The sequence below is a fragment of the Cupressus sempervirens genome, chromosome 6 (genome assembly GCF_028749045.1).
Source record: "Cupressus sempervirens isolate cs-2001-9-10 chromosome 6, ASM2874904v1, whole genome shotgun sequence".
NCBI classification, from domain to species: Eukaryota; Viridiplantae; Streptophyta; class Pinopsida; order Cupressales; family Cupressaceae; genus Cupressus; species Cupressus sempervirens.
The window spans coordinates 4,895,318-4,967,406 of NC_143123.1; the positions used below are offsets into that span (position 1 = coordinate 4,895,318).

The 72,089-nt window shown below is 34.8% G+C and overlaps 4 protein-coding genes across 10 annotated transcripts; all 4 read right to left on the reverse strand.

The window, feature by feature from the left end:
- Positions 1-28,761: 28,761 nt before the first annotated feature.
- On the reverse strand, positions 28,762-31,588 carry LOC149550705 (uncharacterized). 3 transcript variants are annotated; one of them, XR_016352567.1, is made up of 7 exons: positions 31,230-31,588; positions 30,902-31,006; positions 29,811-30,781; positions 29,647-29,715; positions 29,490-29,555; positions 29,315-29,401; positions 29,172-29,214 (listed from the first exon to the last, which is right to left on the reverse strand). XR_016352567.1 is itself a non-coding variant. In XM_089786276.1 (5 exons), the coding sequence occupies exons 3-5, from the start codon at positions 29,396-29,398 to the stop codon at positions 28,922-28,924; spliced, it is 291 nt and encodes a 96-aa protein (XP_089642402.1). In that variant the 5' UTR covers positions 29,399-29,401; positions 29,490-29,555; positions 29,647-29,715; the 3' UTR covers positions 28,762-28,921. The 3 variants fall into 3 exon arrangements, 1 of the variants encoding a protein (XP_089642402.1); XR_016352568.1 differs by lacking the exon at positions 31,230-31,588 and having other exon boundaries at positions 30,902-31,210; XM_089786276.1 differs by lacking the exons at positions 29,811-30,781; positions 30,902-31,006; positions 31,230-31,588 and adding an exon at positions 28,762-29,062 and having other exon boundaries at positions 29,149-29,214.
- A 133-nt stretch (positions 31,589-31,721) lies between these two features.
- Positions 31,722-42,271, reverse strand: LOC149550706 (uncharacterized). Of its 4 annotated transcripts, XR_016352566.1 has the most exons (5): positions 41,681-42,271; positions 40,664-41,598; positions 40,293-40,580; positions 39,945-40,190; positions 31,722-32,220 (listed from the first exon to the last, which is right to left on the reverse strand). XR_016352566.1 is itself a non-coding variant. In XM_089786272.1 (4 exons), exons 1-4 carry the CDS (start codon positions 41,928-41,930, stop codon positions 32,176-32,178), a joined length of 1,518 nt encoding a protein of 505 aa, XP_089642398.1. In that variant the 5' UTR covers positions 41,931-42,271; the 3' UTR covers positions 31,722-32,175. The 4 variants fall into 4 exon arrangements, 3 of the variants coding, with proteins under 3 accessions (XP_089642398.1, XP_089642399.1, XP_089642397.1); XM_089786272.1 differs by lacking the exon at positions 39,945-40,190; XM_089786271.1 differs by lacking the exon at positions 31,722-32,220 and having other exon boundaries at positions 39,601-40,190.
- LOC149550707 (uncharacterized) lies at positions 35,085-37,657 on the reverse strand. 2 transcript variants are annotated; one of them, XM_089786275.1, is made up of 4 exons: positions 37,099-37,657; positions 36,721-36,988; positions 36,368-36,573; positions 35,085-36,264 (listed from the first exon to the last, which is right to left on the reverse strand). In XM_089786275.1, the coding sequence occupies exons 1-4, from the start codon at positions 37,333-37,335 to the stop codon at positions 36,139-36,141; spliced, it is 837 nt and encodes a 278-aa protein (XP_089642401.1). In that variant the 5' UTR covers positions 37,336-37,657; the 3' UTR covers positions 35,085-36,138. The 2 variants fall into 2 exon arrangements, with proteins under 2 accessions (XP_089642401.1, XP_089642400.1); XM_089786274.1 differs by having other exon boundaries at positions 36,368-36,988; positions 37,099-37,652.
- On the reverse strand, positions 37,476-38,532 carry LOC149550708 (UPF0481 protein At3g47200-like). The gene has a single exon (XM_089786277.1). The coding sequence runs from the start codon at positions 38,245-38,247 to the stop codon at positions 37,606-37,608; it is 642 nt and encodes a 213-aa protein (XP_089642403.1). The 5' UTR covers positions 38,248-38,532; the 3' UTR covers positions 37,476-37,605.
- Positions 42,272-72,089: the final 29,818 nt, after the last annotated feature.

Sequence of the window (72,089 nt, forward strand, 5' to 3'; positions counted from 1 at the left end):
CATAATTAATCCAGATATTGAAATTGTGAATTCAGATGAACATCTTGCTATAGAAAATAAAGAAGATATCTCAGCTTGGACGGATGCTGTAGCAAATAAGGAATCCTTCAATTTCAGCCCCATTTTTAAATCTAAAGTTGTTAATGATAAAGCCTATGATTGGTATGATGCTATTTCAATTCCAAAAGATTTTCAATTTTTTCATTATGTTCATTTTGATTTGAAAGATGATATCCTTGCTGAGAGTGGTAATGGAGTAAACAGATGTGAGTGTTTTCAAGCAATGCTTTTAGAATCACTTGAATATTCTACCAGTTTGGATTTGAAATTTGATATCCTTGTTATAAGTGACAAGGTTGAGGAGAATAGATGCAAGTATGATTCAGTGATGTTTGCAGAGTCCAATGAGCTTCCTTCTTAACCAAACAGGATAGAGCATGTGAAAGATAGTATGCAGATAAATACGAAGCAATCAGAAGTATATGATGAGACATGGCTATTTGGCAAAGTTCTATGGGTTTCTATGTTACAAATAGTTTTTAGACTCAAATTCAGCAGTCAAGGATTGGCCAAAAGATATCAATGTTGTTGCAAGCGGGTGAAGCATTCTCCTCTATGCCAGAAAGGTTCATATTTCTCTCTTCCTGTAAATGGTCATGTATGAATCTTTCTTTGCTTTTGGTCTTGTAGGTGAGGTCTCCTCACCTTTTGTAAATAATTTGGCTTTCCAGTTTTGGCGTGTCTACTGTAGCTTCTTCTTGCCTAGTTGTTGTTGTTTTTTTCTCTTGCGTTGTTTTAGTTTTCCCTACTCCCCTCTGCCCTCCCTGTATGCATTTTCTCATTGATCTTTGGTCTAGACTCCGCAACCCAATGCTTAAGGCACTTGTTTAACCAGAGATGCTGGATTCTCTATGCACTTTGCAGTACATATTACCTAGTCGAAGCCAGCTGTTGCCTGACTTTAAGTCACCCATTTTTTTTTGGCAATATTGAGTCATATAGTCATCAAGTCAGTCTGGTGTCTAGGTCTACATCTCCCCTAGTAGAGGAAGTCTTTGTCGGGTTCATTTTCATTTGCCATCTTGTTTTAAGCTAGTTGGGTTATTATCAGAGTTTCATTTCTTTGGGTAGGTTGTAGATCCTAACCTGGCAGAGACTTGTACTTCAATGGATGTTTCTTTTTTAGGCAGAAGAATGGTTTCAAGACATGATTTTCAAATGCTACAAGGAATTAGAGGAAAAGTCTTCATAATGACACATTGACAAAATTAGCATTTGGATGATTCAGTTCGTACTCTATATGATTATGTGTACATTCAGCCATTGAGATCTTCCTTATATTAATGAATGCATTGACAATAGAGAGGCTCTTTCTTTGGATGTAGACATTCAAAGAGGTCTTTTCCATATAGTTGATTGATCTCTAGACTATATTGAAGAATGTAATGATGTTGATATTCAGCATACAAACATCTTTAAAATAGAAGTATGATGCTATGATGGAGCATGATCAGGAACTATAAATTATTAAAATTAATCTCAGTGATGTGTTGGTCAAATTGGCGACAAAGAATTGCAAAATTTAACATTGCTTAAACAACCAAGTATATGGAGCCTTGGCCCGTTTCAAGTTTTTGGCATGCATTTGGCTGATACAATCAAATATCAGCATCTGGAGTGTCTATGAATTCTATTTGAAAGTTATAATGTGATTTTGAAGAAGAAAAAAACCGTTAAGAGGACACAGCATAACCATTAAGAGTTCAATTGGCACAAGTCTTCTCCAAATTAGTCCTAAGACACCGAGGTGCAAGAATCAGAGTCTTTTACTGTGGGCCAATTGTTCTGGCCAAAGAACTGAATATGTTGTGTAAGCAATTCATGAGAATATCAAACATTGTTTCATTTCATTAAAGTCCCAGCCATCTGACCGATGTCACAACTAATGTTGAAGTAATGTTCATCTTCTCCTAAAAGTGAGAGTGAGTAATCGACCTGAAGGAATCTTGAAGGAATCATCTTTTTATAAAGGACATGTGGAAGGTGTTAAGTCATCACATAGATGCCTCCGTGAAAATTATTAAAATGCACTCTATAGGGAGAATTATAAAGTATAGAGAATATTTTAAATATGGGAAGACCAATAGGCAGAGGATTTATCAAAGTCAGTTTTCGTAACTGAAAGGCCACGGTTACAAAATCAAAATAGTCATGAAGAACTAAAGAGTCATCTTGGAGAGCTATTTATTGTAAACTCTTTTCTTGAAAGAGGGTTCTTTTTTTGACATATAGTCAAAGAGCTAGAGCAGGGAGAGGAACACATTTAATTTTTGTATTTTTCGTTTCTTGCATTTGGGGGCTTTTTCTATTCCATTTTTGTAATAGATTTGACACTGAGTTGTAAGTAATAATGATCAGAGCATCATTATTTGATATGCTCATAATAAAGATAGATCTTTTGTTAAATCAAAGAGTTTAAAAGGGATTTTTCTGATTATTCGCAATCAGAGAGTTGCATTAATTGATTTTGGGTATTATCTTACACCTTAGAATTGGATAGCAAATGTGTTGTGGATAAGAAGTGTTTGCAGCCATTTCTATTACGAGAACCCAAATAGATGACCTTCTGTTCTAATTTCATTTACATTGCATTTTCATTTGCATTCATTGAATTCATATTGCATCATCAATGCCGAGGAGTCATAAGATGTGTGAGTTCTCAAAGTTGGCTAGGTTTAGGATCTGAATTTTGCCTCAGTTAATCTTGCCTAGGATTGACTTGGTTTTCCTGTTCCGTTCTTGGGTTAAGAATGCACCCAGTTAGTTTAGGCAATAAAACAAATTCATTGCATATCATTTCATAAGGGAGCTATACCTTCCAATTCAGAGGAAATCTATCAATCTCATGATAGATTATCCAACTGTTGGCATCTAATTGTTCTTTCAGATTTGGACATTTTGAGAATTTATTTAAAAGGACAATCTGTTTACCAACAGATTGGAATGGTGAAGATAGTTCCTATATGCAAAGGCATATCAAAACCTCCTATGAATAATGAAATTCAGAATGGTTTTTGTTCTAAAAAGTCACATTCCAATGGGGGAGTACTAAAGGCTACTGTTGGTGAATCAAAGAACAAGCATATTCTCACTCTAAGCACCACATCTATATGCATGAGATTAAAATGGAAGAAAGTTAAAAACACACAAAGATACAAATAGAGACCAATATCAACCTTTGGAACTGATGATATGCAAAGTGTCTCATATGCTTTGAAAACAAACCAAATGCAGTATTAATTTAATGATGGGTTTCCAGAAGAAACTTGATGCTTTCTTGCTTGCCAAATTTGATTATCCCTTAAAAAATTGTAGCATTGTAATGTAAAAATAAATGAAAAATTGAATCTCTCTACATTAAATTGGTTCCATGTCTAACGGTCACTTGATATAAGACCAAACATTACTTACAGTCAAGAATAAGATCTTGTAGTCACAGTCTATATATATAAAGAGAAAATACGATAAAAACTTGTTCTATATGATTTAAGTATCGAGAGGCCACAATGAATTCTTACATAAAGATATTTTGTGACCTAACACAAGATCATGCTCTATAAAATAAATAAATCCTCAAGAGTTTAAACCAAAGATTTAGGCACACAATCTCACTAGATAGGAATATACAATCTACCCCATTCAGTAACAACTTATAACACTCATGGCTTTTGATTTCAATCATGAACAAGTTTCAAATCAAGAATTTAAATCAAAATTTTAGGGACTCAACACAAGCTTACAAACAACTATATATTCAGATAAGAATTAAATAGCCATAAAAACTATATCTTGAACACGTAAAGATTATGACAATCTATATACCATATTTGTCTAAAAGATCATTAAAGACACATATCAGTTCAATCTAAATTCTCATATAACAACAGAGCAAGATACAAAAAGGAATAGAAAGAATAAACCCTCTTAATCTAAGAGTTTTCAAAACAAACAACACAGAAATATGCATTCAAGAAGCATTTCCTTTTAAAAAAAAATTTTACTAACTAGCAAGCCAAATTTGAAACTAACAATAACTATTATAGAAATAGAAACTACAAAAAGCTCTGATTCATCCAAGTGACCAACAAAAGCCTAAGCTAAGATGCAGGGTAAGCCAAGTAAAAATATAGCAGGGCTTGCAATCTCACATTACATTCTAGACTCTGTTGAATATCTTCTGCAAAAAACTACAGAATCCAAAATACCCTCTTCACTCTTCTCCCAACATAAATATTATGTCCTCAAGTCATCTCATAGTTACCTTGTCTTGTCTGTAACATCAATCAATAAGCTTAAGCTTGATCTCTCATATTTCCAAACCTAGAAAAGAACAAAATCAGCAGTAGTACAACAAAAAATCAGCCATTGGTAATACAGAGGAGGTTAAAAACTTAATGAAAAGGATGCCTCCAATTGAAACCAAAAATAGGAATTTAGAACAGGTTCATAAAGATATCCAAAAAACGATGGAGAGCCTGGAAGCCAAAGTGAGCAATATGGAGAAAACGATCAAGAATTTGGGTGATAAAAATTGTAACATGCTAAAAACTATTGTTGATAATTTCAATACATTGTTGAATAAGATTGATCAGGCTAGAGGACTTGAATCTATCGTTAATGAGGATCAGGGGCCAAGCAAGCACACTAGGGCCAACTCCAAGAAGAATGCAGGTGGGGGAGCGAAAAAGCTGGAAGAAATGAAAGCCATTGCAGAAAATATGAACTTTCTAGCAGATCAAGCAGTGGACCAGTTGAAAACTCTGTAGCTGTCTGGGTGTTGTCCTTTTGCTTTCCTTTTGTTGTTATTTTATGCATAGATGTACTTGGCCTCATGTTTCTATACTAGCACTTGCTCTAGAAAGAGGTGCAAGAGGTACGCTGATAGTTTTTTAAAAAAAGACAAATTAAAATGTAAATTTAAAGAAGATAAACTATAGTAGGGGTTATTTAGTATTGGGATTGAAGAAGGTTAAATTGTTGATTACACTTATAGAAACAACAAGAGTAAATGCATAGATATAGGAATTCATGTAGTGTTTAAAGTAAATGACAAATGAATGGCTCATATAAAGTCCAAATATTGCCACGTGTGCAACACTATCAAACCATGCCATGATTTTCTTCCATCAATGGAAGGATGATAATTCTCATGACTTTATAAATGGAAAATGAAGTGCATACTTCATAGATCCTAATTTAGAGCATCTTTAACAAAAATATGTAGTCTAGTATTGTGCATTTTCCTATCCATTTATCCTCTTCTCTGTCTTTTCTCAATTTCTCCGAAATGTTCTCACAACTTCTCATCGCTTTGGTAATAGTTGTTTAATTTAAGAAATAGAATAATATTTAATTTACACAGAAAAACAATAAGAAAATAAAGACAATCAAAATATAGATGTAATATAGTCAATTATGTGTTTCACTCTTAAATAATTTACATTACGAATATTTATGTGTTTTACCACTAAAGATTACATCCACATAAAAGTAGGGAAATATCTTATATAATTTCTATTGAGAAATTCTCTCTCTCACACACACACACACACTTTGTGTGTGTGAGAGAGAGGATGATGATGTTTTAGATACTAAAAACTATATTTTGATGTGTAAATAGCATATGATGATTTACAAAAAAGGGTACCAAAATACATATTTTAGCAATACCTTAACATATATCTCTATACATTTTTAAATAGTCTTGGTCACCAAGTAATTCATTAAAGGAAGCCAATTCATTTCTTAATAACATCAAAGCATTGGAAAAAAAAAATTATATATCTAAAAGTAAAAGATTATAATATTTATCTTTAAATTATCTAACTACTCTCTATTATACTATATGAATATACTAGTATTGTTGAGATAATGGGTGTTGCACACATTGCATAATATTGTTATTTTATTATGTAATTTTGTGCCTAGATGGACGTGCAACATGTAAAGATTCCCATGGAATATTCTTGATGAGTTGTATTGTAACATTGTGATAATATTTCATATAATTATTTAATATTGGAGAAAAGAATTAAATGCCCAATATTAAATGTGGGGTCAGTGGGTTAGGTAGCACATGGTTTATGTAATACCACTTAGTGGTTTTGTGGGACTTGCTACTATATAAGCAGCCACAAGGGTAGTTGTTGTATAGAGAGAAAGAAAGAGTGACAAGGAGAAGACAAAAGGCAAGAGTCGAGCGGGACAAGGCTTGACAGGTTAGCCAAGGGAGCATTTGTGAAGGTTGAAAGCATGGCATGGGATGTGTGGATTCATGCGTGTTCACATAGTTTGCTCGGTTGTGGCTATGGCCATGAAGGCTTCCATGGTTGTATGGCAATGGTATTTTTGTTGAATAATACATGATGATGGATGCTTTTGGAGGCTGGGTTTTTTCCCTCAATGAGGGTTTCCCAGGGTATATCTTGTGTCACATTTTGTGGGTATGTTGTCTATTCTCTTGCATGTGGATTTTAATTTTGTGTTTATTTCAGATCTATTATGGGTTATGTGGAAACGGTTATATTCTTTGTTGCCAAGTTTCCATACAAATGGTATCAGAGCTATGGTTTTATTATTGTAACCCTAGATTGAATCCATGGGAATGCATGAGAGGATAAAAGAAAAGGGCAAGATATATGAATGATTTATTGCAGATCTGAGGGTTTTGGATTTGCTATTATGATGGGATGTTAAAAGATTTGGGCATGTGAAATTGTTGGACAAAAAGATTTTTTTGGATGTTTCATTTAAATGAGGGTTTTGGGGGGTAGCTTGCAGAAATGACCTCCTGGGTAAAAACAGACCTCACCATTGGATCCGAGTCGACATTTCCATAAATTTGATATATAATATGACCTAGTTTGGCCATGTTCAGAGGAAATGAAAGAGTTTTTTGGTTTCAGCCCATGATGGCCGTCAAATTTAATCCCGTCAGAATTTTCGTCACTGAAAAAAAAAATGAAAAATCGTACTGAAAATGGTAAAAAGACTGTCTTAGTAAAATGGCCATAACTTTCTCTCAGAATATCAGATTTCAGAGTTCTTATAGGTGTTGGAAAGCTAATTCAGAGCACTACAAGATGGTGTAGGTTTGGTTCTATGATTTTGATTTGTTTTAGGTTTTGAGAGCCCTAAAGTCAGATGTTATTTATTTTGAGCATGGATTAGGGCATAACTTGAGCATACGGAGTCAGATTTTGGACTTCGAGTAGTCAACGAAAAGCTCTTGGAGAGCTCTACACATTGGTTCAGATTTGGTGCAAGTTTGGCATGATTTATTTGTTGATATATTGATCTAAAAAGTTTATAGATATATTTTGACTATGGTAACATTGTGAGTTTATGGCATTGGAGATTTAAGATTTGATGTCATTGTATACTCAGTTCATATTTTAGATTGGTCTCATGATGATATAGTTATCAGTGTTTGGTTTGGATATGCATGATGACTTGTTGGATCTACAAGTTGTGCAGTGTTGTAAGCAGTCTATACTTACAAGTTGCATTTATGGCTTGGTTATGGGTTGTCTTTTCCCATTGATCTTTCATTATTGATGCATATTCAGATTGGTGGCTTGGATTTGGGTTGTCTATGCCCTAACTCACATGATTTACTACTTTCTTCATGTAGAAGGGATGAGATGTTGTTACCAGGTACAGTCATGATGGAGGATTGTGGTTGACTATTTTATGCTGACAGGTTGGACACTTTGAGAGCCTGATGCTCGGTTCATGGATGTGATCATGGTGTCATGGATTTTTTTGGCATGACATGATTGGTTATACAGGTATATCCTTGATGTTCATTAGCTTGGATTTTCTGATTCAGTTATGGTGGTATATCTTCTTGGTTGAGAATCATGGTTATTTGGTTTCTTTTGAGGAGCTCATGATGTGCACTTTGAGTTCTTTGATGGTTTGATGCCTTGGTTGATTCTCATGGTTAGAGGATGGTTTTTTCATCATGATGTCATGGATAGCTTGGATACACGGTTTAGTGGGAGCTTGTGATAGTGATGGGGTGACAGTGTAGGATTAGTTCCTAGTTTGGTTTATATCTTCTTGGTTTGGAGAGGATGGATTTTATGATGCCATAGGTGACTTGGTACCACAGTTGAGTGGGAGTTGTTGGCATTGATATATTTATTGAGTGTTTGCAGATGTTGGAGGTTTGTCTTAGATCTTGTTGCTGCAGAAGCGTCTTTGACATTTGTATGGTGCACTTGTTATCTTCATGGTGTGTGAAGATGGTTAGATCTTGAGGACTCATGGAGTTCTTGGTTATCTTCATGGTGTATGGAGATGGTTCTTCCTAGTATGTGGAGATGGTTTTCTTCATGGTGTATGGAGATGGTTGCATCTTGAGGACTCACAGGGTTCTTGGCAAAGGTGTGGTTTATGCTTTTATTTGGCATGTTATCCTTGGTATGAGGATGGTTTCATTATTATGTCATGGTATACTCTTGATATGCATTTAGAGTTGTGACATGTTATGGTATGTTCATGTGGAGCATGTTATCTCTTTAGTTGAGATGGTAAGATCATGTTGTCATGTTTATGTTCCTGAGGCCATGGTTGGAACTTTGACATTGATCTTGGTTTAGTTTCTTGGTATTGAGTACAGTGATCATAAGCTGGATACTTCATGTTATTGCTATGTTGCATTTGGAGTTGGCATGGATTGATTGGTTACAGGTGCTCATGGATACTTAGAGACAGTGGTGATGCTGATTTCTCTTGGATTAGAGAAGTATTTGTTGGGATGGTTGATGGTTTTAGCAGGAAGTCTGAGGGGCAGTCACCTGATATGGACTTGAGAGGAGATTGTTCTTAGATGAGTCTTGGTTGGAGACTTGGGTATCTTGATGAGTATTCTCATTCCCCACTCTTGGTCTACTCGGCAGTTTGCTACATGAGAGGTATAACCCATTGTTTCTCTCAGTTGCATTATATTTATGCTTGTCTTTCATGGATATGGATCTTGAGCTATGGTAAATGAGTTAGTTCTGGAGGGTTCATTTGAGAGATGGTTTAGCATTGGTTATCTCCATGAGCATATGTTGTTATGCTGGTTGAGTTTGGGAGATGGTTTTATATTGGGCATATTCCTTGGATTAGGAATGGTTATTCCTTGGTTTAGGAATGGGTTTATGAGTTTGATCTTCTTGTGTGAGGTTTACATCCATGATGATTTATATGGTATGGTTTGGGTGTTGTTGAGGCTTCTTGTTGGGGTGTTATGGAGGAGATCATACTTGCACAGTTTACATCTAGAGGTGTGTGTAGAAGGACTTGATACAGGTTATGATTTGCATGGTTTCTCTGGTCTTGGCTATCTTCTTGGATGTTCAATTTTGCCTACATTGGATTTGAGATTGGTTAGAAATTGTGATCACTGGTTTGTGCTCATGTATGTCATGTGAGAGATGACATGGTTATTCCTTTATCTCTTTCCTCTATTGGTTGTGGAGAACTTGGGAGAGCATTGGAGACTTGTTATGAGAGTTGTTCTTGCAGGATATTAGTTTATGTATTGTGGATGTCCTTGATACTACATGGATTCACTTCTTTGAGATGTGTTGAGTGGATTGGTTATAGATTTGACATTATCTTTTGCTGTGGGAGCTTCTTGGTATATATGTGGCAGGTATTGCTCTTGAGGCTTGTGATTGCAGGTTATAGATTGGATATGTCGATGATATGAGATTCACTTGTTATACCTTTGAGGTATGGATAGTTGGATGGGTTTGGCACTTGCTGTGGGTGCTATTTCAGCTATGGATATTTTGACAACTACGGATACATGTGATTACCTTTGGATCAGGTTATTTGTGCTTGGAATTTCAGTTGGTACAAGATTTTATGATCTTCTAATGCGACAGGTTGGGTCGTTTTCTCTTTGGATGGCTTCTATGTATGTCCAGTGGGAGTGGCATAATAGGAGGTGAGATCATTCATGTTTGAGATGCTGGATACTTTGATTTTGTTGCGGGTACCAGGATGGAGCACTTGGTGTATTTTGATCCATGATGGTGGATGTGCTAGTAGGGATTGTTCCCTTGTTCATTTATGTGGCTACGGATTGACCCTATGCAATGTATACAACAAGTGGGAGATTGTTGAGATAATGGGTGTTGCACACATTGCATAATATTTTTATTTTATTATTTTATTTTATTATGTAATTTTGTGCCTAGATGGACGTGCAATATGTAAAGATTCCCATGGAATATTCTTGATGAGTTGTATTGTAACATTGTGATAATATTTCATGTAATTATTTAATATTGGAGAAAAGAATTAAATGCCCAATATTAAATGTGGGGTCAGTGGGTTAGGTAGCACATGGTTTTAGCACATGGTTTATGTAATACCACTTAGTGGTTTTGTGGGACTTGCTACTATATAAGCAGCCACAAGAGTAGTTGTTGTATAGAGAGAAAGAAAGAGTGACAAGGAGAAGACAAAAGGCAAGAGTCGAGCGGGACAAGGCTTGACAGGTTAGCCAAGGGAGCATTTGTGAAGGTTGAAAGCATGGCATGGGATGTGTGGATTCATGCTTGTTCACATAGTTTGCTCGGTTGTGGCTATGGCCATGAAGGCTTCCATGGTTGTATGGCAATGGTATTTTTGCTGAATAATACATGATGATGGATGCTTTTGGAGGCTAGGTTTTTTCCCTCAATGAGGGTTTCCCAGGGTATATCTTGTGTCACATTTTGTGGGTATGTTGTCTATTCTCTTGCATGTGGGTTTTAATTTCGTGTTTATTTTAGATCTATTATGGGTTATGTGGAAACGTTTATATTCTTTGTTGCCAAGTTTCCTTACAAGTATATAGGTTAAATATTATTTTTAATGTAAATGTATATTTATATACTAATAATTCTACATTTATTATTTAAAATAAATCTATAATTAATAATAAACTTCTTTAATTAAAATAACAAGGATTAGCCCTATCAATTGAGAATTTTATTGTTACTTATCAATTCTAATTATAATAATATATTATTCTAATTTTCTAGAATTCCAAGTTGATTTTCTATACATATAGTCAAGCATATACAAATTATACTTTGAAAAAAAAAACATTCAATTGCTACAATAATAAATTTATACTGTAATGACCCTTACCAATAGGCCACTAAAAAAACCCTAAATTTAGTAAACTGCTGAAAGTATATTGCTGAATAAAGAAAAATTGTGTGCCACCAATCTACTTAAATAATTGATGTAAAATAGTGCCAATGTATTCATTGAATGATAACCAAATGTTTTTACATATGATATGCAATTCAGCATCAAAACATTACAACATGGCACATTACAAACAAACCATACTGGCTAAATACAACTAAGAATTTATTGCAACTACAATTGAAATGAAAGAACCTAGAATGAGCAAATGTTGGAGACTAAATGTTGAAGATGATATGATGAAAATACAATTCCAATTGAAACTCCAAACCAACAATTAAGCACAAGTGAAAGGACTGAAATATCCTTCCCACAACTGCAATAATTTAGGTGATCTTTCACACCCTCAAAATTGCGTACCAATTGAGAGTTTTCGTTCTCAATGGCCAATTGTGACTACTTGCAAAAACCCTAGGCTCCTTAATGCATATCAGCAAAAATCAAAAATAAATCTTGATGATAGGCAATGAGCCCTCAATGCCCTTTTTTTTTTTTCTCTCGATAGGTCGGCCTCCTTTTTAATTTTTTCTCCACTTCTTCCAGCAACCTTTAGAAGATTTTTTTTATTTAACGACTTTATAAAATATATCACTTTATTAGGTTAATTAAATATAAAGTTACCTTGTAATATATAATTTTTATTGATAACTTTATAAATAATTAACTCTTCCAAAAATGGGACATTACATATACTGCCCAAAATAGTGTATGCAAGATAATTGGTCTGTCATGTAAGTAAAACATTTAAGCCTTACACTTCCCTTTGGCCCTAGGAGAAATATATTAAGACTTAAATTTATCTAAAAATGAAAAATGATTATATTCTTTGAAAATCTAAAGAGAGATCAAATACAATAAATATATTTATCATTGTTAACATCCAAGCAATGGGCTCCCCTTTACTTCCCTTCAAATGTCTCAAGATGTCTTTCTAACATGAGGACATGTAAAATCATCTAATATTTTGTATGTTTGAGAACTTAAAATTGAGGTGGAAGAACTATGCGCCTTTTCAAATATCAAAGCTTCTATCTATAAATAGAAAACTAAAACATGTATCTTACCGAGACTTGCAAAATTGAGTTGTCTATATGATCCAAAAGCCTTCTCAATTGGAACTCATGCGTTGTCATATATGATCCAAATGCCTCTACTCTTTGACACAATTCAAACAACCTAAACATGACACATAATTTCAGACAAAAAATATTATTTGGGGCCAACTTTGCTTTATATTATGTCTATGAATTTAGAGAAAAGATATTGCATCCATCCAAGCATAATAGGTAGAGGTGTTTTTTAGACACGAGTTTTTGAGATGTAGCTACAACTCCCTTCCAGACGTGAACCCAAAATGTGGAAGTATAGACAAGGTACATGAATAGTTTAACATGATGGTTCAAAGAAATGTGGTTTGCAATGACCTCCAAATATGCACAATTTGGATTTGGACTAGTTAGAAAAGTTCTAGAAAATTTAAAGAAAAATGTAATCACAAAATGTACATCAAACTTTTCTAGCATCCTTATTGCCTATGCCAAAATAAGCTTTAATTTTCTCCACCACTGCTATTAAAACAAAATGTGTTAGAAAAAACTATTTATTTATTTATTAATTATTTTCTATATTTGCTAGTGCTGAGTTGGAAGAAATAGATATTTTCTTTAAAAATTTCTTCATGCAAGGTATTCACTTGGTTTTAATTTGTATGTTCACTACTTTAGTTCCAATTACTCAAATTACATTGTGCATCCATTGAGTTGGAAATAATAGTTTTCTTTTCCAATATTAGTTTACTATAATGAATGGTAGTAAAGCTTTCATGGATTTTGTTTCTAGGTATTGCTCATTATCGGTGTACTTCAAGTTTGGGGTTTTAGTCACATTAGTATCTTGTATCTATTTATTTAGAGTGAATTTTCTTTTCTCTGTCTTATGCATTAATTTTTTAGGAACTATAATTGTCATATGTCACTCTTGAAAGGCTGTAATTACAAAGTGATCACGCATTTCATTGCACAAATGTCATTAGCACATATTTCATTAACGGGTTGGATACCTTTATTCCTTTCAATGACACCCCAACCTCTCACTAAGCACCTTGATTCAATTGGCAACAGTATCTAAAAACTTGCATAATCTATATAGGGCCTACTGGTAATAGGAGTAGTGCATGTGGAGCCTCGACATGGAAGCCTTTCCCCTCACACTTCTCGACCAATATATGAAGAATTCTAATCTAAGCCTGACCAATATATGAAGCACTCTAATCTAAGCCTGCCCACCTTTTATAAGCCATCGCCTGTTCTCTTTTTGTAAATTGCACTTCAGTTTGTACTTTGCAAGTTTTCATATTTGTAACAAGGTTTCTATGATACTTCAAATAAACTTGTCTATATGTTGATGCAGAGCCACACCTTGGAAAACTCAGGAGGAATCAGTCACTCAACTGAGTTGCTTCAAGGGGCATCTACAACTTCCAAGATCACACACTAAAATCATATTCAAAACAAAACTTTGAAAATAAATCCCGCAAAATTTCTTCTTGCTGCCTCCGGATAGACCTACACACAGACATGTATAACTTTTGAACCAGGCAATATTTTCTCAATCCAACCGTTGATAATTTGCGTAACTAGGTTTCAAACAACATATAAAAATTTGAGAGAAATCCAACAGTTCATTTGGGAGATATTACCCATGCACTGAGACTAATTTTCTGCAAACATACCGATTCGACCCAAAACTAAAACTTTTTAATCTTCTGCAAACTATCAACTTGTTTCCAGTGAGAAGATAAGAAAAATCCGTTCAAAAGACAAAATGAAAAAAAACATTCCATATCTCTCCAAATTCAATTCGTCTCTCTTACATAGCCAATCGGCTTATTTAAAACTGACTCTCCTTTTCTAATAAAAGGATGAGAAATGTTTTTTTGTCTTCTATCCAAGAAAAGGATAAGAATCTGAAACTGCCTACTACCTATTATTGGAATCTGACAATCATCCAGTAGGCCACATTTTAAATATCCACCTTTTTTTTTGTCTTCTATCCAAGAAAAGGATAAGAATCTGAAACGTTTTTTCTACCAATATTAGACAGTCGTTTTCTAAATCAGAAATATTCCAAAAACTGCCTACTGCCTATTATTGGATTCTAAAAATCATTAAACACTCCACCTATGAACTAAAAAAAACTATTCTAATTTAAGATCCACACACCTAGTCCTAGGTGGCTATATCTGGAGAGCTTATCGAACTGCTACTCTAGGTATGCCACCACATGTAGGACGTTATTACAAACTTCAAAAACTAAAAGCATTTAAAACATAACATTAAATTTCCTATTACATTTTTAACAATGTTGCCTCCTGTAGCGTTTCTCTTCTCTGTCTCTGCAGCATACTCCCCTATAGAATGAATCTCAAGTCCTCTTGAGATGATGTGTTGTAGAAATAATCTCATTCTTCTTTCGAACTTTCCAATTTCTTTGAACTAGGATGAACATATCTACAAGAAAAACAAAAATAATATCCAACTTCTCCACCGTGTAGCTTTGATTCTTTAATGCTGTAAATGTCACAGAAAATTCTCCAGCATGATTCACTATACATGAAATTTGCATCCCTGCATAAACATTATTAGAAGAAAACATATCATCAACATTAAGATTATTTGAGTTCTCTTTTTGAATATGAGCTTCCTTATACACCATGTAATGTGCATCATATCTATCTTCATCAATAGTAACCATAAACTTATCTGCTTCTTGACTATTAACCAGTTTCACATCTTGAATCTTAAGAATAATATTTATCTCTTCTTCCTTTATTAAACATTTATCATCATCTTGATCTTCTGTAGTAATCTCACTTTCAAATATATATTTCTTATTACAACTTTGCTCAAGAACAATAACAGTATTGCACTCTTTACTTTCTTCTTCAAGTTGAGTTTCGTACTACCGCCATGCCTTTTCCATTCTCCCACAATGGCTGCCCATAAATCAGATTCTTCTATAGAACTTGTTGTTACACATTCCTTAGCTTCATCTTCATGCCATTCCTCTTGACATTTTTCTTCATTATGCATATTTAAGGCTTCATTAGTTGCCTCCAAAGTCTTTTCCGTAGGAGTACCTTCCAACATTGTACTCTTCTCTATTTTCAAAGGACACATTATTGTTCCAACCACAGATTTTTTGCATTCAATAGGGCTTGTCTTGTTACTGCTCTCGTCAAGAGATACTTGTTGCACTTCTTGTTGCTACACTTTGTGTTCTTGCTGCACTTCTTTCAACTTAGCTTTATTCTCTTTCAACTTACCGTCATTCTCCTCAAGTCTCCTTCTCAAATTTTTTATCTCCTCTTCTATCTTGCTTAGCTCTTCTCTTTGTTTTCTCCTTTCTTCTTTCTCTCTTTTCTTCTTTTCCTCTATCTCCTTCTGTTTAGAATCCTTTCTTTGTCGATACCTTCTAAAAAGATACAATAAAGCTACTTCTTCTTGTCCCATCATTCCTCAACTAGGTTATTTTCTTCTTATCTAGTCTCCTGGACTTCTTCTCAAACTATTTCTCTCAATCTTTCACAATCACACAAACATATACACAACTACTTTTTTCCAAACCTTTTGCTGAGCTCTGATACCAAGAATGATGCAGAGCCACACTTTGGAAAACTCAAGAGGAATCAGTCACTCAACTGAGTTGCTTCAAGGGGCATCTACAACTTCCAGGATCACACACTAAAATCATATTCAAAACAAAACTTTGAAAATAAATCCCCCAAAATTTCTTCTCGCTGCCTCCGGATAGACCTGCACACAGACATGTATAACTTTTGAACCAGACAATATTTTCTCAATACAACCATTGATATTTTTCATAACTAGGTTTCAAACAACATATAAAAATTTGAGAGAAATCCAACGATTCATTTGGGAGATATTACCCATGCACTGAGACTAATTTTCTGCAAACATACCGAATTCGACCCATGAGAAGATAAGAAAAATCCGTTCAAAAGACAAAATAAAAAAAAACATTCCATATCTCTCCAAATTTGATTCGTCTCTCTTACATAGCCAACCAGCTTATTTAAAACTGACTCTCCTTTTCTAATAAAAGGATGAGAAACGTTTTTTCGTCTTCTATCCAAGAAAAGGATAAGAATCCGAAACTGCCTACTACCTATTATTGGAATCTGACAATCATGCAATAGGCCACATTTTAAATATCCACATTTTTTTTGTCTTCTATCCAAGAAAAGGATAAGAATCTGAAACGTTTTTTCTACCAATATTAGACAGTCATTTTCTAAATCAAAAATATTTCAAAAACTGCCTACTGCCTATTATTGGATTCTAAAAATCATTAAACACTCCACCTACGAACTAAAAAAAACTATTCTAATTTAAGATCCACACACCTAGTCCTAGGTGGCTATATCTGGAGAGCTTATCGAACTGCTACTCTAGGTATGCCACCACATGTAGGATGTTATTACAAACTTCAAAAACTAAAAGCATTTAAAACATAACATTAAATTTCCTATTACATTTTTAACAATGTTGCCTCCTGTAGCGTTTCTCTTCTCTGCCTCTGCAGCATATGTGACTTTGTCTATAAAGACATTCTCCCACTCCATAATAGACTCCATAATAGAAATCACTTGGAGGGCTTTTCCGAAAAAGCCCCCTCAGCAAACACATACAAAATATTGTCAAGAAGTACTTGATCAAAATGTAAGGGCTTTACTGATAGTATTTAAAACTTTCAATGCCATCTTCTTCACATCCGCCCATAGCATTATTATCTCTTCATACTTGCCTCTTGTTGTATAGTTACCTTGTACCAAAGGAAAAAAAGTATGTGAATTAGGTTGATAGCCTAGCTTTTTCATCTTCTTTAAAGTCTTCTCTACATCATGCATTAGTTGTTTCTTGCAGAAGAAGTCTATGACATAATTCCAATCACGCACACCAACAACATCTGCTTGATCATCTATGTGAATTAGGCTGATAGCCTAGCTTTTTCATCTTCTTTAAAGCCTTCTCTGCATCATGCATTAGTTGTTTCTTGCAGAAGAAGTCTATGACATAATTCCAATCACGCACACCAATAACATCTGCTTGATCATCTTTTACTTCCTCCAGCAAATAGACCCTCAAATCTCGCTTACTTTGATTTGTAAATTCTGTCAGGGGCTGGTAGTTATCTATTGATGATGCAATCTTAGTGTCTTTCATCTCTGTGAAGAGATCCAGAGCACCACGTAGTTCCCTGTCTGACACATGTAACTCAGTTAGATCATCATAGTAGATGGCATCAAGCTAAAGTCTTGCCTTGCTAACTTCCTTGAGAAGTATAGCAGCCTTTGTAGGTCATCGTACTTTACAGTAAGCTTTCAAGAGTGAAGAATAAACTCTAGCTCCTGGGTAAGTGCACCAAGTTGTGGTGCCAAAAGGGGGGTATAAGTGGACACCTTTTTCCTGAAATCAGCAAATTCTGGACTTCAACAAGAATTTGAAGATAGTTACGCTCAAAATTTTAAGATATGACAAAAAAAAAAGTCGTAGTCCTTTGAATCTAGTTTCTAAACTACTAATTTTTTTTCAAAATGGTTTAGGTTTAGGTCCTCAAAAAAGGGGGCCACAAAAAGTGGTACTGTTTATTCCAAAAAAACATAACATAGTACAAAGTGTGGCCCCCCTAAAATTTTAACTTTTTTTTTGAAATTCTTTAATCGCTCCAGTCAAAAGTTACCTAACACTATGTAGTTTATCCCAGATTTTTCGGGTAATTTTATAATGTGTATTTTTTTTTTAATGAATTTTTTAATTAGACCCATCTCAAAAACGTGAAATATCTGTGTGCTCCCCCTAGAAATGATTGAAAACTAATCTAAAATCAAAACTTCTTTTTTTCAAAGTGTGTAGAATGGAGTCTAGTTTCTAAAAAACTAAGTTGTTACAAAATTCGATGAATGAGCTAAAATCTACAGCCCAATTAGTACATGGTGGTTTTTGACAAAAAAAGAACATACATTCAAAAGAAATTATAGATGAAAGACTTAAAATAGTTCAAATTAAAAATAAATTATATGGTTATATAGCTAACACAAAGACCTATAATGTTATATAACCTGATCTTATCAATACCCAACCACGAGGAATCTTGAAGGGGAGCACACAAGAAAAATCAATCATTTTTTGTATGTTTGTTGGAAAACACGTCTCAGACCTGTTTATAAACTCCAAACCTTTGGGTTGGATCTCCAAGGAAAAACCAAGCCTTAGGCTTGGTTTTAATGCAAAGCTTTGAATAGCGCGTGCGCCCTATAGCGCGCATGCGCTATTAAAACGCTTTTGAATTCGAAGTAGTGCGCACGCACTATAGTGCGCACACACTATTGAGACCTAAATTGCAAACCAAAACCAAGAGAGAGCTAGGGGGGGTGGGGCAAGGTAATGTCTATTTGTGTGTGTGAGAGAGATAGAGAGAAAGTAGGGGATGGGAGAGGGGAGAGAGGAAGTGAGAAAGAGTAGGGGTGGCAAAGAGAGTATAGGATGGGAGATAGAGGAAATGTGAGAGAGTAGGGGTGGCAAAGAGAATACAGGATGCAAGAGAGAGGAAGTGTGAGAGAGAGTACGAGATGGGGGAGAGAGATTGAAAGTAGGGGATGGGAGAGAGAGGAAGTGTGAGAGAGAGTACAAGTTGGGAGAGAGAGATTGAGAGTAGGGGATGGGGGAGAGAGAGAGTAGGTGGTGGGAGACGGAGTGGGAGAGGAAGAGCGAGAGAGAGGAGGATGGGAGTGCATGTGTGTGAAAGAGAGAGAGTAGGGAATGGGAGAGGGGGAAGATAGAGTAGCTTGAGAGAGAGTAGGGGATGGAAGAGAGAGTAGGCGATGGGAGAGGGAGTGGGAGAGGGAGAGAGAGAAGGGGGATGGAAATGTGTGTAAGAGAGAAAGAGAGAGAGTGTGAAAATGTGAGAGAGGGTAGGGGGTAGCAGAGAGAGAGTAGAGAGGGAGAGACTGAGAGTGAGAGAGAGAGTGAGAGTAGGCAGTGGGAGAGGGAGAGCGAGTGAGAGAAAAAGTAGAGGATGGGAGAGGAGAGAGGGGGGATGGGTGTGTGTGAAAGAGAGAGAGTAGGGAATGAGAGAGGGGAGAGAGAGATAGAGAGAGTAGGGGATGGGATAGAAAGAGAGTAGGCAATGGCAGAGGGAGTGGGAGAGGGAGAGAGAGGGTGGATGGAAGAGAAAGAGATTAGTCAATGGCAGAGGGAGTGAGAGAGGGAGAGAGAGGGGGGATGGAAGTGTGTGTAAGAGAGAAAGTAGGGGATGGGAGAGAGTGTGAGAGTGTGAGAGAGAGTAGGGGTGGTAGAGAGAGAGAGTGAGAGAGAGAGAGAGAGATAGTAGGCGATGGGAGAGGGAGTGGGAGGGAGAGAGAGAGGGGGGGAATGGAAGTGTGTAAGAGAGATAGAGTTGGGGATGGGAGAGAGTAGGCAATGTGAGAGGGAGTGTGAGAGAGAGAGAGGGGGGGGAATGGGAATGTGTATATGAGAGATAGAGTAGGGGATGGGAGAGAGTGTGAGAGTTTGAGAGAGAGTAGGGGGGGTAGAGAGAGCTTGTACAGGATGGGGGTGAGAGAGAGAGAGAGAGAGTAGGGGATGGGAGAGAGTGTGAGAGAGAGTAGGGGATGGAAGAGAGAGAGTGAGAGTAGGGGATGGGAGAGAGAAAGTAAAGAGGGAAAGAGAGTACTTGAGAGAGAGAGATAGTAGGTGGTGCAAGAGGGAGTGGGAGAGGGAGAGAGAGGGGGGGGATGGGAGTGTGTGTGACAAATCTAGAGAGTAGGGGATGGGAGAGGAGAGAGAGAGAGAGGGGGGGGATGGGAGTGTGTGTCTATGAAAGAGAGAGAGTAGGGGATGGGAGAGGGGAGAGAGAGAATAGGGGATGGGGGAGAGAAAGTAGGCAGTGGGAGAGGGAGTGGGAGAGGGAGAGGGAGAGAGGGGGAATGGGAATGTGTGTAAGAGAGATAGAGTAGGGGATGGGAGAGAGTGTGAGAGAGAGTAGGTGGTGGCGGAGAGAGCTCGTACGAGATGGGAGAGAGAGAGAGAGAGAGAGATTAGGGGATGGGAGTGTGAGAGAGAGTAGGGGATGGGAGAGAGAGAGAGAGAGAGAGAGTGAGAGTAAGGGATGGGATGGGAGAGAGAGAGGGAGAGAGAGAACTTGAGAGAGAGATATCTAGTAGGCAGTAGGAGAGGGAGAGGGAGAGAGATAGGGGGGATGGGAGTGTGCGTGACAGATGTAGAGAGTAGGGTATGGGAGAGAAGAGAGTGGGGGGATAAGAGTGTGTGTGTCTGTGAAAGAGAGAGAGTAGGGGATGGGAGAGAGTGTGAGAGTGTGAGAGAGAGTAGGGGGTGGCAGAGAGAGAGAGTACGGGATGGGAGAGATAGAGTGAAAGGATGGGAGAGAGTGTGAGAGAGAGTAGGGGATGGGAGAGAGTGTGAGAGAGAGTTGGGAATGGGAGAGAGAGAGTAAGAGTAGGGGATGGGAGAGAGAGAGTAGAGAGGGAGAGAGAGAACTTGAGAGAGAGAGATAGTAGGTGACCTGGGAGAGGGAGTGGGAGAGGAGGAGAGAGAGGGATGAGAGTGCGTGTGAGAGATCTAGAGAGTAAGGGATGGGAGAGGGGAGAGAGAAAGGGGGTGGGAGTGTGTATCTGCAAAAGAGAGAGTTTAGGGGATGGGAGAGGGGAGAGAGAGAGTAGCCCAAGAGAGAGAGAGAGTAGCAGATGGGAGAGAGGGGCAGATGGGAGTGTGTGTAAGAGAGAGTAGGGGATGGGAGAGAGTGTGAGAGAGAGTAGGAGGTGGCAGAGAGAGAGAATGGGATGGGATGGGAGAGAGAGAGAGAGAGAGAGAGAGAGAGAGAGAGAGAGTAGGGGATGGGAGAGAGTGTGACAGAGTAGGGAGAGGGAGATAGAGAGAGGGGATGGGAGTGCGTGTGACAAATCTAGAGAGTAGGGGATGGGAGAGAAGAGAGAGGGGGGATGGGTGTGTGTGTGTGTGTGTGTGTGTGTGTGTGTGTGTGTGTGTGTGTGTGTGTGTGTGTGTTTGTGTCTATGAAAGAGAGAGAGTAGGGGATAGGAGAGAGTGTGAGAGTGTGAGAGAGAGTAGGGGGTGGCAAAGAGAGAGTACAAGATGGGAGAGACAGAGTGAAAGGATGGGAAAGAGTGTGAGAGAGAGTAGGAGGTGGCGGAGAGAGAGAGAGTAGGGGATGAGAGAGACAGAGTGAAAGGATGAGAGAGAGTGTCAGAGATAGTAGGGGATGGGAGAGAGTGTGAGAGAGAGTTGGGGATTGGAGAGAGAGAGAGAGAGAGTAAGAGTAGGGGATGGGAGAGAGAGAGAGAGTAGAGAGGGAGAGAGAGAACTTGAGAGAGAGATAGTAGGTGGTGGGAGAGGGAGTGGGAGAGGAGGAGAGAGAGGGATGGGAGTGCGTGTGAGCGATCTAGAGAGTAAGGGATGGGAGAGGGGAGAGAGAGAGGGGGATGGGAGTGTGTATCTGCAAAAGAGAGAGTTTAGGGGATGGGAGAGGGGAGAGAGAGAGTGGCCTGAGAGAGAGAGAGAGAGAGAGAGAGAGAGAGAGAGAGTAGCGGATGGGAGAGAGGGGCAGATGGGAGTGTGTGTAACAGAGAGTAGGGGATGGGAGAGAGTGTGAGAGAGAGTAGGAGGTGGCAAAGAGAGAGAATGGGATGGGGGAGAGAGAGAGAGAGAGTGAGAGTAGGGGATGAGAGAGAGTGTGAGAGAGTAGGGAGAGGGAGATAGAGAGAGGTGGATAGGAGTGCGTGTGAAAAATCTAGAGAGTAGGGGATGGGAGAGAAGAGAGAGGTGGGATGGGAGTGTGTGTGTGTGTATGTGTGTGTGTGTGTGTGTGTGTTTCTATGAAAGAGAGAGAGTAGGGGATGGGAGAGAGTGTGAGAGTGTGAGAGAGAGTAGGGGGTGGCAAAGAGAGAGTACGAGATGGGAGAGACAGAGTGAAAGGATGGGAAAGAGTGTGAGAGAGAGTAGGAGGTGGCAGAGAGAGAGAGAGAGTACGAGATGAGAGAGACAAAGTGAAAGGATGAGAGAGAGTGTGAGAGAGAGTTGGGGATGGGAGAGAGTGTGAGAGAGAGTTGGGGATTGGAGAGAGAGAGAGAGTAAGAGTAGGGGATGGGAGAGCGAGAGTAGAGAGGGAGAGAGAGAACTTGAGAGAGAGAGAGAGATAGTAGGTGGTGGGAGAGGGGAGAGAGAGAGAGAGTAGCGGATGGGAGAGAGGGGCAGATGGGAGTGTGTGTAAGAGAGAGTAGGGGATGGGAGAGAGTGTGAGAGAGAGTAGGAGGTGGCAGAGAGAGAGAATGGGATGGGAGAGAGAGAGAGTGAGAGTAGGGGATGGGAGAGAGTGTGTGAGAGAGTAGGGGATGGGAGAGAGAGAGAGTAGAGAGTAGGGGATGGGAGAGGAGAGAGAGAGGGGGATGGGAGTGTGTATCTGTAAAAGAGAGAGTTTAGGGGATGGGAGAGAGAGTAGCAGATGTGAGAGTGTGAGAGAGAGTAGGGGGATGGGGGAGAGAGAGAGAGAGTAAGAAGTGGGAGAGGGAGGATGGGAGTGTGTGTGAGAGATCTAAATAGTAGGGGATGGGAGAGGAGAGAGGGTGAGAGAGATAGAGAGAGTAGGCGGTGGGAGAGGGAGAGCGAGAGAGAGTAAAGGATGGGAGAGGGGAGAGAGAGAGAGTGTAGGGGATGGGAGAGGGGAGAGAGAGTAGGAAGAGAGAGCGAGTAGGGAGAGAGAGAGAGTAGGGAGGGTGGAGAGTGATGTGTTCTCACATAGTGCGTACACGCTATAGTGCGTACGCACTATAGCGCGTACGCACTATGTGAAATCACCTAAAAATAGTCAAAAAGCAACTTTGGGGCCCATTTCATTCATTCTCTGCTTTTGGTTTGTTCTGCACTCTGTTATCTTGACAGAAATCACGGGTTTCAACACAGCAAACAGTCTTTCAAGGTGGCAAACACTATTTCAAGCTAACAAACACTATTTAAAGGTGGCAAACACTTTTGGAAGCTAGCAAACACCAAATTCAATCATTGGATACACGATTTGAAGACTTTTTGAATATTCCTTGTATAGAAAAGGTTAGTGCAATCTATTTTAAATATTGTTTGTTGATATATAGATACAAATTTGATTATAATTTGACATGTTGTTTAATATATAGTGAATTCATTAAAATTTGTATGTTTCAATGAAATGTTATTTCGAAATGGTTAGAAATTTGACAAGTCGTTTTATATATATATTGTGTATTCATTCAAATAATTATAATTTTTATATGTATTTGAATAATTTGTAATTTACACATTTTAAGTAATTCAAATGTTTGAATAATTTGACATGTAGAAATCATCATCATGCCAAGGAAGAAACCAAAAAATCAAACAAATGAAGATAGGGAGAGAGATTTGGCAATTAAAAGAGATAAAATGAAATTACTACGTGAGCAAAGAAAATTGCAAAGCAATAATGAAGAATTGACTTTCGAAGAGGATCAAGAACCACCGGTACCAAGAAACAAAGAGGAAGAATTGGAAAGACAAAGAGAACGAATGAGACTGTTACGCTCAAGAAGACAATTGAATTGTGAAGCTACACCATCTTCTAATGTTGGAGTCATATCATCCGCTACACCATCTTCCAATGTTGAAGTCATATCGTCCTCTCATGTTGAAGAGACACTGATTTGTAGATCCGACGATATACGCACTCCATCATGTCATGTTGAAGGCACAACATCAACACATCAAGTAGGTGATATTCCATCTTTTGCATCTTATTGCCAAGGCACATCATCTTCGATTCAAGGTACGCAATACACTCAACCTTATGTTGATGTTCAAAATGTTGAGAGAATTGAAGAGATTATAACACCTTCTAGAATTCGTTTTAGAAGACCAAAATATTTGATTGATATTGATAGTAACATTTTGAAATCAATGCCTGACAAGATTAGCAAGCGTACTTGTCAAAGAAAAGTTAATCGTATGTGGAGATTATTTTTTGATGAATTAAATATTACAGGTCAATGCCAATTATTTGTTGAAATGATGAGGAATTTAAAATTTAGGCCTATCATGAAGATTCTTGGGCTAAGAACGATGGATGATTCAAATGAAAAAAACATTGTAAAGAATCTAATGAATGCTTATGAAAAAGTGGGTTCTAAATCACGCACCAAAGATAGTAATATCGCAAGACGAGTACTTACATCGACAATAGTAAGTAGCCAAATGAAGAAAGCTCGACTCATGAGAAAGACAAGCAAAACATTAAAAATTGGTAGAGGTACTCTAAGGAGAGCCATGCTAAGGCGTGAGAGATTGGAAGATCCAACAAAAAATGAGTTATGGACATTTAGCGGTAGACTACCGCGAAAGGATAAAGAAATTAGTGAAGCCTTGAAATCATTGATCAAAGATTTTTGGAAAAATAACACACGTGTTTCCCCTAATCAAAGAGATGTTGTAAGGAGGATTGGTAGCCAAAATCGCGAACCACATGCGAAACATTTTTTGGACACAACTCAGACACAATTTTTTGCAAAATTTATTGGTATGTATCCTCAAATTCGAATAAGTCAAAGATTTTTTGAGATGGGTAAACCTTTTTATGTGAAGATAAATCACACACGCACAAATTGTTGTTGTAGGATACATATTGAATTTTCTAACCATTTTGATGTTTTTAGGCATATATGTGTAATATTGCATTCTCAGTTTGTTTTGCAGGATTGTGACATAAATGAGCCACCAAGATCTTCAAGGGAATTTATATCCAACATTTTATGTGAAATAGGGGACGGCCAAAAATTTTACAAGACATCATGCTTGGATGGTACGTGCTTATTTTGTGGTTCTTTGCAACTTTTATCAACTTGTCAACATATGGATAGTACACATGCAATTGGAAATGAAATAGTAGATTACGGAAAATTTAAGACAGTGACATATGCTCTAAAAGATGGGAAACATGGTAAAAGATGTGATTTAGTCATTGAAAAGATTCCAGTGTATGAGTTCATGAAGATTTTTCGTGAAAACATTATTTACGAGTATGCAAGGCATACCCATAGAGCTCGATGGCTGGATTTGCAATTCAAGTTGTGCAAGGATACGTTTCCACTGGATACCATTGTTTCGGTTGTAGATTTCGCAGAGAACTACACACTACAACCACAAAATGAGGTGCAAGCAAAGTATTATACTTCTCAACAGGTTTCCATATTTGTTCACATAACATTCATGCATTACCTACAAGTACAGAGGATGACAGGAAGATTTTATCTTGTATAATATTTGAATAGAGGGTTTCATTATATACAATGGATTTGGTTGCGAGAGAACCATGGGAAGCTCATATTGGGCCCTTTGCTTTGTCTAGTATTCATCTTTACCCAAGGGTCAAGAGAAATCATCCCAACACTTGATGGAGGAAAAATACAAGATCTAGATGACCACATCAAAGAAGTTACAATTGCTTGTGGAATTCTTGGCGTGCAAGAAGAGGATGTCTTCATCAGATTATTTTCTCATGGCTTTATTGAGAGTGTTGCTAAATGGTTTTAGAATTTGTAGGATGGTTGTGTCACTTGTTGGAATGATCTCAAGGTAAGATTTATTTAGATATTTAAGCCTACAGTTGATGTTGGCAAGTTATTAATAGATTTCTTTCAAATTCAAATGAGGAAGAGTGAAATTATGAGGGATTTTGTATATAGATTCAATAGATGTACTAGAAAAATTCCTCCATCCTACTAACCAACTGAAAATAAGCAATTGTGTATCTTTAGAAATTGAAATTAAATTCTAGTTAAAGCTCCAAGAAATGCATAATTTGGAAGATGCTAAAAAAGAAGTTGCAAAGATAGATGATGCTATGCTGATTAGTAGAATGAAATATAAAAATTCAAGCTATGTGAAGGCAACACAATCTGAAAATTATCATAATCTTTATCCCAAAAAGATGCCTTTACAAAATAAGGTTAAAAAGAAAGAAGAAAAACCTTCATCCCCCTTTGTTTTTCATTATAAAAATTTAATGATTTTCAATCAAAGAGACTTTCAAACACCTCATGTTGTTGAAGGGAGATTTTCTAACAGTGCAGGGGCTTATCATTTGCATGTTGAATATGACAATGAACACATCTCTTAGCCAACTGATTTGGTGACTTTCTTAGTTGTTCCTCCTATTGAGAAGGAACTTGTTGATAATAAAATTAATGAAAGTTTGTCAATGGATGCCTCTTTTCTAGAATTTGATTCTTTTATATTTGAAGCTTCTAATATCATTCCAACCATTGATGTTAATCCAAGAAACTTGATAGATCAACACAAGCAAGAAGGGATTGATGGAGAGAAGATAAAAGATATTCCTCACCCTAACAGACAGATAGAATATGAGGCTTTCTCATTTGATTATACACCACATCAAGAAGAAAGGTTGCTACTAGAAGCATTGGAGGATCATGAAGACATTCAAAAGAAATATGAAGAAGGTTTATACATTTTTATGCCATCCCATAACAGGATTAATGGAATTATTCCAAGTGGAATACGAGGATGAAGTGCTTAGTACTTATTTGGTGTTGGAGATATTTATCTTTGAAGAAGAACTTAGAAGTGTATTCATTGTAGATGAAATTTTAGTGAGCCTATATTTAGACTACAAAGATAACACTCTAAACACGTCTTTCCCCAACCATTCTCTTGTCAAAGGCGTAACTAATTTTTTTGAGATGGTGGATCTTGGTGTTGGCAATACGAACTAGCTCATTCCAAATGATGCCAAAATGTTGCAACCATAAGTTTATAATGCAAAATGGTCCTTTGGGCTTGGTATATTTTTGAAGAAACTTAAGCAATGTGTTGTTATTGAGTCTTTTCTTATGATTGCCAATAATGATATATCTTGCATATAAAGTTACAGCTCCCTCAAAGGATATTCAATGAATAACATTGATGGTATGCCTTTAATCGGAAGGCACAGAAGGCAAGCTATCATCTATCCATAGACATGAGGTAGATGAGAGAATTTACAAATAAGAAAATACAAACTAAGAACTCAAAGATTCTAAATTAAATATTCACAATCAGCAAATCAAGGGGAAAGATCAAAATGATTTATTTTAGATTGTGTGATACGCGAAACTCAAAGTTTTCCTTATATGCACAAACACAATTTACTATATAAAGTTTATCAGAGATAACCAAACCGGTAGAAAGAACAACACATCTCAAATGAATATATTTAAATACAAAGATTTGAAATATATTGCATCTCCTCTCTGATAAAAGATAACAATTCACAAACTATCGTTCTTATTCACGCAAAAAGCCCAATCTAAAAATGAAAAAAATGTTTATAATTTTCCCTCTACCATTATTACAAAACTAAAAAAAGAATCCCTCTTCCTCTTTTTTTGTATCTACTGAAGATTTGTGGGTTTGGAAACCTTAGAAACATATTGGTTGAAGTTGTTTAAGGTGTGTAGAGGTGGAGGAAACAATTGGTGAAGGTAAATCCAAGTTTGGAGTCTTTGGTGGCATTGTGTGCATTTGGGAACACCACTTTGGAAAATATCAGAGATCCTTCACGCTGCCCCTGTTTCCAACAATGTAAGAATAATAACAACTATTTATTAAACTTTTATTTTTACCTTAATCTAGTTACTATAGAATAATAACAACGCATTCCAATCAACTGGTGATTATGTTACAATCATTAATGTATGAAAACACAAAAAACTATCAGTGATTATGTTACATTTATGATATTTAAAATGACTTTTTTTGCAAATAATCCATCTTTTCTCTACTATCTCTGACATTTTTTAATTGATGATAAAGAATGGTGGTTATGTATTGAAGCTTAACAAATGGAGAGCTTCTCAAGCTACTGATTTCTTTCATGGAGTTCCTAATAAATCTCAAGGTTCTCATTTAGGTGACCAATTGCCTGGAGGTCCACGAATATTGCCTGATAAAGTTTATTGTCAGGAGGTCCTAATCGATCTTGACTGATAAAGTTTATTGCTAATCAATATTGTATCAAAAATTCAAACTAATTAGGTATTGAATTAAACTTGATAAACAAATGATAGAGAAGGAAAACTTTAAGCATGAACAAGATCATAAATCATATGACAATGACATATTGCAAATGATTAACTTATGCTTAAATAGTGATAAATTTTATTGTTACTCAATATTCTATCAAAGTTTCGAACATATTAGGTATTGAATTTAATGTCATACATAAACATATCTAATTTAATGTCATACATGCACATATCTAATTTAATGTCATACACGAACATATCTTATTTAATGTCATACATGAACAAACATATAATATAAAATGATAACCAATAATGTCATGTACATTAACAAACACATAATATATTATGATAACCAATAATGTCGCATATGAACAAACATACCATATATTAACCAATAATGTCATAAGTCGAATAATGTCATACATCAAATAAATGTCATACATCAAATATAAAATGTCATATACATCAAATGTGTATCGAATATGTCCACTGATGCCTATATATATATGTCTAGATCAACTATATCTTTTCCTTCCCACGAGGGGAAGGAAACAAATCTCTCAACGTCTTCTGTCGTCGTGTCGAGGGAGATGGTGGAGATGATAGGGTCCTCCTGACACGCTCGCTCGTCCTCTTGTTGAGGCTCTTCTCCAACTCGAGCTGATACAAACAAAGTAGATATGAATCAGTATTTATTATACATTGAAATCAAATATATGTACACACAAAATCAATTATTTTCTTACCGCCATCAAATAGTCACTCTGTACGTCCACCTCGAAGGCTCGTGGACGATCAAGCGTGACGAGACCCTACAACAATTCAATAAATATAATCACTTATAAATAACATTAGAAATTTTGAGACTAACTATTATAAACAACAACTAAAACGAAGAAAATTCTTTCATACCTCAATCAATGGCTGTGAGCTAGCCATAGCTGCGGCCACTCCATGATCAACAGACTGTCGGAGATGAGGTGTGTCCGACGTCATGAGCTGCATGTCATACAATACACGTTACATGTAACATGAAACATGAAACAAATATAATCAAATGAATTAAATTAACATGAAACAACTGTACCTATACAAAGCTCGTACGATGTCTATGCTCTGAGTCCATACTAAAGGTTGAGGGTCCTGTGGAGAACTGATGCACATGCATAATTTTTTTTGTCAATCCTTAATATGATAACTTAATAAATATATGTATTAATTTAAATGATTAAATCGATACATACCTCTGGACTTGTGGAGGGGACAAAAAATGGGGCCGGAGCATCGCTGCTAGGCTCGGCAACACTCTGACCCTGAATTTTGAACAATGTCAATAGATGCTAATTAATTAATCATTCACTATACATATGAAATGTGATCAAATTAGTAAATTATAATTGTAATTTACCTGTGTGTCAATGCCAAATGTTTCGTTCAAGAACTGATCAGTGACGAGCCCATCATCCGCAGCATCTCCAGCATGAGTGCCAAATGTGCATAAGGATCCGCATGAAGTGCACATGTGACCACGACGCACAGAAGGCTCCCCCTCAACTAATGGGCCCGTGGAATGGATGAGGGTCTGCGTCAAAGCATTAATGGTCCCTAGAGTGCTGGCCTTTACATGTTCCTTCACAACTGAAGGAATAGTCACATGCTCACGCTGTGGCTTGACCACAGGTGCCCTAACTACATTAAGGTCACGACGGGCTCCCGACCTCTCGAATGATGACCCCCCACCTCTACCGTGGGAGTCTAATAGATCAAAATAATTGAGGATCTCCCCAAGGACAAACTCACAATACAATTTCTTCAAAAAATACATTGGGAACTCGTGATTGTTGCAAGGAGGGGCATCAAAAACCATCCACCATCTATCCCAAAAATGATTTCTCATAGCATCATGTATACACCAATGGATGGGGAATCGTTTAGTACCCTCTCTAACAGTATTTTGCTCACCGGATTTTCTAAATAATGCACATATTGAACCTTTTGGTATTTCTTTTTTTTTAACATCTTCATATGACAATTTATTTGCATAAAATCTTTTTTGTTCTTCCCTCTTAACCCGCCAAACATCTAACTGACCAGTAACTGAGGCTATCTGGGTCTTAATGGATTCGAGGGATGATGCCAATTGAGCCCTCATTGGATTGGTTTGTCCAGCTTGTTTCAACCGACCAATGAGTCCTTCTAATTCAATTTTGCCTATCTCAATTTCATTTAATATATTTTCTTGTGTGCCTGGTGGAGGTCTTGGAATTGGTTCAAGTTGTGGAATTTGTTGTTCTTCAGGAGGGTTTTGTGGATTTTGGTTTTGAGGTTCTTCAGGTTCTTGAGGGTTTTGTGGATTTGCTGGTTGATTATGGACATTTCCTGATAAAGAATCAATTGAAATCCAAATGAATAAACAAATCTAAGTAAAAATTGTAAAAACCTTATAAAACAATATGAAAAACATATAAAATAATGCAAAGTCAAGTTTAGATTACATACGGCGTCGGCGTCGGCGTGCTGGTGATCTTGGATTTTGTCAGCGAGGAGGCATATTGGCAAGGGATGTTGAAAATGAATTGTTTTCCAACTCGCGTGTGCGCTGCCCTTATAAACAGTAAAAATCACTGTTAATATGATGGGCCGCGGGTGTGCAGCCCATCATTTATAAAAAAATTTGCTTTTTAATAGCGCGTACGCGCTATTGTGCGTAATAGCGCGTACGCACAATAGCGCGTACGCACTATGGTTTGGGTAACCCGAACCATAGTGCGTACGCACAATAGCGCGTGCGCGCTATTGAAAAATGAAAAAAAAAAAGGCTTGTCACCTTTTTGACACCACAACTCGGTGCATATGCCCTCCTACTCGAACCTCAGCTGCAATTACTTCATCAAAATATCATGTGCCTTGTCTATCCAACCCAATGCAATACAAGCATCAATCACTTGAGCAAATAAAATAAAGGAAGAAAACCTATCAGAAAAAAAGTTTTCAGCAATTGCCACGAGATGTCAACTTTCAATCATTAATTAACTACAGAGTTCAAGAACATGTTTAAATGAGAAATAATCTCTCCTATTCTAGCGAAATCATTGATAATTTAAAATTTTGATAACTTTCATTGTCACAACCATAACCACGCGTTCCAAAAACGTTTTGATCAGTTTGTCATGAAAAATTTCAGCACTGGATATCTCCATGCACGGTCCGCACTTTCCTGATTATCTGACATTTTCATTGTCCATTTAAAGATTAAAGATTCCTTATTCAGTTTTCTACCAACGATTTACACATTTTTTTCGTGAGAAACCCTTCGACAAAATAAATAAATATGCTTTATTAAACAAAATTCTGCCAAAAGCTCTGAATGAGAAATAGTACAAATGTGAGTACAGGTAACATATTTCTTCGTACTGGTAAACCACATATTTCTTTGTACTGGTAAACCAAGTACACCATCAATGAAGCAACGCAAAGGTAAAACCATCAGCAGCAATTGATTTGTATATCTGATAAAGAAAACATCTGTGCTTGTTTTTTTCTTCAGGAAATAAACATCTAAATTTTATCCCAGATTACTACGCAGCATGGGGCACAGATGTGAAAGCAGGATAAATCCTGGGCAAGGCAGCCAATAAGGAATTCTCTGTCACTTGTTGAAGGCCAGATATGGTGATCTGAGCATCAACTATTACGTCTGTCCATTTGAAGTCCAGATTTGGATTGTTGTAAATCTCCCACCACTTGTTGACAAGCATCTTTATGTCTTCCCTCTACACATTATCCTCTTTTCCTGTGTACCTCCACGGCTTCGATCCCTGCACCGCCGTGGATCCACGCTCAGGTAACATATGAATTTTATAGGCCTAAATTTGGAAGTTTTTATTTTAAAACGATGAAAATCATCTTGAAAATAGATTGTTAAAAACTTGCATACTTCAATTCAGATATGTAAAGATTATATTATAAACCAGAAACATCAACGGTGAGGTAAGAACATACAGTGTAACATGAATTGTATAGGCCATAAAATTGTAAAATAATTTAAACAGAGTGAAATAGATCGTCTCTCTTTCCTATATCATTAAAAACTTTCATCAATTCATAATTGTTCTAAAGATTTTACTATAAACCAGAAATATTGAAAAGATCATAATTAAAACACGATATATTGTAAAGATTGTATTATAGACCAGAAGCATTTGTAAAGATTTTATTGTAGACCAGAAATATTGAAAAGATTATAGTATAAACCAGATATATCATAAAGATCGTATTATAGACCAAAAATAATTGTAAAGATTGCATTATAAACCAGAAATATTGCAAAGAATGCATCATAAACTGCAAATATTGCAACGGATGCATCATAAACCAGAAAAAGTTGTAAAAATTGTGTACTGTATAAATTTCATGTATGCAAAGAATGAAGATACTTACAGCTGCGCAATAGTGCACGACTTTTACTTTATCCAGCTCCACATTTTCCGGATGGCACCATAACATAGCCAAGACAAGGTTGTAAATCAAGGGAATTGGCTTGTAAATCTTCTGGAAAAACATGTTCAAGAAGTCTTGCTCGGCAAAAGGCGTGGGAGAGGTGATCTGTAGGGTGTGTAGTAGGCTGTCCAAGGTCAATTTGCTCGGTTCAAACGCAAAAATTTTGGCATTAAAATACAGAGCAGGGGGCTGTCCTAATTCAGAAGGCCACTGGAACTTCTCAGGGCCTTGCTAGCAGTAGCTCATCTTATACTGAGGAGTATGACTCCAAGTCTTTTCACAAAAGCAATCCACAACTGCATAGAAATGTCTGTCTGGCAGATCAAAAAGATGATCAATGTTATCATAGACTTGAATGTTGGCATCCAGAATCATCTTCTTGTATTCCTCAAACTATAAATGAGCACAAATTTTGACAAAGTTACATAAATCCTAAACCAAAAAAAACAAGGGGAAAAGCAAAATGTAAGAGATTATATGCTTTCTCGTTCGTTTAGCTCTAACCTACCTCCCAAATCCATAGCTTTGAGTAATTGATAACATAATACGCCATGGAAAATTGGATATGGTTCTCTGGAGGATAAATAGGTTGGATTCCATGGGCAATACAGCCTTGGCTACTCAGAAGCCTTCTGTGCTAGTCCGGAACATCAGGCAAAATAGCCACAATCAGAGGATACACACTCTTAACCTTGCGCAGGCCCTTCACCAGTCCAACAATTCCCTTCACATAATCTCCATCTCCTGCGAGAAATGTTACATATGCTCGCTTGAAGTAACCCTCGCAAAGGCCCCCGACATTGTCACAGAACGCATCAGTAGATGCCTCTGGAGCCATTTTCAAAGAACCAGAAAAAATTCTACAAAAGAGGTTTTGAAAGATGAGGGAAGTTTAAAAGAAGCAAAGCTTGAGAGCAATCAAAATTCAAACAATTTACCAAGGTAGCGATCATGGCGTGTAATGGATGAGTTGAATAGAGGCAAAATTGAAGAAACCTCTGGCGTCCGAAGAGTGTAGAGCCTCTCCATCTAGGGCAACATCAATCTGTCTAATCAAGAGTAGGATGTCATGACCCATCTACCATTCGCACCAATTGGATCTTAAAATCAAAAAATAAATCAGCTTCTGACTTCGCCACAAATTCAAGTTTAGAAAAACACCTCCGCGCAAAACACAAATAATAAAACGCATCAATCTCTATGGAAAATTGAAACAATGAAACCATTGATCCAAAACCCTAGTTTAGTAAAAACTAAAATATAGAAGAACTCGTAGAAAAAATCAAAAGCGTTAATTTTACAGCTGAATTCCAAGATGTAAACGAATCTGACTAATGGTGAAACAACCAACAGCTCAAAATAAATCCTCACACTACTATCATTGAGCCTATTTGGCACCACTGCGCAATTTTAGTTCAAGACAACCAAACCGATCACACAAACTGAACACTGCAAAAAATCAATGCAATTTGTTGTAAACCCTAAAACCAAAACTAATCCTCGTATCACAAGGATTTTGAGGAGTGGAGGGGATGGAAATCAAACTCGTGAGCCAGAAATTGCATACTTTACCCACAGTGTTAGACATCCCTTCTGAATCGAAGACTTCCAGTCCAATACTGAACATCCTGTTTCCATGCATATGCGTAGGCACAAATGACTGCATTTTTCTAAATAAACCACAGACCCGTGACATTGGCAGGGGTGGGGATTTTTTGCACTCCCGCGATACGTGTAAGGTGCAAATTGTAATTGATCTGATCAAATCTTTGATGATAAGATTGGACTGATCGATTGTTACTTTCCAACGCAACAAGCCATTCAATGTTGTCTGAAACCGTCTGAAACCATTTATGGGCAATAGTTTTCAGGTGTGAGACAAATTTCGATTGCAGGCAATCTCATAGGGAAAGCCTATCGGCTAATTAGTTTTTCTGTTTACTAAGGTCTTTTATTTTCTGAACTCTTTAGTTAGTTACTCTTTGATACTTTGTTAAAGGTTTCAGGTCCCCTTAAAACCTGTTTTCACGTAATCAAAACAAAAAATCAACCATCTTTCTTCCCTAGTAGTGACATGGATTGAAAGTCCCTTAGAAGCACATTCCTGCTAAATTATTGTTATGGTGATTATAATTATACTGAAGCTTTTCATGACATATGCGACATCAATCAACACAAGGTAAATTTTAGAATGGTGTTCCTAATTCTATCTACATGCGAATTCTTACATATATTGAATGATAAAGAATCATCACTCAATACGATTAGTACTTGCTACAAATAATGGGCATAGCCTCAAGTGCTTGATCAGCAGTGTGGTACTTATTACAAGTAATGGGATGCAGGATAAAGATTAGTACAAATAACTAAGCTACCTATCTTCTATCATCCTCGTAATCACAAGCATATGAAGATGCTTGGAAAACGTAAAGAAACAACATAGAGGCTATTTCTTTACTCCAATTATTGTGTAAACAGTTTGCAGAGTTGTGAGCACCAGTGCAAGAATTGCCCCGGCCACAGCTAAACTTCTCCAAGGTGATGAGAAATGCTCCTTCACAAGCTTTGCCCCCCACACCTTCCATTTACTTTTGTATTTCTTATATACTTCTTGTTTGAGTTGTTTGAAGGCATCGGTGCCACTCAAGGTTACTCCATTACATAGACTATTGAATAGTTCGACAACCTCTACATCAGTTCCAAGGGAGCTTGTAACAATCTCACTTTTTCTGAGCAAATACACGTCTTCTTCTAAGTCGATCAAGTCATCCATTAAGCTCAGGTAGCACGACACGTAATTGATCTCAGATGCCTTGCACAGCTCAAGAGCAATCAGATTACGGAAGAGAACCTCAGTGTAGTCTGTGATTTGGATGGGAAGAAGATAAATTGTGGAGCTCTTCTGCTCAAATTTAATACTTTTGATGCCTCCATTGCATTCCTGAAATTTGATCCCTGCATTTCTTAATTCTACTGCACGAGGAATGCGCCAGACGACATTCGTGGGTTCATTCTGACCATCGCGATCTGCCTGGTCAGCATCATGAGGAAATGGTGGAGACACAATTAGGCTGTGCAACAAACCCAGTAGATGGTGATCTTGTAACCGTGGTTGCTGCTGTGCCTCTGGCTGTTGCTGTGCCTCCGGCTGCAGCTGCGGTTGTTGTTCCGGTTGCTGTTGCTGTGGTGCCTGTTCTGGCCATAACGAGTTACCCATATCATGCCACTCATTCATATCATATTTGAATGGGTAGAACTTGTATCCTGCAGATTTCACTAGCACACGGAAAAGCTTTCTCCAGACCTCTATCCACACTGATTAAAAGCAAAACTGTCTTTCCATGTAGCTGATCAACTCCCATCTGCAGTTGTCAAACAGATGAAAGATTGGTGTAAGTAGTGATATGATTGGAGTGATGCAGCTATCAGGATGACTTGAATCAGTGAAATGTAAAACCATCTTACATGTTCTATTGAGCTTCTGAGGAAGATGGAACTTTGCCTTGATTCTGCTGGATCGAACAATCCTCTCAGCAACTTCCCATTACTCTCCTGTGGTGTTTCTCCCAATTTCTGGAGGCGGGAATATAGTGTAGATTTAGTCAACAAAAATTGCACACATGATACCGTAACATTTTCCCATGAGGAAAAGTGTTTACGACCACCTTCATCTGCAACAACCTCAGTAACCACAAATTCGGGAAAATTGATAGATGATTTAAAACTAACATTGAATGCTTTTCTGAAGAAAAAGTAAGCATCAGAGTCGACAGAAGCATACGCCATAATTCTTTCTGCAATACATTTTGATAACTCACCAAGACATTTGCCCACATAAATCATTTGGAAAGGAAGTGGGTGCTCATGCTTCACTACTTCTTCCAGTAATTTCCATATGCGGTGATAATTTACAGAACTATTTCGACAGCAGGGATAATGATAGAGCAGAAAGAGGAGAGTGTTTGGTGCAACGGTGGAGACAGAAAAGGGCTCTCCATGGGAGTCAGTAAGAAGGCACTCCCCGCTGAACAACTTTGATGCAGCCTTATTCAACATATTATCTACATTTTCTACATTGTTCCAAATCTGCAAGACAAATGTAGTGCGAAGATACGTTAAAAAATAGTTCATTCATATATATAGACGTACACATCTCAGAGTCCTTCCATTTGAAATATGAGAAAGAATAAAATCACCTTCCAGCCTTTAGTTACAGCAAAAGGCCCCACATCTCCTTCCTCTACCATTTCTGTCCACCGGCTTTCCAACATTGGGCTTCCAACAATGTGGACCAATTCCAATGTTTTGATATCTCTTAGACTGTCCATCCATTTTCCCTCTAACTTTTCACACCATTCCAAATTCAAAATTTGCAATGATGGAAGACAATGGAAATCACTCGACAATTCTTGTAGCGAAGAACACCGTGCCATATTTAGCTCGGCCAATGACTTCAAGTGACTGAAACCTTCGGGAAGCCTCTCCAAACTCAACCAGCCATAAAAGTTCAATATCTTAAACTTGTAAATTCAATGAGCCGCTTTGGAAGATTCGTCAGCTGTGGACACCAATCGAATGAAAGAGCTTTTACCAACTTGATAAGCCTGCACGGAATACTTACAAGGCAGGAGCCCACAAATTGTATTCTGACCAGAGCTGACAGATTTCTGATATCATCTTGCAGGTGACTGAGACTAATGCATCTAACTAGGGTTAACAGCTTCAAATATGGGTTCATAGCATTTATCCGCTCCCCTTGCTAGGAATTCTTCGCCACCCAAAGTCTTCAATATTTCTAGAATGAAGCAACCGTCCCAAGTTAGCATCCGAGCTAGGTCCATAGACTCGCAATCAATTTTTTCTTCGTAGGTATTCCTGACTTGGCTCTCCAGCTCCAAGATCTTCTCTTCATAGGTCTTCTTGGCTGTCATCTGCAGCTCCACGATCCTATCATTTTCCATACTAGCTAAATCTTCATGGCAGTGCTTATTATTGTACCTCATCAGCATTCTACAAATGGCTCTACCTTTATGCTGGTGCATAAGAGAAACCAGTGCATTTCTGTAATGGTATGGGCCCAATGAAACGCTTGTAGGGACATAAGCTCCTCTTGTTGTTGATTGTTTGAGGAAGCTGGGAACTCTAAATATGGACACATCCGAGGGTGATCGTAGGCGATTAAAATCGGAAATCTCCTCCATGTTAATTATCCATTCCTCTGTGTTGATCCATCCATGTTGTTCTCTATCGCTACCTAATTGGACTGGTGTATCATCAGCCTCGGAATCCGACCCGACATTCTGTGTGACAATCAATGAAATACCATGCATATCTCCCATAGCCATAATCCCAAGAAAACACAAGTTTCAGAAGAATGCTCAACTTCAAAGCATATCCTTCTTGGAAGGTAGAGATATTTATCTCAGCAAACAATGAGTGTTTTTCCAACTATCCAGAGACAGACATGACTCTAGGGAATCTTACTTAATAGTCTTTCAGAAATTGTCAATATTTATCAATAAAATTTAGCAACATTCCAAATATTCTAACTACTAGAAATAGCAGCATACTCATTCCAATAAGCCAAGCAAATGCAAAAATAGCATAATTAATTTATTACAAAATTTAAACAATTATCTATATGTTACTGGGTGACTGAATCTGAAAGTTTCGCATGCTACTGGTGACTGGAAACTTTCAGATTCAGTCACCCAGTAACATATAGATAATTATTTAAATTTTGTAATAAATTAATTATACTATTTTTGCATTTGCTTGGCTTATTGGAATGAGTATGCTGCTATTTCTATTAGTTAGAATATTTGGAATGTTGCTGAATTTTATTGATAAATATTGACAATTTCTGAAAGACTATAGTGTCATGTCTGTCTCTGGATAGTTGGAAAAACACTCATTGTTTGCTGAGATAAATATCTCTACCTTCCAAGAAGGATATGCTTTGAAGTTGAGCATTCTTTTGAAACTTGTATTTTCTTGGGATTATGGCTATGGGAGATATGCATGGTATTTCATCGATTGTCACACAGAATGTCGGGTTGGATTCCGAAGCTGATGATACACCAGTCCAATTAGGTAGCGATAGAGAACAACATGGATGGATCAACACAGAGGAATGGATAATTAACATGGAGGAGATTTCCGATTTTAATTGCCTACGATCACCCTCGGATGTGTCCATATTCAAAGTTCCCAGCTTCCTCAAACAATCAACAACAAGAGGAGCTTATGTCCCTACAAGCGTTTCATTAGGCCCATACCATTACAGAAATGCACTGGTTTCTCTTATGCACCAGCATAAAGGTAGAGCCGTTTGTAGAATGCTGATGAGGTACAATAATAAGCACTGCCATGAAGATTTAGCTAGTATGGAAAATGATAGGATCGTGGAGCTGCAGATGACAGCCAAGAAGACCTATGAAGAGAAGATCTTGAAACTGGAGAGCCAAGTCAGGAATACCTATGAAGAAAAAATTGATTGCGAGTCTATGGACCTAGCTCGGATGCTAACTTGGGACGGTTGCTTCATTCTGGAAATATTGAGGACTCTGGGTGGCGAAGAATTCCCAGTAAGGGGAGCGGATAAATGCTAAACTCAACCAGCCATAAAAGTCCATATATCTTAAACTTGTAAATTCAATGAGCCGCTTTGGAAGATTCGTCAACTGTGGACACCAATCGAATGAAAGAGCTTTTACCAACTTGATAAGCCTGCACGGAATACTTACAAGGCAGGAGCCCACAAATTGTATTCTGACCAGAGCTGACAGATTTCTGATATCATCTTGCAGGTGACTGAGACTAATGCATCTAACTAGGGTTAACAGCTTCAATGAGCAAAGCTTCCCAAAACTACTAGGAAGCTCTTTCAACCGTGAACAATTTCCCAAGTCAAGCTCTTCCAGAGAGCTCAATAACCCAAAATCCTCTGGCAATTGTGGCAAACGCTCACAAGAATTAAGATCTAGATATTTCAAAGATCTGAGTTTGACAAGCGAGTTTGGCAGTTCTTGTAAAGACTTACAATATCGTAGGCCCAATTTGCTTAAAGCTTTTAGATCTCCCAGACTTTTTGGCAGCAACTTAAGCTTTTTACATCCACCTAGATCCAGCTCTCCCAATAGGGCTAATAATCCAAGGTTTTCAGGAGGATACTCAAGCTGTTAAACTCTGTCAATTTTAATGTCCGTAAACCTCGCATCCTCCCAAAATTACATCCAGTCTCAAATCGACCACCATTCAAGCATAATATTTTCAATTTTGAGGACATCTGCAAGGCAATAGCGTTAAGGTTAATTAGGGGTTTTTTTAACTGCGTTTTTGGACTATATTATATGAGCAAGGTCAAAAGAATAGATTACAGTCTACTTGCCTTGTTTAGCTTCAAATCATATTTGCTGTGAGCTAATCTGCAATCCAAACACCTTAACTCTTGAAACATCGTAGGATGAAATGGAATGAATGGAATCGGTCCAGCTTGAAAATAAATAATCTGTTTGAATTGCTGTGTACAATACTGCCCGTTCATTACTATCGTCATGTGCCCAAGGGCGAGCACTCTCAGAGACTTGTGCATCCAACCAAGTTCTTTAGCCGAAATAAGGAAAGGTTCAGATATGTTGTCTTGCAACCAAATCCCTTTAATGCCTCGAATGTCATCCTGGTAGCACATAAATATGAAACTGGAGAAAATAAACTATAGCAAGCAATGACAGGTTTCAAAGGAATCGTGTGTTTCCTTACCAGATTGTTTCCTTCCAGCACCTTAGTCAAGTCATGCGCACTTGTGAATCGTTTGCCCCTTGTCAAGTTGCGACCTACAGTCAAAATGATAGGGCGGACCATCACCCTGTTTTCATATTCCTCTTTCTTCAACAACAGAGCTCTCCTTGTGAGGATATTCAGCTCATCCTCACCCATTATACAGGAAACCTTATCCCAATCCCAGCCATTGAAGAATGAGCAAATGTCAAAAAAAACTTCCTTTGCAGAGGCTGGAAGCTCTTCCAGGTCAAAGAGAAGGCCCTTCTTTTCTATAATATACTCTTCTGCGGTACTAAAAGGTTTTCCACTTCTATTCCAATCAATTACTCGCATGTAAGCTTCATTCTTGTCTAGGCTATGACATATATATGCTCCTATCCGCTCTAGAACAGCGGGGACGCCGTCACATATCTTCACAATTTCGCTGATCTGAGACATATGATGCTGGGGTATTTGCATCCTGCTAGAAAATCCCATTTTGTTGCACAAGAAGTCCAAGGCATCCTGAGAATGGAGGGGTCTGACAGGGTATACGCGTGTAAGGATCCCACAGCCTGAGATCACGTCTCTAACCATCTCATCTCGAGCAGTGAGGAGAAGTCTAACCTTTTTGCAGGACTTAGGTACAAGCTTGTCAAGATCTTTCTTCCTCAGCATGCAATTGTCGATGTAAATGAATGCTTTCATGTTTTCAAACGCGTCTCGCTGTCCATCCGGATTGTTTATCATGCTCTGGAAAGGCACAGCAGTAAAACAGTCCCATCCTTGCAAATCGAGTGTGGCAAGAACAGCATCTGCCAGGGTTGTTTTCCCCAAGCCGCCAAACCCGTGTAAAATAACTGCTACGGCGACATTTGTTTCGTCCTCCCATTCAAGAAGTCGAATTACACTATTCACTTGATCATCTATCCCAGCTGTTAATGAAATTAATATCCGTTCGTTAATACATGCAAATCGAAAATAAACTAAGGTAGGATGGGAAATCGATAGACCTACCTGCATGGTGAGGAAAAGCAATGTTCGAAGAGAGAGGCACTAGTTTGCAGGATGGAGGCAGCGGCACTGATTTGGGGGATGAAATTTGAGGATGGACTTCTGAATCAGACGAAGAAGTCTCATACGCAACAATTTTCTCGTTACCCTTGCCACGAGACGAGGAAAAGCACAGGCAACACCCGGGCAGAAATTTTCTTCTGTTCGATCTCCTGGCCTTCACCTCCGGCAGACTCTGATTATTGCTTGACATATTCAAACGCGCGAAATCTAGATTCCAAAACCGAATCAGAAAAAATCATGAAACCCACGACTGAAACTGTGAAAACCCGAGGAGCCGGCTATGCAGCTGAAGAATTCCCCCATGGTCCAAATCCATGGTCATCCCATAACATATCATCCCCATCCACATGACTGTCTGTCATTGTCAGATCTGCAAAATTCGTTTACAAACAAGGACGCGTTGCGTCGAGTTCCTGCCTGGAGTAATTGCGGGCAAAAGTGAACAGAGAAATCGAAAAGTTGAAAAAACTGGAGGGCTTTTGCGAAAGAGAACTGAAATATGGTGGAAAAGGTGCTTATTCTTTTTCTGTATGGGATTCATTTGCGTGTAGCAATCAGTGGCAATGACTTATATTTTAGATAAATCCACTGCTAGCTGGCATTTCTTTCTAAAAAGTCCACTGCTAGCTGGCATTTCTTTCTAAAAACTCCACTGCTAGCTGGCATTTCTTTCTAAAAAGTCCACTGCTAGCTGGCAGTTTTGGAAGGTAACTCTGGCAGGAGAGAAAAAACGTTAATTTTGGAAGGTAACTCTGGCATTACACTCCTTACGGACGGCTATTTCTTTTTCCTATGAACAGAGTTGCTTGTCCTATGGAAAAATCAGGTGAAACAAAAATGGTGTATTGCTAATGTAAAAATTGATGAAATGGAGCACACAATTATAATGAGCATCTGATATTCGATGAAGAGTTTTTGGAAATTCTTATGAAAGAATTTATGATAATATATTCTTATTCATTAAAATAGTACATATATTACAATATTACTTCATTTATTAAATAAATTTTATTTATAGACAATAAAAAATTATAATATTTTATAAATTATTAAATTGTCAAATAATATTTGAACTTTTGAAAAAATTAAAATTATATAAAAGTCAAAAAAAAATTGATCAAGAAGCAAACAATTCAGTTAGATAAAAATATGTTTAACACAACTATTTGAACTAAATTAACATTTATGTACTGCTATTATTAGTTATTATTAATTTTAAATAACTTATTAGGTAGGTTGCATACTTATAAAATTAGAAGATATTAAAATAGTTACCTTAATAACAAAATATTTTTCAAAATTTTTATTATAATAATTGACAAAATAAATAATAATAATAATTTCAAACTTTAAATTTAAATTCTAAGTAGAAACTCATAATAATAATAATAAATAATTTATTATTTTAAAAAAATCTTAAATATAAATAACAATAAGCTATTATAAAATGAGTAGTTAAGTAAAGAAACCTCATCCTACCATGGAAGCATTTTGCAAAGTCCACAGTCCCATTAAACTGAAATGGTTATTAATTGAAAAGATTAAATTTTCAATAAATTTTTTTAAAACTAATTATTTTTATTTTCTTAAATTTAAAAATTGAAGTAAAAATTAGAGTATGAAACAGGAAGCCATGGTCTATGAGATGTAAAAGTCCCCAAACCTTAATTTCAAACAATCAATGCTTTTTAGGCCCTAAAACAAGAAGGACTAAAATAGGGCAATGGGAAAATCATCCCTGGCATTAACATTTGTTTATCCAAAGTGTTTTGTGACTGATAAGGATGAGATTTTGTTAATGTGATTCTGATCATTATGTACGGTGGGGCATTTTTTATTCTTATTCCTCTTGTCTGGATTATGAGTTCGGTGTGTGGCTTTCATATGGATGAGTCACTCATTGTTGTTTAGGCTACTCTAAACAAGATTCTGACAACTGTCTCTCTTCTCTTGCACTACAGAAGCTTCACTCTATTTATATGGACGATCTACATTGCTCCATCATAGTGTGCAATGCACAATTTCCATAGTTGCAAGGCAAATGGGAAAAACTTTTAATCCAAATATAGCAGTTCAATGTCCATTGGAAAATATTGTCAAGAATCTTAGCAGTGAAAGAGCAAATTTGAGTAAGTTTTTCATAATTCTGGTACTAACAGTGGTCTGGTGGCATTAGTCATTGACACAAGTCTCGTGATGAGGATTTTGGAGCTAGTTCATCCAACGGTTTTTTAATAATTTATCTTCACCATTTTATTTTAGATGCTCACTCATTGTTTTTGGTTTTCAATTATTATTTTGCAGTATTTTCTTAACACCTGCTATTATTTTCTTTTTATTGTATTGAGATTGTTCATGTAACCATGAATGCTTTGAAAAGATTTATTTAATGTTTTTTGTTTCAATAGCAATTGAACTGTTACATTTTGTGTTTTGTTGTAAGAATTTGCTCAAACATACATTCCTCAATTACAATGAAATTGTTTGAGGAAAAATATTGAATTAGGAATCAAGTAAATCACCAAGCCCAATTTTGATTATGAGTACCATAACCAACAACACAAACATTGTGGTTGGGAGAAAATGTTAAAAGATGAGTTGGGCTCATTACCGCATCCAACACATACATGTGTTGTGGTTAAGGATAAATGTTGAATAGCAAATCAAGCAAATTATATCATCCAATCAGGTTGTGATGTACCTTAACTAACAACATCAATGGAAGTCTAAGGTGATTTTAATGGAAGAGATATGCCTCTGTCCAGATATGTAAGTTCAATTTCATGTATATATTGCTTTTATGTGTATATAACGCTATACATAAGCTTTGTTTAATTATTTATTATATAAGTATACATAGATATAAATACATCGGCTTTCTTTAACTATTTATTATATATGTCCATACAACTATACATGTATCAGCTGTTTAACTATTTATTTCAATGAAATTTAACCTAGATACGAGGAGATAAGTGTACATACAGAAGCTATACATAAGTCTCTATCATTTAATTATCTTACATACTAGGGAAAATACACACACAAGAGATATACAAGCTATCCATGCATCAGCTTTATTCAATTATCTATTTTTTAAAAAGGTCTTAGATAACAAAACAGAGAATTATCTCTCCATCCAATCAAAATCACCCAAGACTATGTATATAGAAGCTATACATAAATCAACTTTTAATTATTTTAATTTAAAAATTGGCTTAGATAACAAAACAGAGGAGCATATTTCTATCAAATCAAATTAGCTGTATATACCCAACTACCCATACCAAAAAAATGTGATCTTAATTATCAATTTGTATAAGCTTAAATCTAGACAACGTACTCATCCCAAAAAATGTGATCATAAAGCCAAACTATGCCCTTTACCCTGGACTTCTCTTCCCTTCCCAAAGGGTGAGTGAGGCACTCACACCCATGATCACATTCACATTCCAATCCAAACAAGAAACAAATCAATGAGGAAAAACAAGAAATCTTCAAAAACATGAGACTCTTTCACATTGCCACAACACATTATCAAAACTCCATAATGCATGGACTCCCAATATAATGCATACTCCATTGACACATTCCTCATAATTGTAGATCTATTTTGCAATACTCAAGAAAGAAAAGGAAGCATAGTTTTGCAACATCAACCTTGGTCCAAGCTAGGGTAATGATAGTTGTAGTAGAGCTCCCTTAATCTCCTTCCAAAATCTAACTATCTCTAAACTTAGAGAGTGGTTGAACAACCCACTAATTTGGCCAAGACCCTCTAATAAGGCCCTCTCACTACTATTTTAGCAAGGAACATCAAGCCTCCTCCTCTTACATTGTTTCCCCTCCAAAATAAGAAAGTTGATGAAGTAGGATGGTTAGGGTACACTCATAGGAAAACACCAAATTTTGAATTAGTTCAAGAGGGCATTGTTTCAGGGGTCCCCTAAGTTAGCTAATCACTAAAATGATTGAATTTAGGCCTCTAACATGTTATACTACCATTAGGGTGGCTTATTTCCAATAAAATGACACTTTAGGATCCCATTTAAGCCCCTTAAAATCCTTGACAAGTTTGAATTCGAAAATCAACATGATGTTGACCCATCCTAACACTCTCTCCCAAGTGGGTGTACTTAAACATTAATTTGAAGGAAAGGAAAGGAATAAGATTAAGTGACCTTGTGACCAACACTATAGGTGACATGTCATCAACACATAAACAAATACAAGTGTCAAGTGACACATTACACTTCACCATGACCTACCCTTAATGCATATAAATTATGATTAAACATTTCCTCATACAAACAAATTTACATTATGAAACAAAATACTTTCACAATGAGGCTTTTGAATCTTCCAAAGATTTCCCTTGGTTGAACTATGTTCATAAAGGTTTGGAGGCTCATGCATTACATTTTTTTAGTACTTCATATCATATTCCTTAAAATCTAATGCAATAAATGCAATAAAGGAAAATGAATTTTTTTTATAGAATTAATCATGTGAAAAAACAATTTCAATTTCTGAAACAAGTTAGCAAAATCGCCATTAGGGTGAGGGAAGCAGAGATGGTGAATATCTGCAAGCCAACAAAACTCTAAAAGTAAAGAAACTAATTTCATCAAGTATTAATTCACTTGGGTTTGTCAAAATGATTTTTCTCACCTGCTATATATATATATATATATAACACATAGTCTCTGCGCATCTGAAATACCTAGTAACCTCTGTTTATGGATTTTTCTTTTGAAGAGACTAGAATCTTTGGTTATGAATAATGAGATTTCAGAGGAGGAGAAAGTTATTCTTGGATCATTTAATGGTATTATGGGGACACTGTTTCTCTTCATAGAAGTTTCTTGATACATGAGAAGCAAAACCTTTACAGATTTTGAGAAGGTTCTGATGAGAAGCTTCCAAATTTCTAAAGTTTAATTTATTTGAAAGTTGCAATGTTAAAAATAATGTAATTTTAACTCAAATAAATGGTTTTTTTCATTGTTGTAGGCAATGATAAACGGACAAATTTATATTTATAGATTATTAAAAATAAATATTAAATATTAACTATTTTCACATTGATGAGGGCCTTGAAACTGGCTCCTTGAAAAACTTTCCAAAAACTAGCTTTCTATTCTTGATCTTGATATGCATCATGTATGGATCTTTAATTTTCCTCTATTTGTTCATCGGAGACCACATTAGCCAGAGGACGACCTCTTAGACCAGATAGCAAACCCCATTACAGAAAGAGGGATACTTGATCCATACATGTAACACCACTCTCTAACAATAGTAACTGCTAAACTACTAACAAGATGACCCAACTATAGGAAAAGATCACTAAAAATCATATCCAATTGGTCTAATAGCTCTATATTTCTAAAATAAGAAATACTTTACTGAAAATGAAAGAAACATAGTTTTCTTGAGGCTTGCTAAAAATTATGAGACATGACTCTTTAGAACTTGGCCATAAAATAAGGCCATATGTTTCAGAAGAGTAAACGATAGCACTTTGTCAAAATAGTTGAAGTCAAGTAGCAATGTGTATTCAATTTGAAATCTCAGATCCAAGCTTGTTTCCCCAGCAGAGAGCATGTCCTCATATTCATTTCTATCCACGAAAAATAGAGAGTTCACCAATGACAAAATGAATGAAAACAAGGATAACAATTTGTTTTGCATTAACAATCTTTGTTGTTGCACAAAAAATAGTGCAGATGTGGAAGATATATGTAGGCACATAAGTAGTGAGTTGCAATCACCTTGATCATAGTGCTAACATGATGTAATGGGAAAATCTTTCTACTGCAGGCATGCAAATGGTAAATAGTGGTAAATCTTTCAGAGCTAAATAAAAATTCTGTGATATGTAAATCAAAAGTTCTAGTTGCAATTGATTTGCCCCTATAAAATAGCAAGTAATGTTAAATGCAAGGTCCAAAATATTTTGAGCTACGTCGAGAAAAAGACTTAATAGACACAGTTAATCAGAAAATATCTAGCTGTAGTAGCCAAGTAAGAATGTAAATATAATGATAGCTATCTGGATCTGTTTACTTTGCCTTTTTTCAAATGACTAGATGCTAAGCAAATGATGAACAAATAATGATTGCCACATTCCCAACTCAGATTTCAGTGGATCACCAATTTTGCTTTTCAGCCAGCTTTATAAATATATAAACAGAGACACAAATAGATAGATGGATGATGCCACTTTTAGCCAGATGAACATAAGAACGTAAAGATACTAGAGTAGGACAGAGTAGCATAACAAAATTTACAATGACAACTATGAGTCTTTAAGCTCCATCTGAATTAACAAAAGTATCATGTACTGATGTTTTAGTACTTGATTCATTTTTTCTATATTTACAAATCAGATGGATAGAGGGTGCAAAATTTGGTGTGATATGTTAGTTAATCTATTGATAGTGAACTGTGATTATGTATCTAATTGCTATAGATAGTTTTTATTTTTTGAACAGTTGTGATGTCATTATTCAGGAGACTCCATTTTGGTGACACATTTTTGAGTTTGGCTATTCTTCTTTAGCCTGCACAATTGCCACATAAAAAAGTGTTAGAAAACTCTGACTGAGATATTCAATGTTATTAAAGTAGTTCTATTTTCAAATGATTGTTTCATTCAATTTTTTTACATACCTTTTCACCTGACTTAGTGGTCTACATTAGATTGACATGGACAATTGCACTTGATTGAGTGAGTGTAAAATGGCCTTCAATGGATAGTTGTTGTAGAGTGAAGACAACCTTGGATTTGTTTCGCATGTATTCTTCATACTTGAGGGTGCGGATTGCTGGGATTAATTTATGAATCATTGACTCATCAATGGAGCAGTAGATTTGCTATTTTTTCCAGTAATCAACATTGTTTTTAAATGTAACTTGTTGACATAAATGATGTTCTAGTTACATGATGTACAGTGAGCTGTTTCATTGTCAAGAACTCCATATCCTTCAAATCTGTGGTGACAGTTTGGATAAAAAGCGTTTTATGGGACGGAGAATGGATTTGCGACTTTCAACACACCATTTACCTATTGCAAAATAGATTTTGTAAGTAGTAGTTGTAGCAAAATGCATGAGCTATTTATATTTGAAAAATGTAGATATATTACCTCTGTAGTTTTTTCCATTATTTCATGTAACATTTGCAGGGTTATTTTGTCATTCAGCTTGCAAATGAAGGTTGATTGGCCTGTACGCAATGTTTGTTTTCTGTCAGTCTTTGCAACAATATTCCTGAACAGTAGTGTTGGTGTCTCATTTTGAGCAAGTTGGTCTTTTGCTGCCATGTAATGGTGAAGAAAATTGGAGTGGATCTCTAACTGTAGAAACAACAATCAAATAAACATATGTAAGTATTACATGAAAAATATATAGTTTCATGTGCTATTGACTATATTAATTGTATTATATTTTTTTCATTTTTTGATGTTACCTGTGCATAGTCTTCATCTGATTGGCCATCTTTTATTTCTAGGAAGTTGACATTCCCTTGTTTCAGTTTATCAACCACTAATGCACCAACAGTTCCAATAGGATAATTGCTACTGCTGTTTAGGAGGCATTGGATTGTAGTATTTGGAATGAAGTTGTATTGATTGCATATGCTGTTGATTTTTTCCACTGTACTTGAATCTTTCAGCACAAGTATACAGTCACAATCACCTCTTTCATAGTCTGATCTTGGTTGAATGTCAAAGTCTTCTATAAAAACAACCATGCCTGGGACAATTTTTTCTTCAAACTGTTGTACCAAATATTCATTAACAGCTAATGTTATTGTCATTTCTGCTTTTTGGTCTGTTAGATCTACACGTAGCACTTCACATGTTTTGTTTACTTTGTCAAGATTGGCTTTGTACACAACCAAAATATCTCCTTGAAATGTGTTTCCCACCTTGCCTGAATTGAGATCTTCAATAGAGATGTGGGCACTGGTTTTAACCCTTGTCCTGATAAGCATGTTGTACTAGTTTATTATGCATGCAAACATGGAAGAAGAAGTTACATATGTAATGTGACAAAGAATACCTTTTTGTAGATTGTTCTTGCCTTGTTTGTGTAGACTTTCCTGTTCTTTTTTTTGCATCCATTGGTTCCTGCAAATTTTTATGAGATTGATTATTGTAATTATCTTAGAAATCATTTTGCATGTGATTGTTGAAGTAAATAAATTATTGTCTTAGATGCAATTGCAGTAGTATCGGGAAATGGTCTGACCAATATGCCTCTGTTCTATGGATAGAGCATATATTAGATGTTATAGTTGACCAAATGTGATCAATTAGTGTTTTGTTGATGGCATGTGTGTGGTCGAGTAGAAAGTTTAGGTGAAGATGTTGCATATGTGCTAGTAAGGCTTTTGTAGTTTTGTTAGTAGATGTCATGTCAATGTTGAAGTCTCCAACAACGTAAGTGTTTATGTTTTGGTCTATTGTGTTTGTGATCTTGTCCAATGCTTTTGTAATCTCTATGATGGGAGTATTTGGCCTTGTGTAAATGCTTGAAATGTTGAATGTATTGTTTAACTTTGAAATGGTCAGTGTTATTGATTCTACATATTTTGATGTATAATTTTTCCTTCTTATTACTGTAATTGGATTTCGTATCATTGTCATGACACCGTGTATTGCATTGTTAGAATGAGCAGTGAATAATTCATATAAGATGTGATTTTGGAATGTGGAAATATGAACTTCTTGTAAGCATAGTACATCAGATGACATAATTTCAAAGTCATTGAGTAGATCAGGTTCGTGGGCATATAGACTTCGTCTATTTAATGTGCATAAGAGAAAATGTGGAGTTGATTGTGGACATGTAGGAGCAATGTCAAGGTGCCAAGATGCATTTTGTTGTAAGCGATCCATTTCTATATTTATTTTGTTTTTTACTCGAAAATATTTGGGACTTAGAGGTTTGATAAAGAATAAGTTTTCTATTGTTTTTGTACGTGACAATGCTGTGTATGTTATTCCATGTTGTCGTATAGCTGTAGGATCAAAAGCTAATGCATTCATTGTTAGGCCTTGTGATCTATGAATTGTGCGTGCAGATGTTAGTTGTATGGGAAATTATTTTTTGATAGTTATTTTCTTGTTAGTTGATATTTTTTGAATTGGTCTTGAGATGCGTAGAATAGGGATCCAATGTTTTTGAATCCATCGGTTATAGTATGTTGCATATTTCTTTTTTTGTTGATGACCAACATTAGGATCATTAAACTCAATCCACACAATGTCGAAATTGTCATTTTTGGTGTATTGTTTGAAGATACCATCCGAACCATTTACTAAGCCATCACTTGTATTATAATTTCCTGAATATAATTCTATGAGCATATTTTGTTTTAGTTGTATTTCAGTTGGTAGAGTAGTTGTATTGGAGTAGAGTCGTATACCATCAATGTTGTTCTCATATTCATCAATGGACTTTAGAACAATGATTTGTCTGCCCATAATTCTAAGCATTTTGTTATTGTGAGCATCTACATCGATTTTCCTGTAAAAAAGAAATGGAGTGTTGGGTCAATTGGTATTGGTCTAAGACAATGGTAGTTGAGATAATCTATATCTTCTAAAGTTTGTTTGGCCTTGCGAATTTTGTTTAATATCTGAATGAATTTTTCATTTTTTTGGCGCATGGTGACATGTAAAGTGTAACATTTCACATTGTCTTTCCAAAAGTTGTATGGCAATAGGTCTTTGTCTGTAGGCCTACTTTCAAATTCATTGGAGTCTAGTACTGGTTGTGCTTGATATAGGTCACAGCAAAAAATTGTATCAAGGTTTCCAAAATAAGTTGTAGGTGTGTGCATAATTTCTCGTAGTCGTCTATCTATGAAACGTAGGAATGATGAACCCAGTAAGGATATTTTGTCAATCAAGATAAGTCTAAGTTGACTGTAATGTTTTGACATTTTGTCAAGTGTGTCACTATGTAATGGTAAAAAATCAGATTTGTTAAAAGGAATATGTAATGTTGAATGTATTGTTGCACTACCAATATTGTATGCTACTTTTCCTGTATAAGCTGTAACTAATGCTTTTGGTTTGTCGGGATCATTGTCTATATTGTTGTTATAGATGCGCAATAGTGTTTGGTAGATGGCCTTTGCTATAAATGTTTTTCCTGCGCCAGCACCTCCAGTGAGGAATAGGTTAATTGGAGTTCTGTCATTTTTTATTTTCTTCATAACAATGTCTTTAACTATTTATTGTTGCTCTTTGCTAAGATTTTGTCTAAGTTTGAAGTAATCAGCATTATTGAGTATTTGTGGATGCTTTGCCACTTCAAAGTTTGAATATGTTGTGTTTATTATTTTTGTATTTAATCTTGTTGCAATGTCATATTCTTCATGGGGGCTATAGTTTTGTGTTCTTTGGTTGTTGTTAGTTTTTTTTATTGTTTGCATATTTATTTCATTAGCTTCTGTATCGATGTCTCCCCATGCAAGGGTGTTTTTGAAAAAGAATTTTGCTTGATTTTCTTTAATTGTAGCTTTATGATGCGTGAATGCTGATTCCCAAGATGTAAAATTTTGTTTGAGATGAAATTCATGTTCTATGAATGGTACAAAGAGAAGTAGTTGTTCTCTATAGTAATTTTCAATATCAATATGTTTATTGTAATTGATGAATCGTATTATGGTTTCTTTTTGTTTTGTTTTATTTTGCATTGCTCTAATATTATATTTTGAGACAAAATCAGCTAAACATATGTGAGAGATACTTGTCGATCGATTTATGTAGTGGTCGATGAGGGATTTTGATATTACATTTTCTGATTCATTTGGTTCTTGGTTAATTTGAGTAACTGGTTTTAGAATGAAGATGCATTCATTATCTGGTCTTGTGTCAATGAAAATACATCTGCGTGAACTTTTATTAAGTGGAAGTGATAGAACTAAGTGAGCAACTTGTTGTGCTGACATTTGCTACAAGTTTAATAAAGCATTTCCTAGTTTTCTTATCATCCCTATTGTATCTATATTTTCTCTTTCATGATCATCTCGTATTCTTTTGAAAGAATGTGTCATAGACTTGTCTACTTTTTCCATCTACGAACTACAGTACATTGCTGCAGCATAGGCATTTAAAACAAATTGAGCATATGTGTTTGCTCTCCATAGCTCTGGTATTTGTCTACAGAAACTATTGTTGTATATCTCTGAAGGTTTTCTCTTTAGAAACAGAGTTGGTTTGTGTAACGTTGATCTTAGTGAAATAATGTATTCAGTATGGGTTGTTTTTAAGTCTTCTAAGAACATTTCAAATGTGTACAATGTGTCAAATTGCTTTCTTTCCAAAGTTTCAAAATTTTTTGACGCAGGCATTGTTACTGTGATGTCATTATCAGAAAATGGCTCCAAAATTATAGTCTATGGTAGCGGAGGCATTGGAAAATTATATTTGCATTTTTTCTTCAATGATTTCTTGCATTGTCTTGTGTGGTGGTGTTTTTGCAATTTAGTTATATCTGATTGCAAGTGGTCAGTGTTGCATGTTATGTGGTCATCGACAAATTTGACAATTTCGTCATTGCTTTGTCTTCCGTATATCGGGGCATTTTGAATCCAAATGAGCACATGGTCATGCTCAGTTCCCCTATTTTGAAATTCTGTAACTAAGAAGTAGTCAGTAACTTTTCCAAAAGAAGAATTATTTGTCAAAATTAGTTTCCTTAGTGCATTAATCTTATGTCTATAATACCTGGCACATGTAATCAGGTGCTTTCTTACTAGTTCAACATTGTTCGTGTCATTTGATTGAAATGATGTAGTATGTTTCATTCTTTGTTGACGCAAATGATGCAAGTATTACAAAGTTGTCACTAAAGGATCCCAATTTTGTTGATCACTGCTAAAAGTAAGAAAAAATGTAGGTGGTCCAAGTTGTCGAATCATTGCGAAAACATTTTTCTTTAATTGGTTTACGTAGTCAGGTGATATTCGTATTCTTTTGAAGTCTACATATCCAATATCAGATTTCAATATTTTTTCTAAGTTTGGTTTTTGTTTGACATCTTTTGCAAGTAATTTTCTTCCTTTTAGCTGACCTTTTCTTATTCATATCCACATTGTTAACATTACTTGATGTATGAGTAATTTAATTATTTTGAAGAAGAGATTTGTTGTGTGTAGTGCAAAATCTTGATGATAGTGCAATAATTCCCACTGTGCCAATTTCTAATAAGTAAATTTGTTTGTGATGTTTGAACTTCGTGGCTCACCATAGAAGAGTGTTGGGAAGTTCATTTCTTCTGAATATTTTTCTTTCAAAATTCCAATTGGATAACATTTTTTAGAAGGAGCGATTTCAATGATTTTGTCTTGCATGTTTTGAATGCTTCTTGAATCTGTGTATCCATGAATTAAAGTTTTTGTTGGGTTGTCAATTTCATCATCGCTTTTACTTTTTGAATTAGATGAATATAAAGTGTCATTATCATTACTATCAATGTTGTTGTCTAATGTTTATATCCATTTATCATTTATTTGTACATTTTGCATTTTATAAAGTGTCATCTTAGCCAAATCAAGCAAAGCATGCATCACAATATTTGGTCGCACCATACCTTTTTGGAAAGCATTCTTATATTGCAAACGTCTTTTGAGTGAGACAACAATAGTTGATGTGTTTGACAATGACAGTGGTAGAGCACTTTGTACTATGTCTATGTTGACTGGAACATTTATAATGGAACCAATTAAGCCTAGTTGTGAATTTTTGTGTCCTAGTTGCCATATTTGTCCAAATGCAATTCTTAATGACACTAAGCGCTCTTCTAGTTGAGTCAAATTTTGTACACTATTTAGCGGAGTATTTTTGCTAATATTGACAGGAACAACATATTTAGGGATTGTATTTCTAGTTAATGCATTTGCGCATGTTTTACATATGTTGGTGCTACAAAACATGATGTTATGATTTGTTAAGTTGTAATATGTAACTTTATGACTTTGTTTAAGATGTTTTATATCTTTTCTAAAATTGAGATAAATATTATTGCACTTGTGTGATGTTCTTTTTTTTTTATCTTGTTCTCCTTGTGACTGTGGTAGTTGTCTGTGTCTCAAACTTCTTGTTAACTTGATTGATTTTTTGAGAGGCCCTATAGTTATTATTGTTTCTTGTAGTCTATTCCATTTTTTTAGGTTGACCTCTAATGAGTTTTTTTATTGCATGCAAGTTTTTGTTTTCAAGATTTTTGACATTAGCAAATTCACTTTTTCTTTTCCTATTTATGTCATTGAATTGTATCTAACTTTTCTCTCTAATGAATTTTTTTACTTGATGCAAGTTCATGGTTGCCTTATCTTTGTTTTTTGTCCTTGTGGCAACCAATGGCTTAAAATGGCCACATAGAGGATTTTCATCATGGAATAGGATGTTGTATGTAGCAGAGGAAACTAAGTTGTTGAAATTAAGATATCATTTTCCAGAAGTTGATGACCAAACACAAATGCGAATGTTTAGCCACTTAGAGAGCCAATTAATGCAAAATATGTCACCCCATAAACCTTGATGTTCTTTTGACATAGTTGCATTTGCAGATAATTGCATTCTTTGTAAATAAATGTTGCGATTAGCTATATTATGTAGCTCTTTCAATGTTTCTGGATTCAATTCAAGATTAAAAGAGTCCATAGCCTCTTGATCAAAATTACGAAGGCAACTGATGAAGAAATTTATTACTCCTTACGTATTTCAGTTAAGGTGAGCTGAAATTTGAGTAAAAATGCAAATGAATCAAACAAACAATCACCAACATTGTATTTGAAGTCAGAAAACTTAGATAAACCATGTTCTTCAAGACTTTTATCAATATCACATTTTTGTAAATGAGATTGTCTATTATATTTATCCATTTCCATGTTCCTGTAACAAGTGTAAAGTTTCAATTGTATTGATTTATCATAGAATTGTCTTGAGTAGATTGGATGTGACAGTTGTTTATATGATGACTTGTAAGTTTGTGAACTTTGTTCATTTGTGTGTGGCTGTGTAGGTGGGTGTATTTGGAATTGTAACTATTACATGATACATAGATTTGATGAAAAATAGAACAACTTTTCTAAAATTCAATTACTAATTGACCTGCATTTGAAGAAATTGAAATTACTGTCAAATTTTGAAATATGAATTTGGCATAAGTTTCACAAAATAAATAGTTTATTAACTAAATATTTTGCTAACTCTAAACTAACATGCTCAATTTTTCAATTAGAGGCAAGATATGTACAATTTATGGGAGCCTATTTTTTAATACACATTGTCATTTATGCATATACAATTTCTTTTCTCTTATCTTTTTGTGATCGCATATTATTGCCTAGACCCATGTAATCTTTTGTAGTAATCATACATCTTTTGTAGCAATAGTTTTCAATTTGACATGAAACAAAAGGTATCTTGTGTTGTATTTAGAAGGGACAATCCAAAATAAAATTCTTTTTTAATTTAATAGGAAATCAATAAAATATAGTTACTGTAGAAATAATTTAGATAAGCATATAGAATTGGATCTTAAAATTTCATTTTGCGGTATTCTTTAGTTTTAAATTTAATTTTTACAAGTCACTTCTTTTCATTGCATTTATGATATTCCTACAAGCTCTTTTTTCAAATTCAAATATAATTCTTTTCTTCTTAACATCAAGCACAAATAGTCACGAAATGCATCTTATAAACACAATTCCGTAGTCATTTCTTGCAAATTACTCAAAGAATAGTACATCAAGGGAAATACAAATAGTAAGAAAGATAAATGCAAAGAATTGAAAATCAACAGTTTATTGGAGAGAGTCATAGAAAATCCATAATTATGACAATGCCTTTCCAATGACATAAAACTTAAATAGAACTATTTAAACAACATTGATGACATGAACATATCCTAATAGATTTATATTTTTAGACCACTTATTATAAATAGAAACTAAAAAGTAATAAATGCATTTGAGCCCAAGCTTTTGTGATCGATGGTTTCAATATTCAGTCTCGTTTGCAATTGCAGGGCTTCTAAGATGTTATGATTTAGTTACTTTGTTTGTGCTTCCAAAAGCAAGTAGCATAGAATATAATTAAAGGAAGAACATATCAAGGATAGAAAGGGGAAACCCAATTTCTAAATCTAACCATTGTTAGCATGACATCTAAAATATGCATTAAGGGGAGATAATTCAAAGGGAAAGAAGCTGGGAACCCTTTTTTGAAATAATACTTGGCCTAAAGTTGATAACTCTGAGATCCAGCATTTCGAGTGGCCAATTATAGAGGGATGTAAAGCCAAAAAAAAAGATCAAATGACTAGCTTTCAATTCCATATATCACTTGTTGGTTCTTGCTAAAAAGAGCTGTGTAAATTAAATAGCATGTGAAAAAGGTACAAAGAGCTCTCCCTCCATAAAATCTTGAACTTGATTTGTGGAAATACAAGATTTATGCAATTTCCCAAAATCGATCATCAATTATATGTAATTTAAATCCATGAATCTCACTAACAATGAAATCAATTTCAATTTGTAGTTGGGCATTTATACAACAGTAGACTACTTAACCTTGGTGTGCACAGGTGAATCTTTGCAACAAGTAAGCATTACTGTCATTACAAGTTTCTGCCGAAAGTAATTGTGCAATTCACCAGCAACTTTGTACAAACCTATATAAATCATGTAATTTGACTATACACGTCTACTCCATCTTAACCATATTCTCATTTTATCACATCTTAGTCCAAAAAATCATAGTGAGAAGGTTCAGTATTTCAAAATATTTGATGTGCATAGACACTTGTAAATTGCATGATAATTGAACTGAAGGAAGCAAGTGAACATAATCATATTGTTGAAAAGCCAAATGCCTTAGCACAAATTTGAGTAACTAAATTCCATTTTTAAAGTCTAAATTAAGCCAAAACATTTCTTAATATGATAATTCAATCCATAGAAATGTTCACCATGTAGTTAATCAAAACATGGTTGCTCCCTGCTATACTAGTTGACTGAAAAAAGAAGATCTTGAATGAAAGCAATGTATCTACCTCCTGAACCTGAACTTGCAACATATAAAATCACTAGTCAACTCTTAGCTTTTGTGGATAAAATCCTAGGGCAGTTACTATAATTCTATGGATTGTCATTGCAAGTAATGGTCAAACTATATGTCTACTTTTTTGATAACTTGATTTTTTGGTCCTGAAGCATATTTTTCCCCCATTTTACTTTCACTTTTCTTGAAAGTTCATGGCTTACTCAATTATGCACAAAATTACATAAAAGAGTATTACACTGAATGCCATGAGTAACATGGAAAAGGATGTTTCTTGCAGTGAAAAATAGATAAGGAGGAGAATGCATATTTCAAATAGTATTATTATTTCAAGTAAAAGCATTTCGTTGTACAAGAATCACTTGTGCAGTTGCAAAAATGAAGAGTGTATTTCCAATATCAACTTCAAGTTCGAGTAGAAAATTTAGGCTTGTAAAGCACTATTGTCCTGCATCATTTGTATTTGAATTATGTATTAGTACACTTTCATCAGTTGTGAAAGGTTGTTATGCAACTTCAAATGAATCCTTGCACTAGGTACGTAATCCATTGTGTACAAGTTATTTTGAGCAAACATGTCAAATAAACAACGTGCTGAAATATGTGTTTGTAATTGTATATAGACATCTATATGCAGTGTGCAATGTTATTGTCAACATTTAAAATGAGCACATGGATTTATATTCATGAACCATGATATCTGTGCTAAATTTCATGACAATGAATGGAACATATTACATAAATTTTAAGCAGGTGATTTTAACATAGTTGAAACACCACGACTTCCTATGTTTTAGTAGTCTAGTGTAATTAGGCCATATTTGGACTCCATGGAAGATGACTTCCATGACCTGACAGCCATTAAAAATGGAGTGAATGAACTTGAGTGAAAAATAGACTTTAGTCTTGTATATTGAATATGATAATTACATTTAATTATATATTATACAGATGATTAATTGTTACATGTTATTAGAATTGATATCTTACAGGAAATCTAACAAGATATTGAATGGAAAATATATTTAGAAATTATATTATATAAGAGTACAAATTTTTTTTACAAATCCAAATTTTGCAAATGTAATTAGTTTTATTCTATCAGCAAGGAAAGGCATAAAAATTAGTATGTAAAACATTAAAGCAAAGATAAGAATTAGATTTTAACAAAGTCAATAGAGAGGTGGGAAATAAATTGGTAATTGATAAGACATGGTTTAGACATACCAGATAGTTGTTTTCTATTTAACTTGTACTTTGAATTTGTAGTTATCAAAATAGGCTTGGGAAACCTGTAAAATATGATACAAAGGAAAAACATGAGTTGACCAAGTATTGTTGACTAGGTGAAAATGTCCACATAGTACTACATGCAATGGCCAAGTGAACTATGAAAGAAACAATACTTGAATCAACAGAAACCATGATTAATATTTTCTTTTTTTGAAATTTAAACACTGTGTATTATTAAGAAAATATAGTCAAAGAAGCAAATCTATTTCTTTGAAAAAGTTTTCAACAATATGAATAAGCACATTTTACTATAGATAATGTTTACTATATACACATATACATCATATGTTCATGGATAATAGACACTTTTGAAAAATCTTTGCAAACTTATACTAGCTCCCTACTAGAGGACATAATCATGGAGCAATTGGTGTGAACATAAGGAAGTACTGGAAGAGGAGATATATGAACTTGTAGAAATATCATTGCACCAAAAACATCTGAAATTCTTGATGCATTTTGGTCAGAGAACTGGGATCGATGAACGTGCAATGCATGGTGCACAATAGATCTATACTTACTACTAATTGCAATTTTTAGGGAATAATACACACATGTAGTAACATCGCATGAACTTAAGGATTCAAGGGAGAATAAGCCACCTATGAGAGCACTACTCATCTGTATTACATATGCACTAATATATGGATCATATTCTTCAAGAGGCTTGAAGTGATGCTTGACATATGTATTTGCCATTTGCTTTACAATTTGTACATTCTCCAAAAGGTCCATGCAATTGGTAAGGAACTTTGAAACAATGTCCTTGTAGCATATGGATCCAAAACTATTTTCCAAAAATTCTTCACCTAGAACAATGCGCAATGACTTCTCCACATTTAGACATTCTATCACAAACACATTTTCCAAAATTTGTGTTTCAATCATTCTAGTAATTGGGCAATCCCACTTAGGACCTGGACTTGGAATATAAACTCGATCACACATTGTCAGAAATAAGAGTCTGCCACAATATATTGCAAAATCAGATAGCAATAATACATGTTAGAGTATAAATATAGTGTAAATGGGCTATAAAAAATGCCACAAGTATCTAATCATTTGGTTTTGAATAGAAAGTTGTAATTAGGCAAACCAAGCATTGAATGTCCTTAATGCATGATCAAGCTTAACTATTATTTGGGCCCATAAAATTTTAGGCCTCCTAAAATAATAATTGCTATGCATATTAAATCTTCAATGTCATTATATTAGAAAAATGAATAAAACTAGAATTATTTCAATTAGAATTTTCCAATTAAATTACATATTTCTCTAGACATTCATCATGCTTCTCTATAGAGGTGCACATATTTAATAGTCCAATTGGTCATTGCTAACAAAGTTCTATTGTATTTAACACAATAACTATAGGAGAAATAATTTTGGTGACTATTGCACCAACTACATAATTAATTTCTAGTAACTAATGAAGGGTATAGAAATTGATGATAATATCCAAATATGAGTGGCATGTGTAATATTAGATAGTATATATTAGTATTGAAATATAATATATATTAGTGTTTAGAAATTAAACTAACTTAAATGATTTATTTTAGTTACCTTAATAGTAGTAGAATTACATATGTATATTAAATTAATTTCAATACAAGTATAGTATATAGTTTTATGGTGATTTTTTAAAAATATTTAATAAATTTAACAATAATATTTGATTTGTTATAAATTATCAAATTCATGGTCATTGGTGTAGATTAATTCAATAATCAGAGGAATTCAATCTAAGGTTATAGCAAGTGATTTTGGCATCATTGAGACTATTTTTTACCTTAAGTTTATTGCTGCATCTGGGAGACCTCTCTATTGGCTATTGAGAGTATCTTTGACCTTAACCTTATTGTTGCACTTGAGATACCTCTCTATTGGCTAAAGGATCATGATTTGAGGAAGCTTCTAATTGTCCTCAAATTGAGCATAGCACTAAAAGTATAAGGCTCTAAGGATTGCTTCATTTTAAGATATTTTAGTTAGTTGCACAGTTGGCTTATTTGTATCAGCATGTGGTCAAACTTGCTATGCATATTAAATGTTCAATGTCTATGTATTATAAAAATGAATAAAACTAGAATTATTCAAATTAGAATTTTCCTTATCAATAAAACTGATTTTTCCATTTTTTATCTTATCTCTTTGTAGGTAGAACTAAAGGAAAAATAATAATTAGGGATGCATGTTACACTTGGATGCTCTACGACAGTAATAGATCATGACAAAAGCTATGCACTTTCATATCTTTTCCTTATTGTAATTTGAGTTTACCAAGCTTTATGGTCTAAATAGTAGCTCATGTTTATTAGAAGTGCATGGTAAAAACCTTGGTTGGAGGAGGGAATACACACTTGTTGATAAGGCATGCAATCTTGATGACCTAGGAATTAAACCTCAGACTAAATTATTTTGTATCTTTTATTTAGTATTATAAGCATAGGGTAGCTTTTTGTACTAATGTAAATCATATCTAGAATATTACAATAGTTAAAAAAATATTTGTAAGATTAGTCATTTTTATAACAAAATTCTTATGTTCAATATGGTTTTTATTATATATATATCTTCATATTAATTAAATATACTTATCCATCTACCTTTTAGTCAAGTAAATCTTTATAAAAATTAAAAATACCCTAAAACCTTTAGACAATATCATGTTAATCACACAATTAAAATTGAATGGCCCTATCATGTAGAATATTTGCAAAAGGTTTGCGAAAAGGTTCGGTCTATCCAGCTTTCAAAATCTAAAATTTAGTAAACCAAATTTTTCACAAATTAAATCTTTTCCTGATAAAATTCAACTTTTTTACAACATTACAGAACATGGAAGCCATAGCTAAATTTTTAGTTCTGGTTAGAGATTGCACTAACAAAAACATATAAAAAAATTCCAAAGTCAAAAATAATTTGCTATTCTAGTATTAAAGCTTTACCTTTGCACAAAGATTCTTGGAAAAAATCTTGTAATTACTCTTTCGGCAATGCAAATCTACCTGCAAGGTAGAAACATGAAGAAATATTGTTAACTTTGTGCTTACAAAATAGATAAGGATCTCTCCACTATCTCAACCAGCTCTATATTTTATTCAGTGAACATTAATTCTAATAGAAGCAAAAGCTAATAAGATAAAAAAATTATGTGGATGTACTCTGATTCATAGTTGCCATGTTAAGTTGAACAAGTAAACTGATTGTCAAAGCATCTACCCCCTGGATAAAGATTCAACCAAGTACCTCGAAAAGTAAAAGGAAATAATAGCAATATGATATATGTAGTTTTAGTAAACTGAAATAGGCTACAAAAGCATAGACATGTACAAATTGTAGTTAGAGAACGCCAACAGGTGCCATTTTAAAGTTTTGGCAATTACCTTATCGAGATGAGGACTCGGTCAAAAATTGCTTTTTGGACAGAGATTTCAAAGGAGAAATTTTACTTATATTTTATTATGGGGGTATCTATGAGTAAAAGTATTGCAACTTATTTTCTTGCAATAATACATATTCTAACTTGAGGTTACACACGAAATCAGAAGTTTTATTTGACCAGTTATTTAAATCTGAGTAATTTGCTTCCTAGTTGCTCTTCTTATATAAGAATTTAATTGCTAATTTTGAATTCAAATTTCTTATACTTTCTAATTTTGAATTCAAATTATCAATTTCTTTTATTGATTAAAGGACTGAAGATTAGTATTGCTTAAACAGATTTGCCAGAGAGAATAGTTTATTTGCAAGAAAAGTATTCTGGGAGTGCCTCTATTGCATATATCCATTTATTATTATGTTTCATGAACATTTACTTTAATTTAATAGTCTAATTGTCTTTTTTCATATATTATTGTACAAAAATAATAGATTTTTCAAGAAGACTTCAAACCCTCACAAGGCATAGCATATCAAGTATACTACAAGAGACATCATTCACTAATTTTATCATAAGTTAAAGGCCTCAAAGATTTTCAAGGTTCATTTGCTTAATACAACAATAAAATGGCTTTATATTATGTCATTTTACTTTTAACAATAAGAAAGTGGTAATGAATAAAATTAACCCTTTTGTAACTACACAAAAAAGAGAGAAAAATCCCTTCAAATTTTCATATAAATTTTATTTTACCAGTAATATCTATATTTCCTATGTAAGGAACAGAGAAGGTAAAGATTAGGATATGAAATCATGTTTCAATACATTGGGATCCTAATATTTATCAATCATAGTGATAAAATTTGCTGCGATTGGGAATTATTATTTTAGAAAACAACTAAAATTGATAAATTGGTGCACATACTATCCAAAGATCACCGATTGAAAGGAAATTATTTACTAATTATTGCTCTACTTTAAATGCAACTTGTGAATTAATACTTGAAGAAACACAGATTACGGGAATTCACAGTTTGTGCTCAGAGTGACAACATCAACACTAATCTTCTGTATAATATTTACTTCACATAATTTAGTAAACCTGCAGGTGTGTTTTTCACCCTTGGGTAAAACTATTTTTTTTGTCTGTGGAGATCATCGCTTTTTAACATTAGATTTTAAGGAATATGATATGAAGCGTAAAAATAATAAATCTATCACTTTTTAGCTAGATTTTATAGGTACTTTTGGCCTCTCAAAAAATTTCACCTTTTAGGTGCAAATAATGAAGTCTTTTAAAAAATAGAGCAGGTGGTTGCATAGTTGACAGGCCCAATTGCAGCTGAAGCAATGTAATTTTGGTAGTATTACATTTGTTCTTTTTAGAATTGTTGATCTAATACTTTCAGATTGAAGAATTCAATTTATAATAATTTATTCTTGTTCTCTATACTTTTTATTTTAGCATTACATTCTTTCTTTTTTGAATTGTTGGTCTGATACTTTCAGATTGAAGAATTCAATTTATGATAATAAGTTATTCTTTGTTCTCTATACTTATTATTTTAGCTTTACATTCTTTCTTTCTACAATTGTTCATCTGATAAGAATTGTTGATTTGATCTTTTTAAATTGACCAGTCAATATAAATGTCAGATGACTTAAATATCTTACACTAAAGTTTGATCTTAGACTAAAAATATTAAATAGTCAAAGTTATATATGATGTCTAATGATAGATACTAAATGTGAGGTTTGTTGATATCAATTCAACATTACATTCTTTCTTTGTAAGTTCTTGAATGAACCCATTTTTCACTTTCAGATTGATCAGCCAAATGTGGACAATGCTGGTGTCAATTTAAAATTACATCATTTCTTTCTTTCTAAATTCATAGATGGATCGATCAGCCAAATGTAAGTTTTGCTTTACGTTTACCCAGTTTAGAATTCTTATAATTCATCTCGTTTCTCATATTTTCTCAATGAAAAACCAAAAAGAAAGAAAAAGATTTGAAGACATGTTTTAATAAAGGATGCAAGTGAAAAACAAACATAGATTGGATGTCTGCTCCAAATTTTCGTCAATCCTTAATATAGAAGATGTTTCTTATTTCATTTATTTTAAAAACTATATAGAATAGCTTTCCATGCCATCAAGCGAAATTTGAAAATATTCTATTGTAACTTAAACTGTGAATACAAATCTTAATTGCATCAAAATCTGATGAGACGTAATAATGTCACGGTGTCATTCTACTTGCATTGTATAATCCAACGAAGGGACACAGATAGAGACGTGCTACATAGAAAGAATTGAAATAAAATAAAATTTCCCATTTATTTATTAGTGGGAAAATTTGTTTTATTGTTTTTGTGAGCCACATAAAAGTCAAAACGTAATTTAACCTAGACCGTTGATCTTAGCATCCGGTGAAAACTTATAATTTAACAAAGTGCCTTTCTTGGTTTACTCTACTGGTGAGTAAATCATCGTTAATCGATAGTGGACCAGCTGTGACATTAGGATTGCAGTGTTTAAAAGGAAAGCAACACCAGGATTTTTTCTGGACGTCATTCCTTATGTTTCAGATTACTTACCAAATTCATCGGTGACTGTGTTTCTCAGGAACTTTGTATTTGTGTGAACAAATGTCATTGAAATATTACTAATCGATATTTTGTCCTAAATAGCCCTTGACAGTTGTATATGGATTCCACTAAGTGGCCAAGTCTTCCAACAATTGTAAAAGCTGCAAAATGGCATTGTTTTTTTCAATGCATTACTTGCCACATTAAAGGGTCGGGGATGATGATTGTGTCTTATTTTTAATAAAAGACATTCTATGGGCGAGTTGTCTATTATAGGGATCCTGCAAATTAGTTGTTTCATACCACATGGATACTTAAGCTCTTTTAAGACATTATTAACACAAATTATTATTAATTTTATTTTTAGTGCTTTTTTTTTTTTCAAGTTGAATATGAATTTTTAATTCCATTGTTTTTTAAAGAATTTTTTTCCAAGCTGCTTGCGATGTGCTTATGCAACTTGTGTTTTGTTAATCTTTAGACTTCCTTCTTATTTCAAATGAAAGCAAAGTCACTTACCTATCTCTCAATTATAGGTATGATTCACAGGTACTCAAGCTTGAAAAGGACATTAATGGCTTCCTGAGCTTAATTCCAGCAAACATATTGCTTGATACCAAAGTTCTTTTAGCAGAACTGAAAAACAATTACCCAGCGGAGGTTGCGGATGTAAGCAAGGGACTGAATGATTTCATCTTCAAGAAGGCTTCCATGATAATAGATGACCCTTCCCAAAACACCATGATGCTTCAACAAATGGTTTTAGATGATTTATTTGCCTGTAGTGAGATTTTAGGAAATCCTGGAAGCTACAATCATGATAATGGTTATGGAAAATCTGAAAAGATTTTTGGTCTGGAGAAATCCATTGGAGATTTGAAGGAGGTTTTGTTCAATGATTAAGTGTTTATCATAGGAGTGCACTGTATGGGAGGAGGTGGCAAAACCACATTGCCTCTAGCTCTCTCTAACGATTCTCAAACTAAAGGTAAAAATGGGCTTCCGTCATGTTGGGTAAATGTTTTTCTCTTGTTTTAAAAATTCAATTGAGATGTACTCTCTCAAAATTTCTAAGTTTTCATGCCTTGCATGCCAACATATTCCAAGATTTTGGGTCCTTTTTCTTCCATCTTCAAAGATGAGACGAAAGTTAATATCTTCACAGTCATAAGCCAAAGGTTTCCTTTGGAAGATGTTTGCCCTGAAATGAGTTCCTTAAAATTTTTTCCTGTAGTAGATTATAAATATATATTTATGGTTTTCCATAACAAAAAAAACTATTTTTCTTTCTAAAATAGTGTTATAGAGTGTTTATTAAGATAATCCTATCATATCAGCCACGTTGGTTTGAGACATTTTCGGTTACAACACAAAGCTCATAGAATTTCTAGTGTTTTCGGTTACAGCACAAAACTTTGAGATTTGTGGCTATCTTGGCATTTGATTTTGAGAACAGCGCTACTGGCCATGAAATTTATCGCCAGAACAATATTAACTGATTTTATCAACAAAATTCTGATATCTGCTCGCCATTGTTGCCTTCAATTTGTACTCAATTATAGACAAAAGCAGGAGATCTAGTGTTTGCTAGTATTTTTCATAGACAAATGTAGTGGTTTGCTGTGAAGGAGGGAATTAGCAAACAAAAAAAGTCTCAAATACAAATAAGGAGCCAAAAATCAAAAGAAAAAATAATTAAACCCTAACTTTGGCAACTTAATCATGACCTTAGCAATTGAAATTAGAAAAGATGCGTATCAGCGAAAGTAAAGAGTTTGTTTCTAGATACGACCACATAATTTAAGCTATCTAGCAAATCACCCAAAAACTTTATGTATAGTCAACCAGTTTCAAGCTAAAACTGTACAAAGATATCTTTTATTGTGCCTATTTCAACAACAAACCCCATTAATTTCTAGCTTTCAACCAAAAAGCCAACTGGCAATATAAGACCAAAAAAAAGTGCTCGCTAGATGAATAGAATTCCCAGAAACTAAAAAATCACAAAACAATGAATCTCAACAAAGAAACATACCTTCACGAAGCACCACTTTGAACAGTTTTCCTTGCTAAGAAAACCTTGCTAATATGGAAAATATCAGTTTCACTCTGCAAATCTTGAATGACATCTGTATTTCAAACCATTCACATCTTATTATAAATGGCAAACGAGATAATTTCAACTGCATTAAACCGACACTCATTACTATGAATGGCAGATGAGATAATTTCTAAGCATTAATTGTGTACAGTCTGGTTTTTGACATCTCACCACAAAATGTCTACTCAAAACATCCATTCAATCTTTCATTGAAAAACTAGGAGGCCATTAGTCAATGAGGGCATTAGTTAACAAATTCACAGCCCATATATCTAACTTTATTTTGATTCCTATAGATGGTTTATTATTAATCACTATAATGGAAAGTCCAGATGGAGAAGGTAGATTTGTAGAAGATAAAATTTTGGAATTTTAAACTATTTTTTATTTGGCTTTCAAATACCTTCTTGAAAAAGTAAGCCAAAGAGGCGGTGGATGGGGAGATAAGCACAAGCTGTGTACGAACATACAATGACAGCAGGCTGAGATGACCATCATTCTCAGCTATGAATTTATCATTACTTTATATATAGCTAACAACCCATCATAGGTTCGATACATAGGCATGCAATCTCATTACCAACCTAAAAAAATCAAACAACCAGAAAACATTTAATTGGGATATCTAAAATTTCAGCAAAAGCAATTAACATGATAATGAATGATGGTAGCTTATGACACGGAGACAGAAAGGAGACACATTAGACGGCTCCAACTCATGCAAACATCACATCGGACAACTCTACTGATTTTGGTAGTGGGTTTAGGTTTTTTGGTTTTTGTTGGAGCCATTTCTTGGAACAACGTTGGAAGTGGCTGCCCTACTGTTCACACAATAGGCCAATCAACAATTGACAATTTAGTGTCTCCAAAAAAAGATCTACCTCCAATCTAAAGAAAATACAGTAAACATTTAAAATAAACCAATTTGATTCATCCAGAAAAAAAGACAGTAGCACTCACTAGGATGCTATAGTATCCTGCCAAGCCAAGAACTAATAAATTGATAGGAATAATTTAGGTCTCCTTTTTATATAATGTTTAGAAACAATACAACTATTATAATTCTATACTATTCTAAATCGTCAATAGTGATGCACAATTTGGAACTATGGATATAGGGCGATTGGTCGTGCCGGGGCAGGCAGGCAAAAGGCTACCACTATAGAAGGTACCCTTTGCCCGTCATAATAGTTCTAGTTGTGGTAATTGTTACATATCTACAGGGGGGCCGATCCCGAGTGAATCCATTGATCTTCTGGATCCACTTCTAGGAGGTTTTGGGAGTTAGGGCCATATATTTTAAAATAAATTCTAAATTCTAAATTTTATTACGACAGCTATATTTTTAGTATTTTAATTTGAAATGTAAAATAGTTATAGTATTTTTTATAATTAAAAAAATAGTTTTAATAAAACTCTATTTTCATTTAATTAAATTTATTTAAATATAAACTATTTCTTTTCATCAGTCTTACAAAATATTTAATAATATTTAATAAACTCTACAAAAATTTAATTTTTCTTTCATATTTTCTTAATTTTCCTGTTATTTAAATATTTAAATTTTGAATAACAATTCAAATAAAAAAAGAAAAATATTTATAGCTTTGTAATGTTTCTAAAATATTTATTATTGTGATATACAATAGAATTTAAATTAAATTATTTTTTACCTTTTAAATGTAGTAAAGTAAAGTAACAATAACATTTTAGCAAATTGTCTATGGAATATAAATGTTTTAAATTTAATCATTGTATTAATTGAATGAATTTTTAAATAAGAATATATTTAAGATTATTTTATTTTAAAATAAAGAATAATTGAGTTAGAGGAATGAAGTGAATAGATCATGAACCACAATGTTAAACCTCCTCCCAAATGTGCAATTCTATCCATAATCATAAAGAAGGACTATAAATACAATTCTAACCTTAAAATAGTATAAAATTAAACATTATTCTAACCATAATAAAACTCTAACTTTAACAATAAAACTAATCATAATTTTAAATATAACCTCAATCCTAAGCTTATTCATAACCATAATTGTAATTATCAAATTTAAAACTTGTTCACAATCCTAACATAACCATTAAGATATATTTTTATTTTTATTTTTTGATAAAGTAATAGATTAGTAATTTCTGAATTTGAGTGAATATATTTATGGTTTCTAAATATTTTTTAATTTTTTAATTTAGAGGAACACAAATTGTTTTTACTATATTTTAATAAATAATAATAATTCTATGATTATATTTCAATTATTTAAATTCATTTTCTTGAAGGTACATCGTGAAAGATGGATTGATGAACAACAATACGAAAAGACTTGAGAGTATTTTCTAAACAAGGGCCACTTTCTATGTTGGATCATGTTGATGCAAGTTCATTACAAGGTGTTTGAACCAGTGCTTAGGTGCTATGGGGTATGTTTGTGAGACTATCTTGAATGAAATTGTTTGAAGAAGATGAGAGCATGAAAATAGATTTTGAGCATGCATGATTTTAGCCGCAGTGTTTGAGATAAATTTTAAAACTAGAGAAGGTTCATCAAGGAAGCCAATTCATGTCTTCTAAGTTTGGTTGAAGAAAAAATTCTGGTAAGGTGTGATTTGTGTAAGATTTTATATTTATTTCAATGGGGAAGCCAGACAAGAAAATGAAATTCTGATTTGTGGAAAAGATATTTTGAATGGTGAATTGAGAAAATTGAAAAGTGTAATTTAGAATTGGTGGAGAATTTGAAGAAGTTTGGAAAGGAGAGAGATGGATATTTTTGTCAAATTGAAAATTTTGAAAAAGAATAGAAAAGGGGTAAAAAGGAAAATGAAGAATTGAAAGAAAAATTAATATTATTTGAGGAAATAAAGAATGACTAATGAAGTTGCACAATAGAAAGTGTGTCGTAGTAGCCATTGTGTAAAGATCTCATATTGGAGGCAATGTGTATTTGAAGGAAATGAACAAAAGATTCATGTTTTAGTGCAAGTAAAATTCTATTATTTTCTTTGTATATTGTTCTTCTTTGTTTTTCCCCTCTTTCAGATTCTATATTAAAAGGAAAATGAAGAATTGAAAGAAAAATTAATATTATTTGAGGAAATAAGGAATGAGTAATGGAGCTACACAATAGAAAGTGTGTCATAGGAGCCATTGTGTATTTGAAGGAAATGAATAAAAGATTCATGTTTTAGTGTCTAAAGTTCTATTATTTATTTTTCTTTATATTTCCCCTATTTCAGATTCTACATCTAGTATCATAGTCGTAGATAAGATCATGGACGTGTTCACAAAAGATTGAGATAAAGCAATGAGATAAGGCAATTGAAGGCCCATAGTTGAGATTTGTTATTTTGTTTGAAAATATGGTTTTGGAACTTGTATTCAAGTAGGTTGAAGTGTGTTGGAACATTGTGAAGGATCATGCTCATACATTTGAGTAGGGATCAAGTATTGGATCAATCAAGGGAGTAAGGGGTGTGCCCAAGGTTAAGAGTGAACATTGAAATTGGGATTTGTGTCATATGGGTCTTAGTCGATGGTTGAGATAGGTGAACTTGTTAGTAAACAAGTTTCCTATGTTGTCTCAATCGCCTAAAAGTCAAGGTTCTCTATTGAGATGCACCTAGTTCCTTGTAGGTATGCCAAGAAATTGTGGAGCCAATGAGCTCAATTAGAATTCTTGGAGGTGTACCAAAGGACTCACCATCACATTCATGCAATACAATGTACTATAGGCATACCAATTAAAATGCATTAGTACATGTGTAAACCTGTGGGAAAATAAAGTCATCAGAAAGCCAAGTGACCCCAAGTCAACATGACCATGTGACCACTTTGATTTTGCATATGATCATAATAAGCCAACTTAGGTCAAATTAGTCTTTGTTTACTAAGAAACTATTATATCCTCTTACTACTAGACCTCCAAACTATGAAAAAATCTTAAGTTAGGGTATACATCAACACATTCTCAAATTTATATAAGTAACCATGTTCATCTTCATTCTTAGAATCATAAAACCCTCCTTTTGAGGACTCCAACATAGTGATGTCTTGAAATCAACCCTCCAAACCACATAACACCTAACCACTAGTTCAAACACCTTGTAATGAATTTCCATCAACATGATCCAATATAAAAAGTGGCCCTTGTTTAGAAAATACTCTCAAGTCTATACCTATTGTTGTTCATCAATCCATCTTTCACAATGTACCTTCAAGAAAATGAATTAAAATAATTAAAATATAATCCCTCTAACTCAATTACTCGACATCACCCATAAATCAAGTATTTTAAAATAAAATAATCTTAGATATATTCTTATTTAAAAAATCATTCAATTAATATAATGATTAAATTTAAAACTTTTCTATTCCATAGACAATTTAGTAAAATTTTATTGTTTTTGATATAAAAAAGCGACCAAAAACAAGGGGGTCGGCCCTTACAAACAAAAAGCTGGTAACCAGTGCATTACCAGTAGTGACCAACAGCTAACAAAAAACTAACTAAAGCTTCACAAAACCACAGATCCTTATGAAATAACTAACCAGTATAAAACTAAGAACAACTAAACTAAAATAAAAGTCCAGAAGATCTAACAACTATGGAAGTTCATCAAAATAATTGTTGGCATAGCAAGCCAACCCAAGTCTTAGTTATAACTAGATACCAACAAAACTAGAAACAACAAAATAACAAAAAAGTCTTGGATCTGAGGATCCTATTAAACTAAAAAACTCGATTTTCTTTTTTCTCCTTCCCCTTCACAACCAACAAAATCTAGGACCAGTCATCAACAAGGAATTTGAAGAGGAGCTTATGGTCCTCCATATCCATCCTATTATCTTCCTTTTCCTGTGCCAGTAGCTAGAGG

Excerpts from the sequence above, each read along its gene's own strand:
- LOC149550705 (XM_089786276.1), bottom strand. The coding sequence starts at position 29,398 with ATGACGTCGGACACACCTCATCTCCGACAGTCTGTTGATCATGGAGTG. Across the intron at positions 29,215-29,314 it reads GCTCACAGCCATTGATTGAG|GGTCTCGTCACGCTTGATCG; the intron begins GTATGAAAGAAT and ends GAATTGTTGTAG. Across the intron at positions 29,063-29,148 it reads AGAGTGACTATTTGATGGCG|CTCGAGTTGGAGAAGAGCCT; the intron begins GTAAGAAAATAA and ends TGTTTGTATCAG.
- LOC149550707 (XM_089786274.1), bottom strand. The coding sequence starts at position 37,335 with ATGGCACGGTGTTCTTCGCTACAAGAATTGTCGAGTGATTTCCATTGT. Across the intron at positions 36,989-37,098 it reads CTGTAACTAAAGGCTGGAAG|ATTTGGAACAATGTAGAAAA; the intron begins GTGATTTTATTC and ends TTTGTCTTGCAG. Across the intron at positions 36,265-36,367 it reads TCAGAAGCTCAATAGAACAT|ATGGGAGTTGATCAGCTACA; the intron begins GTAAGATGGTTT and ends TGACAACTGCAG.
- LOC149550708 (XM_089786277.1), bottom strand. The coding sequence starts at position 38,247 with ATGGCTATGGGAGATATGCATGGTATTTCATTGATTGTCACACAGAAT.
- LOC149550706 (XM_089786271.1), bottom strand. The coding sequence starts at position 41,930 with ATGTCAAGCAATAATCAGAGTCTGCCGGAGGTGAAGGCCAGGAGATCG. Across the intron at positions 41,599-41,680 it reads TGCTTTTCCTCACCATGCAG|CTGGGATAGATGATCAAGTG; the intron begins GTAGGTCTATCG and ends TTTCATTAACAG. Across the intron at positions 40,581-40,663 it reads TGCTGGAAGGAAACAATCTG|GATGACATTCGAGGCATTAA; the intron begins GTAAGGAAACAC and ends ATGTGCTACCAG.